Below are 72,089 nucleotides of genomic sequence, written 5' to 3' on the forward strand. Positions count from 1 at the left end.
TAAGTATCGCGAGTGGGGAAGCGACCAATCTTACCATGAAGAAGAAGAAGTTGCAGCCCTTGAAGAGAATCTCATTGACGATTCTAAGTCTAAGGAGAAAGACTATCCAACCGATGAAGAAGAAACTTACTTCGAAGAACAAGCTAATGAGAACTGATTTGAAGACTATTCAAGAAGGACTGATGAGTTTACCAAATCTTCTAATGAAGAAGATGAAGAAGGATTCTTTAATGTCAATGGAAACCCTTTAAGTAGACACGTCAGCAGAGGGCGAATTCTAGGGCGGTTCTAGGGTTGAGAAGTTTCTCCTGCATGCTAGGTTTTAGGCGGCAGCCACCACCGGTGGATCCAATGTCTAAGCCGGAAAACTCCGTTTCTCCTCCGGGAGATTCCTCCTCTTCTCAAGTCAAGAAACAGTCCTATGCAGCAGTGGTAAACAAGCGTCCAATCCTTAAGAAACATGATTTTGGAGTAAGCTTAGTTGGTGGTGTTCCTACGATTGAAGTTGCGTCTAAAGTAATCAGTGATTCTATTCCTCTTTGGGAAGATTTCCCTGTTGGTAGATTCCATTCTACTACTCCACATGTTGCCAAGATCCATGTCATTATTAATAAGATATGGCCTCTAGGTGACAAAACAGTGAGAATAGATGTTTTCGAGCATAACTCTACATCGGTGAGATTCCGTATTAGAGACTCTTCGACTAGGTTGAGAGTTTTGCGAAGAGGTATGTGGAATATTGCAGGTCTACCTATGATTCTTGCCAAGTGGTCTCTGATCCCGGGAGAAGCTTAACCTGGAATCACATCCATGCCACTTTGGGATACTTTGAAGAATGTCCTCATTCTCTGTATTCAAGGGAGGGTCTTGCGTTCTAACTAGCCCAATAGTCTTCCTATTCGGCTTCATCCAGTTATGTAGTAATTTTGTAGAAGCTAAGGTATTTGTGGAAGTGAATCTGACTAAGTCCCTCCCAAGTACCTTCCGTTTTAAATTGAATTAAACACATGATGTCACTGTGGAGTTTTCATACCCGTGGTTACCTCCACATTGTTTTCGTTGTGAAAAGTATGGTCATTTCGAGGATGTTTGTGTTACAAAAACAGGATCTCCAAGTAAAGTTAAAGTGGTGGAAATTGAAGAAGATGAGGTTGTGGAGGAAAATGGTTTGGTAAGAACAGAGTCCCCTGTTTTCAGGGGCTGTAAAGCTTGATTCTGGTGCAAAATCTAAAGAAGTCCCGCATGATAAAACATCTAAAAAAATTACAGAACAAGAATCTCCTTCGAAAGGAAATGATACAGAAGGATGGTCCCTGGTCTCACCAGAAAAGGGTCGTAAGAGTAACGAGAAAAAAAAATCTCACTTGAATTTCGTCAAGTTAGAATTCTTTCAGCATCCATTCTCTGTTCTTAATGATCAGGCGAATGAGTTACCTGCTAAGGAGGAGGAATCAACGGTTATGACTAGCAAAGATCTATCTGAACAACTAGAAACAAAGCTGACATCAATGCAAGTATCGAAACTGAAAAGAAGTCGATCCAAGCACAGAAACAGAGCTCTTTAAGAGCAACCAGGAACACGAAAAACTCACAGAAAGCCACCTGGAGTCTCTCACTCAACAAGCTAAGGTTCCCCCAGCACCTTGAGTAGAAGAAACTCCAAGAAACAACAGTAATGTCAAGTTTTTTCTGGAGTGTGCACGGCTTCAATAAAACAAAAAAAATAGTCCATAGTTCGTGATTGGTTACAATCAAATTCTTTAACTTTTGGTTGCTTATTGGAAATGAGGGTTCAGGAAAGTAAGGCTTCTCGAATCATTTCATCGGTGTTTAGAGATTGGTCTTCGATGTCGACTTACGAATTTAATCCTTTGGGAAGAATTTGGGTGCTGTGGAGGAACAATGTTAGAATTAATCCGGTTTTCAAAAGTGGACAGCTTATAACATGTTCAGTTCCGGTGGATGGTGCAACAGAGGAGTTCTTTATGTCATTTATATATGCCTCAAATCTTGCAGAAGAGAGAACAGAGCTATGGAACGATTTGAAGCATCACTATAGCTCACCACTGATGAAATATAAGCCTTGGTCAATTATTGGTGACTTTAATGAAATTCTAAATGGAGAAGAACATTCAAAATATGACAACTCCCAATCGATTACAGGAGGTATGCGGGACTTCCAAGATGTGGTTAGATATTGTTCACTAGTTGACATGAGTTCACATGGACCATTGTTTACTTGGTGTAACAAGCGTGACGAAGGAGGACTGATATGCAAAAAGCTTGATCGGGTATTGGTAAATGAGGAATGGAATAGAAGTTTTCCCGACTCTTACAGTGTTTTTGAATTGGGAGGATGCTCAGACAACCTTCAATGTAGAATCAAATTTGGACCTGAAGTGCAAAAGTAGAGCCCCATTCAAGTTCAGAAATATACTCACAACGTTCCCAGAATTTTTACCATCAGTACAAAATTTCTGGGACACCACACCCGTTCTGCATCATTCTACTTCGGTTATGTTCAGGTTTGCTAAAAAACTAAACACTCTTAAGCCTATCCTTGAGATTTAGGTCGTAGTAAGCTTCACACATTGTCGTTGAGAGTTGATGAAGCTTTTGTGAAAAGCAAAATGAAAATCTGAATTCTCCATCCCCGGCTGCAATGGAGGAGGAAGATCACGCTTATAAAATCTGGGACCATGTAACTAACTTGGAAGAGGGGTTTTTGAAGCAAAAATCAAAGTTACATTGGCTTAAAGTGGGTGACAAAAACAACAAGTATTTTCACAATGAAGTGAAAACCAGAATAGCTTAAAACGCAATAAGGGAGATTCATTGTTCTGACGGCTCCATCGCTAAGAAACAAGAAGACACTAAAACAGAGGCTGCGAGGTTTTTTGAAGATTTCTTAACGTATAAACCAGTTGATTATGAGGGTACATCAGTTGAACATATACAACAGCTCTTGGAGTTCCGTTGTTCAAGATATCTTAACGTATAAACCAGTTGATTATGATCGATCGTCTAGGTGGCGATACTTAGGGTTTTGTTTGATCGTTTACACTGTATTCTTTCTAAGTAAGTTGTTTCTTAATGCATGTAGTTACATTCATGTCCTAACTCGTGATCCCAAGTGTTTAAATCGCTCACAAGGTTGTTTAATACGCTAGACCTAGCTTATGAATGTGTATTATGTTATAACAAGCCTCTGATATCAGGTTGGTTGTCGGATCGCTGAACCTGATGACTGGTTTTCCTAACAAAAAAAAATTATAGCAGTTACACTCTTTATTTCGATTGTCTCTGCTAGCCTTTTGCGTTCATTGTCGATGCTTCTGTTGCTAACGCTGGAAGTCAAGTTTTCGATCAGCTCAGTTGCTTCGATGGGGATTCTATTATTAAAATTGCCATTCCTCGCGTCATCTAAAATACTCTGATAACGCCAATTAACTCCCCTGAAATAAATACCAAGCAATCGAACCTCGCTGACCCCATGATGCGGACAATCCCTTTGATAAGCTCAAAACCTCACCCAAGCTGCTTTGAAAGATTCTGTCGGTCCTTGCCAAAACATAAAAATCTTCAGTCACAGTTCCTTTGACATTGATTCATCATAGAAGTGGTTCACATAAGCATCCTTTGTTTCCTTCCAAGAGGTCAGAGATCCTAGCTTCAATTGCTTTAGCCATGAAATCCCTCTTTCTCCAAGAGTGTAGGGAAAGAGTTTGCAGAGTAAGTAATCAGCTGGAACACCTTCTGCCTTGATGCTTGAGACCAAGTCTTCAAATGACTTAATGTGATCCAAAGATAATTCACCTACGAAACCGTCAAACCGGTTCCTAGAAACGAGATCGTTATATCCTGGTTTGAACTCAAAATTAGCTCTTGCAAATGTAGGTGGTCGGATCGCTGATCGATCAGAGTAGAAGAGATGGAGTCTGTTGTAGTCAGGAATCGTCAATGGCATGTTCCCTGTATGGTGTCGATCGACATCATGTTGGTGTCCGTCAACACTCATGTAGAAATCGTCCATCTGATTAGCGTGAATCAATTCTTGAAGTTCTTGAAACACAAGAAACCAAAAAAAAACAAAAACACGTGAGTAACAAAAGAAAAGAAAAGTGTAGACGTAAATCTATGCGTAGTCTAATGGTGAATCAAAGAAAACTTTGGCAACGATGCCAAATTTGATGTGTTAAATTAACCTAAGCCTACTCTCTCAAATAAGAGATCGACTATAGAACTTTAAGTTCAAATTTCACAAATCTCTTGTTGTTCACACAATAGACTAACCTGTTTGCGAATTAAGCTAAATAAGAATTATGAAAATTAAAGATTGCAAATAAAGTAATTGGTTGTAAGTCAATTAATGGCAGAAGCTAGAGTTAGGGTGAATCCTTTGTGTAAATCAGAATTACAAGTTAAGCAACATGTAAGGGTTTATTAAGCACCATTCTTGAACTCAAATTACACAAATATAATCAACCAAATCTTGTCTGTATTGATTAAAGATGCCTAATAATCAGAATTTCAACTCTCGTTTGTAAATTCCTTAAATTAAATAATCATTAAAATCCAGGTTTGATTGTTCACAAAAGTATCTAAACCAGCTCTCGTCTGAGAATAATACTTTTGCTCACCTAAGATTATTTCAAGGAATAAGCACACTTTCGTGTCTAACTTATTAACTTATGAGCTAGATTCTAGGTGATCAGTATAGAAATAGTGATTAAAGAAAATATAGGTGAGGAACTATAAAATTACCCTACCAATTGTTCAACTAATCAATTCATCAATACATGGAAAACCTTAAATCTAACAGATAAATTACTTTGACATGATAAAAGAAACACTAATTATAATATAGGAGTTCTGAATCTTCTCTGAGATAGAGTATAGGAGTTCTGAATCTTCTCTGAAGGAGTCTGATTCTTCTCTCCAAGCTAATACAAAATCTTTCTCCAAAAAAAGTAAAGCTTAGGTCTAAATAATGACCTTAAAATCCAATAATATAGTCTAAAACACGTCAGAGACCTATTTTGCAATAAATAAAAACATTGGGGGCAATTCTACAATTCTTCAAAACTTAGTAAAATCGTGTTGATCTTCCACAAACGTGATGGGTGTCGATCGACACTAATGGTGTCGGTCGACACCATGACCTCTCGAACGCTCCAAGTTTCTTTTATCACCTGTAATGCTCAAAATATTCCTATTTTGCTCCAAAGTTGGCCAAAGCATGCATGTACCTGTAAAGACTCCAAAATACACAAAAGAACTAAAAGGACTCTAAAATCACTACCTATATCATGGTTAAAAACCGTAAAACCACGATATATCATTCTTGCTTAAAAACAAGAAAAGAGGTATGTGTTAAGTAATATTTTTAATACATTTTATAGGTCTTATTAATGTGTATTATGGAGTCTTTTTGTCGAGAATATATAGTCTTCGAGGCTTTTTAGTGTTTATAGGTTTATAGACCTGCTAGAGTAAAAGGAGGTTTTTTAAAAGAGAAATATAGCAAAATGCATCAAGTGGAGAAAATGAATAGTTTCATGATGATTGTAGGTGTAGAGCTACAGAGAAGCGTCGGAAGTTTGGTCTCCTATAGAAAAATTCCCACCGTTAGATGTTGCTCATATTTGGACAAAAGATATAAGAGGATGTTAGCTTTCATTTGCAAGTTTATTCGAGGAAATCCAACAGTGCGATCAGAAGTTATGATCACTATATCGATCTATTACAGCGTTGAACCACTACAAGAAAATAAGCGATTTGCGGGGGACGAATTCCTAGGTAATTCCTCGAAATCCACCTTTTGCAAGGGATTTGCGACACACGTCACTTCCTCGCAAATCCCGTCTCGCAAATCTGTATACGTTGCAATTCTCTCGCAAATATTACGACGAATATAATTCCTCGCAAATCAGACGCAATGTGCGAGGAACTTGTGCGGCAGCAAATAAGTCGCAAAGACTGAGTAGTAAATCCCTCGCAAACATTGCGAGGAGTTTGCGATGTTTTTTTCCATCGCACTGTGTGATCCGTACATATTTGGGTGGACCATAATTCATATTACTACTGCCTGCGCTATCTCTACAACCTTCCCCATGACGTAACCATATATAGTAGTTTGGCATAAACCCTCTATTATATAGATGCGTCTTCACTACATTAAATTCCAAATATTTATCGTTGTGCCACTTACGACATGGGTAGAACACTGCACCGTTCTCACGAGCAAATGGTTCGTTTGTCACTTGATACATGAAACCGCGCAATCCCTCGTAAAACTCCCTCGTCACATCACCGGTCGCCAGATCTCTATGGTTGTACATCTATTTTCGCAATGTGTAGATCTCATTAACTCCACCCGAAGAAATTTTTTTTTATGAATTTATTTTTTTCACAACCGTTTGATAGAGAGGTAGCATGCGCATCAGTTCGGTCGAGTCTCGTTAAATCTATTCCGATTGACGAGATACTACCGAGCCGCACCCTCTTTTCTACAAAACTAGATATGTGAATGTTTTAAAATTGGAAGTTTTTTTTTTTTTGTGAAGGATAGGATTGTTTTTTGTTTTGAGTTATGATTTTTGAATTTCATATGCTTGCTATTTATAGGCACACAAATTTTTTTGCTAGGGAATTGCTATCAATATTTGCAAGGGAATTGCTAGGAATTATTTATTTACTAGGATTTTGCTAGGAATTTTCACCTGCTTTTTTCACCTACTCACACAGTTATTACTTTCATTTAACATGTTTTCCCCCGCAAAATTCCCTCGCAAATCGCCTGTTTTCTTGTAGTGAACTGATCAGTATATAAGACGTCTTTTAAACTGATATGTTATTTACCTCATACGAGGGATTAGCGACATTGACCACGTCAGAGTATAGGAGTTCTGAATCTTCTCTGAGATAGAGTATAGGAGTTCTGAATCTTCTCTGAAGGAGTCTGATTCTTCTCTCCAAGCTAATACAAAATCTTTCTCCAAAAAAAGTAAAGCTTAGGTCTAAATAATGACCTTAAAATCCAATAATATAGTCTAAAACACGTCAGAGACCTATTTTGCAATAAATAAAAACATTGGGGGCAATTCTACAATTCTTCAAAACTTAGTAAAATCGTGTTGATCTTCCACAAACGTGATGGGTGTCGATCGACACTAATGGTGTCGGTCGACACCATGACCTCTCGAACGCTCCAAGTTTCTTTTATCACCTGTAATGCTCAAAATATTCCTATTTTGCTCCAAAGTTGGCCAAAGCATGCATGTACCTGTAAAGACTCCAAAATACACAAAAGAACTAAAAGGACTCTAAAATCACTACCTATATCATGGTTAAAAACCGTAAAACCACGATATATCATTCTTGCTTAAAAACAAGAAAAGAGGTATGTGTTAAGTAATATTTTTAATACATTTTATAGGTCTTATTAATGTGTATTATGGAGTCTTTTTGTCGAGAATATATAGTCTTCGAGGCTTTTTAGTGTTTATAGGTTTATAGACCTGCTAGAGTAAAAGGAGGTTTTTTAAAAGAGAAATATAGCAAAATGCATCAAGTGGAGAAAATGAATAGTTTCATGATGATTGTAGGTGTAGAGCTACAGAGAAGCGTCGGAAGTTTGGTCTCCTATAGAAAAATTCCCACCGTTAGATGTTGCTCATATTTGGACAAAAGATATAAGAGGATGTTAGCTTTCATTTGCAAGTTTATTCGAGGAAATCCAACAGTGCGATCAGAAGTTATGATCACTATATCGATCTATTACAGCGTTGAACCACTACAAGAAAACAAGCGATTTGCGGGGGACGAATTCCTAGGTAATTCCTCGAAATCCACCTTTTGCAAGGGATTTGCGACACACGTCACTTCCTCGCAAATCCCGTCTCGCAAATCTGTATACGTTGCAATTCTCTCGCAAATATTGCGACGAATATAATTCCTCGCAAATCAGACGCAATGTGCGAGGAACTTGTGCGGCAGCAAATAAGTCGCAAAGACTGAGTAGTAAATCCCTCGCAAACATTGCGAGGAGTTTGCGATGTTTTTTTCCATCGCACTGTGTGATCCGTACATATTTGGGTGGACCATAATTCATATTACTACTGCCTGCGCTATCTCTACAACCTTCCCCATGACGTAACCATATATAGTAGTTTGGCATAAACCCTCTATTATATAGATGCGTCTTCACTACATTAAATTCCAAATATTTATCGTTGTGCCACTTACGACATGGGTAGAACACTGCACCGTTCTCACGAGCAAATGGTTCGTTTGTCACTTGATACATGAAACCGCGCAATCCCTCGTAAAACTCCCTCGTCACATCACCGGTCGCCAGATCTCTATGGTTGTACATCTATTTTCGCAATGTGTAGATCTCATTAACTCCACCCGAAGAAATTTTTTTTTATGAATTTATTTTTTTCACAACCGTTTGATAGAGAGGTAGCATGCGCATCAGTTCGGTCGAGTCTCGTTAAATCTATTCCGATTGACGAGATACTACCGAGCCGCACCCTCTTTTCTACAAAACTAGATATGTGAATGTTTTAAAATTGGAAGTTTTTTTTTTTTTGTGAAGGATAGGATTGTTTTTTGTTTTGAGTTATGATTTTTGAATTTCATATGCTTGCTATTTATAGGCACACAAATTTTTTTGCTAGGGAATTGCTATCAATATTTGCAAGGGAATTGCTAGGAATTATTTATTTACTAGGATTTTGCTAGGAATTTTCACCTGCTTTTTTCACCTACTCACACAGTTATTACTTTCATTTAACATGTGTACCTAATTCGATATTACTTGCAATTCCTTCGCAAATATTGCTATGGAAACGAACGTCGCGAATTCCTCGCAAATTTGCGACGGAGACTTCCCTCGCAAATTTGCGAGGGATTAGCGACATTGACCACGCACCTCGCAAGTTTGTCGCAAATCCATTGCAAATTGGCGAGGAACATTTTCCCCCGCAAAATTCCCTCGCAAATCGCCTGTTTTCTTGTAGTGAACTGATCAGTATATAAGACGTCTTTTAAACTGATATGTTATTTACCTCATACGAACGATTATGGTTTTGGAAATTTTCTATTTTTTTCTTCTAGGGCACCAACTCTCTTGTATATGAATTCCCCATGTATTTTAGCCGCAAAGGCATGCATGTAAATATTACAGCTTTTCTTAGTTTTGCCCTTCTTTTCTTCTTTGTAGTTTTGTTTATTGTTTTTCAAAACCCTTGGGGAATACTTAACTAAACTCTCGATCCTTCTTCTACAATAAATTACATGTACCTAGGTCATGTGTGAGTAGTCTTATCAAAGAGTTTTAGGGATTTTCAAGGAGATGTTTTATATAAAAACTCGACATGTATTTTTTTATTATTATTATTTTGATGATTATTTCTCTATCTTAATTTCTTTTAATGCCTCGATTGAATTAGGCCGATTAAACTGTTGACCACGATCGAATCCATCGAACCATCAAAAGTGGTATTAGAATGAATGGATCATTATTCGATAGGCAAAGCTTTCTTAGCCAACCTTATCGCAAGTTGATGTTATGGGTTTTGTTAGTTTATTGAATTCTGATTTTAATGCTTGTTATAATTGCTTGAAAAAAACCTAACCACAATTACAGTCTTCAAGTAATCGTTCGTATAAATTATTACTAAAAAACCAGCATGATAATCTACAATAGTAGTTTAAATTCAAGGACATTCGATACAATAGTCGAGCTTACATGTGTTTTTATATATTCTCTGATGATTTTCTTATGCTCTAAAATTTCACACGAGTTCTTGTAACTTCTTATTGTTCTAGCTCAATTTAAATCTATAAAGTCTATTGTGTGTTTCTTTGGTCTATGTGGATTGGATCCTTAAATACTAATGTGCTTGCCTGTGCACTTGCAGTTTATATTAAGGGTAAACCTTTTATATATGTGTAATTTTACCTGTAAAAAGTGTCGTTTTAAGTTTTTAATGCAAATATCACTACAAGAAATATGGGCATTGATAGCAGAAAAACATAGCGTAGTTTTCGTAAATGCTATAATAGAATTTTGTCAGGAAATTAGACTATATAATAGCGTTTTGTATATCACACATGTTGTGAGTTGCTGTCTGATTCATTTTGTGTATCACACATGTTCTCTGTTGCTGCTTGATTCGTGCTGGATTTGGATTATTGTTTCAACGGTTCTCAATAAGGGTAGCAGATAATGTTGGACAAGTCATGGGTTAACCTCTGCTTGTTTGTTTCTGACTTGTTAAACATATATAAGTTATTGTTGAATTTGTTAATTTGTTTCTGACTAAGTTATTTTACTTTTTTTTGACATGTACTGAAGAACTGATCCTGCTTATGAGAATGGTGCTACGAAATTTGTTAATGAGGTTACTGCTGGTTTACGAGGATCTGAAATGGTTATATATCCATGTTCAGTTTGTCGCAATGTAGATCGTCATTTAGGCAGTGAAGTAGTATATCATCTAGTAACAAGAGGAATGGATGAGGATTATAAGACACACAGAGATTGGTATCATCATGGAGAAGTGATTTTAGGGGATGCAGTAGAAAGCAAAGTAAAGCAGTGGAATGATGAGGTTTTAGGGTTATACAGAGCTGTGGAATACTTAGATGAAGAGTTGGCTAATAAGGGTAGCTTAGTTGATTATGCTGTTGGTGAGGAAGAGGACAAGGAAGAAGATGAGTTCCTTGCAAAGCTAGCCAATGCTGAGACTCCTTTATACCCTAGTTGTGCAAACCATAGCAAGCTGTCTGTGATAGTTTCATTGTATATGATAAAGACAAAGAATGGGTGGTCAGACAAAAGCTTCAACGATCTTCTTGAGACTTTGCCAAACATGTTACCCGAGGACAATGTTTTACATACATCAATGTATGATGTGAAGAAGTTTCTGAAATCTTTTGATGTGGGTTATTAAACAAATCATGCTTGTATTAATGACTGTTGTCTATTCAGGAAGAAGTACAAGAAGCTTGATGCCTGTCCCAAATGCAAAGCTTTTAGATGGAAGACAAACATGCACACCGGTCAGATAAAGAAAGGTGTTCCACAGAAAGTTCTAAGGTACTTTCCGGTTATACCACGCCTAAAAAGAATGTTTAGGTCTGAGCAACAAGCAAATGACCTAAGGTGGCATTTTAGTAACAAGAGTAGTGATGGAAAAATGCGTAACCTTGTATATTCTATGACTTGGAAGAAGTCAATGCCAAATACCCTGAGTTTGCTGCTGAAGAAAGGAACATAAGACTTGGTCTTTCTACTGATGGTTTCAATCCTTTCAACATGAAAAACAGCAGGTGTAGTTGTTGGCCAGTATTGTTAGTTAATTATAATATAGCTCCAGACTTGTGTATGAAAAAGGAAAATGTGATGCTTACCTTGTTGATTCCTGGGCCGCAGCAACCTGGTAATAGCATTGATGTTTACTTAGAACCCCTGATAGAGGATCTTAATCATTTGTGGAGCAATGGACAGGTAACTTATGATGCATTCAGCAAGCCTACTTTCAACCTTAAAGCAATGCTTCTGTGGACTATCAGTGATTTCCCTGCCTATGGGAATCTTGCTGGATGCAAAGTTAAAGGTAAGATGGGTTGTCCTTTATGTGGGAAAAGAACTGACAGTATGTGGTTGCGTAATTGTAGGAAGCATGTATATATGTGTCATCGCAAGAGTCTGCCACCAAATCACAGGTATTGGGTAAAGAAGACATGGTTTGATGGAAAAGCAAAACATGGGAGTAAGGGAAGGATACTTATTGGTCATAATGTATCTGTTCTATTAAAAAAATTCAGAAATGATTTTGGGAATAATAAAGAGACTGGGAAGAAGAGATCTAGGACTACTTCTGTAATTGAAACAGTCTCAAGTGATGAGAGTGATGACAGTGAATCAGATGAAGAGGAAAAAGTTGAAAAAGACAATGAGGAGTTATCAAGGTGGAAGAAAAGGTCAATCTTTTTCAAGTTATAATATTGGGAGGTATGTTTTTTATTCTCTTTGTCAATAATATTGTTGTAACTGCAGCTTTGTACAATGTTTAGTTTCTAGTTAAATTGAGTCTCAATGTTTGTTTTCACAGTCAGACACAATTTGGATGTCATGCATGTTGAGAGAAATGTGTGTGCAAGTATTGTTGCCACTCTGTTACTCTGTGGGAAATCAAAGGATGGTTTAAAGACCCGAAAAGATCTACAACTTCTAGGCATTAGAAAGGATTTACACCCTGCAGAAAGAGGTAAAAGAACCTACCTTCCACCTGCACCTTGGTCTTTGTCAAAACCTGAGAAGAAAATATTCTGTAAGTGCCTTTATGACTTCAAAGGATCTGATGGCTATTGTTCAAATATATTCACATGCATATCATTAGGGGAGTGCAAAGTAATCGGACTAAAGTCACATGATTACCATGTTTTAATGCATCAACTATTGCCAGTTGCAATAAGAGGTCTACTGCCTAAAGGTCCACGTATTGCCATTCTACGCTTATGTGCATTCTTTAACCAATTGTGCCAAAGGGTTATTGATATGGAGGTGGTTACAGTATTGGAAACAGAAGTTGTTGAAACTTTTTGCATGTTTGGGAGATTCTTTCCACCAAGCTTTTTTGATATAATGGTGCATGTTTGTGTGTCCATCTTGGAAGGGAAGCAAGATTAGGTGGACCAGTCCATTTTAGATGGATGTATCCTTTTGAGAGGTACGGTTTGGCACTTTAGTTTATGTATTCTGAATAGCTTTTATGAGTTTTAAGTTGATATTCTGACTTAATCTATATTTGTTGCAGGTACATGAAAGTTTTGAAAAATTTTGTAAGAAACCCTGCAAGACCAGAGGGTTGTATAGCTGAGTCATATAGCAAAAGAGTGCATGGAGTTTTGCAGTGCTTTTTTGAGAAAGAGTATAAATGTAGAAGATAAACCTTTGAGAAACACAGAGTATGAGAATAACTCTATATTGGAGGGTCGTCCAATATCTACAGCTTCTTCTTTGAATCTCACTGAAATGGAAAAGAAAATAGCAAAATACTGCAATGTTTGATCCTTATGTAGAGTAAGTTGAAAAAAAAAAAAAAAAAAAAAAAAAGGTTGATATTCTGATCTTAATTATATATGCATTGTGATCTTAACTATGTTTGCATTCTGATATTATTTGTGTTTTTCTTATGCTAGCATGCATATACAGCATCTACAAGACTCTAATGGAAGATGCAGACGTAATGCAAGTGTATTATGGAGTATGCATACTCAAAACTTTGTAGACTGGTTGAAAAAACAGGCAAGTTCTTTTATTTATAACTCAAATGTATTATGGTCTGTTATTGTCTGCAACCATTTTAACACTTATTATCTTCTGCATTATTAGATACCTCTTGACTCTGATGATCATGAAGATACATTAAAATGGTTGGCATATGGTCCAAGAAACATTGCTAGGTCTTACATTGGTTACATAGTGATTGGCCTTAGGTTTCACACCACCTCTGTTGATAGGCCAAGTCAGAATAGTGGAGTGTATTATGAGGCAACAGCCATGTGTCGTTCTAGTGCAAAAGACACTTCACAGGTTGTTGATTGGGTATCATACTATGGCAGAGTGACTGATATAATTCTTCTTGATTACAATGTCTTCTATGTTCCTATATTCAGATGTCAATGGGCAGTTAGAGGTAAGAGAGTGAAGATAGAAGATGGCTTCACTAGTAAACTTGTTTCAGAGTCAAGTTTCATTTGCTAGAGATCCATACATATTAGCTTCTCAGGCTAAGCAAGTATTTTATTCTAGAGAAGATGATTCATCTAACTTGTTTGTTGCTATGAGAGGTACATCTAGGAGATACAATGAGGAAGCTGAAGATCTTGCTGATGTTGGGCCATTGCCATCAAATATTGATATGGTTACTGAAGACTTGAGTGATGAATCTCAAACTGCCAGGACTGATTGTGAAGGCATATATGTCTGATCTGCAGCTCATGAAGCATATTTGATTGATTCTACTGACATAATTCTCTTGTTTTTTTTTTTAAGTTTTGTTTATGGTATTTTTTATTAGTTTGGTTTATGTTCTTCATTGTATGTGTTTTATTTAGCTGTCAGGTGAGTGAAAATGAGTCGTCCTAAGAAGAACAATTCAAGGAAGAGGAAGAAGAGTGAACAGGTAGATGTGGAGCCAGAATACTTGGGTACTATTGAACCAGGTGAGGACTTAATGGAAACGGAGAATCAAGAAACAACTCAGGCAACAGAGAATCAAGAACCAGTTCATGCAACAGAGAATGAAGACTTGTCTCAAGCAAATAAAGAGGATAATGGAGGTGAATTTGAGGAAACTACTGCTAATGCTGAACTTCCAGCAGATGAGGAGGCTGTAATTGAAGAAGACAATGAGGTACCTACAACTACTCAAGAAACATAAGGGGATGCAGTGCAACAACAGCCAAAGAGACGAAGAGGACCTACAAAGATGAAAGATATAGCCAAGGAACCAAATACAAGAATACGGGTTGACTTTACTGATCTTGGTGAGCCATGTGGACCAGGGTCTGTCAAGCTATCATCATACATATGTTCTTTGGTAAAGGAACATGTTCCAGTATCTATATATCTTTGGATGCAGGTAAGATTTGAACTTGATGGAGAGTATGAAAAGGCTGCTGTTAGCAAGAATATGGGATGCCTGTGGAGATCGTATAAATCAAGATTGGTACAGAAGCTGATTAAAGCTAAGAACAATGTAGACAGGTTGAAGTTGCGACCAAAGAATGTTCCTATTGGAGAATGGCGTAAATTTGTCAAGCTCAAGACTAGTCCAGAATTTTAGGTTAGAAAGACATCTTCAAAATTTGTATATCTTCAGTTTATATACTAACAGTCATATATAGGTTGTGGGTGATCAATACAAGGAGAGAAGGCGCAGCAAATTCCTCATACTTGCAGCCGTAAAGGAATGGCTAGATTAGCTAAAGAGTTGGTAAGTTATTTAATTTATATTTTATGAGTCAGTTTGATTGGATAAGACTGATCTCCACTCTCATTTTGTCCTTTGACTTAGAAACAAGAGAGCTCAGAACCATCTCAAGTAACAAGACTGAAAGTATGGGTCAAGTCAGGAACCAAAAAGGATGGTACTGCTGTCAATACAAAGGCAGCATAAACAATTAAAAGTTCATGGTGTGGACTGATATCATTTTTATGTCATTACTTATCTTTTATTACACATCTATATCTTTCTTATATTTAGAGGAAGGCAAATGGGATTGCTGCATTTAGAGTTTCAACATCAACAAATCCAAAAGAGGATCTCCTTTCACAAGTCTTAGGACCTGATAAGCCAGGCCAACTGAGGGCGATGGGTAGAGGGATGATTTTGAGTAAACAAGCTTGTTTCCAAGTTAAGAACAAATATGTGGCTGATATGCAGAAGAACCAATACCAATTGCAGAAACAGGTTCAGGACTTACAAGATGCACTTGCAAAACTGAATCACCATGTTAGAATTGCAAACTTTTTGTTAGGTTAAGGTATTAAGTGTGGAACAGAGACTAATTGAATGTGTGGTGTTGGCTTTGGTTTCACAGAGACCAACTGAACCAGAAATTGATGAAAACTCTACACCAATAGTAAGTATTTTTTTGATATTATTAGTCTAATGGTTGCTATAATGTTTACTGATACTCATGTTATTCATTTTGTAGAGTGTGAAAAATAGATTGAAACCAAAGTGTATGCTACATGATTGGTCTGGTACTGATGACACTGTTGCTGAGGGAATTGTACTGTCTTCTGATCGTGGTGACTTCATCGACAATACGCCTTTGGGACCAGGAGCTTACAAGGTATTGGTTGAAACTGTTGTAAAATCAGAAGCATGGCTTTGGAGACCTGCACAGAAGATAGTTACAATTGGGGAAGCAGTTGGAACAGTCATTGCATGGTCTCAGAATTATACTATAGTCTTCGATGATGATGTGTTACCAGATGACTTTGATCCAAAGGTTAGACATTCTTAATACATCATCATTTTAATATCTACAGATTTAACTTTATCAATTAACATTTACTTTTCAGAGTCCAAGACCAGATTCTACCAACAAATGCAGACTGCTGGATTGGGATAAAAATGATGAAGAAGTTGTTGCAGAAGGGCGTCAGATATCAAAAGATAGGGAAGCATTGGTTAATGGACTTCCCATAGGACCATGAGCTATTAAGATCTTTCTTGATGAAGTGATAGAACCTGAAACATTCCTTTGGAGGCCCACTCCAGATCTGTCAACAATTGAGGACTGTTTAAAGTCTTATGTGGCATGGCCTGTCAACAGAGTTGTGTTCTTCGGAGTAAACATCGACACACCGGCTGGTTCAGTCTCTCCTCTTCAACAATCTACATCATCACCTGCAACTCCTGTTAAGAAAACAAAGGATAACTCACAATCCAATTCACAGGCACCTACTCAGAAGTCTTAGGTAAACTAAACAATATCTACTCCATTACATATAATTAAGTGGTGGTTTAACAATTTTAAGTTTTTTCAAACACTGCAGTATAGCATTCCTGCATAAGTGATTGGAAAGGAAAATCAGAAGTGCATGTTGATGGATATTACAGGATTGAAGAGGGTTGTGGCTGAAGGACGTTGGTCTTCAAACGATCCTAACATGAAAGTTCACTTTAAGCCTTTAGGACCAAATGGAGTTCGTGTCTGGGTAGATGTAGTGAGGGTTAATGATGTAGAGGTCTGGAGGCCTTCTGATGCTGTTGAGTGTATGGAGGATGTGTTGGGTACAACTGTAGCTTGGCCTAGAGACAAAATGGTGCTAATCTAAACTTTCAGTAAGAGGTCTACTGCCTTAGATTCTGTTGCATATGATTCAAAACTTTTGGTGTGATTTGATACTTAAACACATGGATCAATGTAATGTTTGGTACTTGTAAGTTTTTGGATAATATGATGATGATATGTTATTGACTTCTTTTTTATAAATATAAAATTTTAAATAGAAAATATTGAATCAATAGCAGCATAGATCAGATAAATAGAGCATAATAACCTAATGCATAAAATCATAATATACACAGCTTGGCAAAAAATCATAGTTACGTAATACAAAATTATATTATAAATATTATGCTACAGGTAAATAAATTATAACAATACTATATAGTTACAAAAGATAAATTAATAATGAATTCAAATCACTACTATACAATATGAAATAGCAAACAACTATTGCTATACAGTAATAATAAATAGCGAAATATAGTGCAACATAATTATATAACAATAACAAAAATAATACGCTATTATATAGGGATATTTCATAGCATGTCCAAAAAGCGCTATTGTAAGCGTCCCCTCTAAGATAACTCCGGCAAAGACAGCGTTTATGCGTCCGCCATAAAAACGATATTGTAGCGTTTTCGGTGTGTTAAGAATATCCATAATTCTTCTAGTGTATTTTGTAAAAGTTTCAACTTTGTCTCTACAACCTTAATGTCTTAACTAATGCAAACAATTATAAAATACATTAGTGAAGAGTAAACGAAATTTTTATCTGTTTTCTTAAATTTAGTGAAAAAAAAAAAACTTAAAGGACATATAATATGAAATGGAAAAGGTATTAAATACTCTTAATATACGAGAATGTCTTCCATTTCATGAAATTGTTGCTATGCTTGTTAGTTGAATGATTTACCATCACTATCTAAACAATCTTGTTAGCAAAAAGACGAACAATGCTAAACAGAAAAGAATACAAGGATCGTAGAAGAAGACGCAAAGATTAAAGATGGATTTGTAAAACTTAAGAGAAACTTCATCTAGTACTGCTTTCTCTTGTTTAAGATATCACTCATCTTTACGTCATTTTCTAGGTTTCCTCAAACAATTTTGAGCGAAGAGTTTCAATAAAAAATGATTTGAAAAAAAAAAAATAGAAATCGCCCCCTAAGTGCGGTGGTGGAGGGGGAGAGAATGTGGGGTTGCAAGAAGCCATAAATGTAATGACACATCGATTTCATGATAACTCCTTGTAACACATCACATGAGCTATTCAACACCGCTTCACTCCAAAACAATCTTCAACCGATCTTCAGATTTTTTTTCATAATAATAAGGTGAAAAATATTTGATTCTTTCCTTCTTAATAGAAGCACCAGCCTCAATAAATAGAAAATTAACATGTTAGTACACCTGAATAAGTCGGGATCTTAATTCTTTCTACTGGAATACTTGATTAATAAATTAATGTGGTTTATTTATTTTTAATGAATCCCAATGTCTTAAAGTTAGTTTTTGTTATTGAGTTTTATAGTAAGACAACGATTAAAAGAATAGATCAATATTTCAAATATATAGTGTAAATATATGATTGGATTATTTTTTTAACACTCTCTTTGAACTTTTAAAAGGAGATATTTTGGGGAATTAGGTGTTAGAAGGAGATCTTAATTTAGGGAAACTAAATGTATGATGTATCTAAATGTATGATGTATCTCAATGTTGAAATAAAAAGACAATAATAACATTTATATGTGTGGTTTAAAGCGGTTTAGTCAAACTTATCACAAAGTTTTTTTTTTTTTTGTTTTTTGTAAAATTTGTTTTGTCTTTTCGTTTTAATTTTAGCTTCTTTTTTTTCTTTTTTTTTGTCAAAAACTTATCAGAAGATTTAAATTGATTTCTACCGATGAAATATAATATTATTTGTATACGTATTATTTGGGTTACTCGTATAAAAGTCTCCCACTTTCAGATGTTTAGATGTCTCTCTCTATCAAACCCTAATGTTCATCCAATCAGTTGTCCAAACAAAAAGAAGTGAACTATAACAAACCCTAATGTCTAATCAGCTGTCCAAACTAAAAGAAGTGACCGAACAATTTAGCTCATTCCCAACTAAACCTGAAATATATCAAAAAGTTTAATTTCCAATGAAAGCAAATAAAAAACAGTGGCAACTTGCTTTCATGCTGGTCCCAGCTTTTGCATCCTTCCGTAGCCACACTAATGTTCTTCTTTTCTTTCCTCTTTCCCCATTTCTATGAAATATTTGTATTGATTTTACTAACATTTGTGCGCATCCTCCTCACTTTTATTTTAGTTGATTTATTAATCCATTGTTTCAATAGGAAATAATCAAATTCATTTTTTTGTCTTTTTCATATGAACTACGGTTCTCTCTAATAAATTTTATTTTTATCGACAACATATTATTACCTATAATAGTATTTTTGAATTAAATTTTTAGCGGGTGGGGTAAAATGCATTTGGATACAATGGGTATCCGACCCGTTTACCAATTTTGTTCATAAAAAGTTTGTTGGGTCGGGTTATATTTAACCCAACTTATACGCCAAATATTTAATATTTAATAATTTAAATATTTAGAAGATTTGATTAATATTTAGAATTATGATTCTCTTATGATCTTTGTTTGATTTGTTTTAACAATTTTGAATCATCATATAATACATAAAGTAAAAAAGAAATCAATTTCTTTTTCTACATATACTGTGATCGAAATTTAAAAAACGGACATATATTATCTAATTGACAAAAAATGTATGTTCAACGTTCCACATCGACTAAAATATTTAGAAAATGATTTAGAATCATATCATAAATAAGATCGATATTAAAAAAATAAATGAGTTTTTTTACGGGACGGATTTGGCGGGACATGTTGTTGAATCAATAATAATAAAAAAATTTAAATATCATTAATCCGCCGCTTCAGTACGGATTAAATATTTTTTTTTAATACCACCAATATTAAACATATAAATCAGTCTCATTTAGAAACGATTGTATAAAACAAAATTATCCCGTGGTACAATGTTACTCAATAACAATTATAAACTATAAAATATAAATGTCTTAAAAAATAATAAAATTTGCAAACTTTTATATATAATAAATAATTGTTAAATTTTTAAAATTACTACTTTTAGAAAACAAATCACGCGACAAGTTAACAAATTACATGACGTGTTATATTTCGGAACGGGGTTATATGGTGGACGAGTTTGAATCAATATTTATAAAATTTTGAAATATCATTAACATGCGGCTTTAATAGAGATTAAAACCTCAGTTTATTAAAATATAAATGTCTTAGAGGATGATATAAATGTCTTAAATCAATATTTCCAAAATTTAAAATATCATTAACATACGGGTTAAATCTTTATTTTATTAACAATTGTCATGTAGACTCGTGGTATATCGTTACTTAATAAAAATTATAAATTATAAAATATAAATAAATTTTATAAAGAGATATAATGTGCAAAATTTTATATATACTAACTTTAAAAAAAAAATCATTCCGCGATATATACCGCGGGTTAAAATCTAGTTAAGTAATACATCTTCATTTGACAGAATTATCGTTTTGATTCTTTATTTTTATTTCACAAAATATGGTTTTTGGTTTTCTATGCAGAATATTTAAACTAATTATCAATTTTATCATTATGATTCGGTTTATTAATTAGAATGATAAAACCAGTTATTGTATTAATAAAATATATAATAAAAATTTATATATATTTTTAATTTGTGTGAAAATGTTAGAATGAGACTTCTGTAAAAGTGAAAGAAAGCAAGTAGTTTTATATTATTGATATATAAATAAATAATACAGTTAAAATTTTCATTTATTACTAAACATAAATGCCAAGTTTAAACAAGCAACCATTTTATAATTCAACTACTACTAGGCTACTTATCAACCCTACAAACGACATATAAAAAACAAACCCTAAATTTGAATCACGTATCCCACGAATAAAGTCGAAAAGGAAATGTTCTCAGATACTTTTTTTGGTTGTTGTTGTTGTTGTCATCAACGTTCTCATATACCAATCTTTATTAATACCATCGATAATATAGTATCTCAATGTAGTGTTCTTGGAAGGAAGGCCGACATACAATATTCTCGCGAATACAAATATTCTTCATTTACTGCATACAATATCTTGCATATAGACCGTCCCTCGATTGGTTGTATAACATTATGAATTTATGATTCTAAAATATTGTTTTGGCAATCATTATTTATATTGTATAATAGAAAACTTTTTCGGCTATATTAAATAAACTATACAGTTTTTTTTATTATTTCCTTAAACTAAATGCTATATATTTTTTTATGGTATGCAACCCCATGAGTGAAGCGGACCCTACTCGTTAAAAGACATAGAACATAACCCTACATCGAAATTCCCAAATCCTTCACATTGCATATAATAATTTTGCCCCTTTAACTCTCATCCTCTCCTTAGGCTTACATATTATCTTCCCATTCATTAAATTACTTTTATGATCCCTTGGCATAGTTGTTGAAGTGCAATACCAGTTTTTTAGGCAAGTGTCTGTTCGGGTAGAGATAGAGAGAGACAGAGTCACACGGTTTTTACCTATATAATTTCTCTCATCTTCTATCTATTCTTCAAAACAAACAACTTGTTTGGTCCGATTTCTCCGATCGATCATGGCTAACTCTGCGATGGCAACCGAGCAACTTTGCTACATCCCTTGCAACTTTTGCAACATAATGCTCGCGGTATAATTGCTATACATATCGATTATATACTCTGCTATCTATAGTAGATCTATGCTTATGAATATCTCGTATATAAAATATATAATCAAGCATAGATCTACCTTTAATTTCCTTTGTACTATATATTGGTTTCTGATAAAGAGGAGTGCAGCTCTTTTCATCAGTTCCACTATCTTACAAACGTTCAAAGTTCTCATTCATTTAAATCCGTTCTAATTTATTTTTGTCAATGACAAATATTTCGTTTAGATTGTGGTGCCAGAGAGAAGTCACCATCCGTCTGCTATACATGACTTTTTCACCATTATATTGATTTATTTTCTATTCTTTTCTTGCTTTTTTCAAAGCAAAATCCTACTAGTAGGATTTTACTTACAATTTTAAGTTAAGAATCATAAGATAACCTATTTTAAAATGGTCATGCATATATGTGTAAGTATATTCACTAATTTATAAGTAACAGATTGTGCATAAGAAATGGAGTCACTACTGGATCTTAAGTGGTGGCTGCAACAAAAGAGAAGATGATGATCTTCTATCTCAAGCCACTACTTTTTTTTTTTTTTTTTCTATCATATGATTTTATTGCATTATTTTTCGACCCACAAAAGATAGGAATATCTGATATATATCAACAAAGAAAGCAATATTTTTTATTCGTTGTCTAATGATAATTTTCTTGTAACAAGTCTTATGGATCTGATTCACAAATTCAATTGTCCATGAAAGAAGATCAATTAATTAATATGTGAGGTTGTGTTTGGTTAAAACGTGTAGGTGAGTGTCCCATGCAGCAGCTTGTTCGACATTGTGACCGTCCGATGCGGTCACTGCACCAATCTGTGGTCTGTAAACATGGCAGCTGCTCTTCAGTCACTTTCACGCCCTAATTTCCATGTAACTTCTCTCTCCTCAATTGCCTAAATTTTAAGAGTTCATTGTCATTAAATAAAATAATCTTGAACCATCCCTCTGAAATTTAGGGCTCTTTGTTTGTTTTTAAAGACGAATATAGACAGAGATCTGAGCCTCTTGTTGCATGTTTCTGTAACCAGCCGCCGTCTACTACATAGGCCCAAATTTTTTAATATTACTTAAATCTTCTTCTTTTTACATGTTTATTTAAGTTTCCTTTTCCAGCTGTGATTGATATCTGCAGCTTTTTTCGTAATTGCTTTTTTTTTTCTTTTCATAGAGCCCTAGCTTATGTTTGATCTATTACTGATGTGGGCTACTTATTCTATGATTTGATTGACATAAATATTAGGGTTTCATAGGTTTGTTTGTTTTTTTCTATTTCGAAACATATTTTCAGATTCCTTTTTTGAAGGTTTTTTCTTTTACTACCTTTAAATATTAATAATATGTCTATAAGTTGGTCCACTTTATTTTTCTCTTTTCAATTTCCTAAATTAATTAATACATACATGATTGCTACTCAATCCTTCTGATTCACCATTTTTGGTCTGGAAAATCAAAGAAAAGTCATGTAATTAAAAACTAAATTTAGCGTTTATATATTTTTATTAGGCAACGAACTATGCAGTACCAGAGTATGGATCTTCCTCAAGAGACCACACCAAAATACCTTCAAGAATTTCAACTCGTACCATAACTGAGCAAAGGATAGTAAACCGTCGTAAGATTGCTTTCTAAATAAAACTAAAGAAGTACACGTGAAAATTATTTGTATACATACTGAAAATTTCTTATATTGTCTATCAGCCTCGGAGAAGCGGCAGCGAGTACCTTCTGCGTACAACCAATTCATAAAGTAACAAAAAAATTTAGACATACATACATACATATAGATATATATATTGTTCGAAATCTGTTTAGAAAGAGGTTATTGATTAGTGTTTTTATATTAAAAACTTTGAAGAGAGGAAATTCAAAGGATTAAGGCAAATAATCCAGACATAAGCCACAGAGAAGCATTCAGCTCCGCTGCCAAGAATGTAAGTTTTTATTTCTTTTATATGTTCAAATAGTTTTATTTAATTTGTACATGTCATAATAAACCAGTAACAATTAGTAGTACGATGCTAAAATTGTTAGCCGTGATTAACTATCTACACAACTCGTAAGAGTGACTCGATATAATCTTATTAGAAAATTGTGTGTATATATATTACATAAGTATTTAAATCCTTAAATCATTACGTATAGATATAAAATAAATCTTTTATTTATATTCATAATTAGCTATTTTATTTTAGTAGGTTACTATTTAAGTTTATGATTTATCTAAGACATGAAAAAAATCAATTAAAATATGCTTAAATAAGTACTTAAAATAGAAAAATTAAAAGATAGACAGAGAAAGAAATTTTAATGCTATCCAACAAAATAAATAAAATATGTAGGAATATTAACCTAATTTATGTTTTTTATAATCAATATTTATATATAATCCTTCTGTTTAAAATTACACTATGTAAGAATTCTTGCCATGCACAGACGAATCTTAATCTATTCAATCTTATGTATAGGTTTATTAATAATATATACTAGATAACAACCCGCACTATGTGCGGGATGAAGTGATTTAAGTAAAATTATTATAATTAAAATTATTATCCGGGATCCAAGATCCGTTTGTGTAAAACGTAACATGTAATAATTTTTTTTTGTTTTATTCAAACTTGGGACTATTTATATAAGAATACGTTTTACCCGTGGAATATTTGAACCTTGAATAAAGCTTCAACGTGATAAAGAAATTATTGACGAAATGTTACCATTTATGACAATATGTCTTTCCGTATGTTTTAAAGATTTCGAAATTTTTTATTATTATTTAAGTATAAAAAATCCAAAAATTTAGCAAAGATGATATTTGATAGTTTCCGAGTTAAGATTTTGTATTGTTCCAAATATAAGATTCTTATATTATGAATGAATTATTTACGAAATGGTTATAATGTGACCGTTTGGCAAAAAAAAGAGGTTATAATGTGGCCAGATTTTGGTTTATATATAAATGTGGTTATAATGTTTTTCTTCGAAAAGTTAGAACCCCTCCAAAAAAATTGGATTTTAAGTATCCGTAACATTTATAGAAAAGAGATTATCTTATTTATTTAAGTACAATAGATATAAAATTTTATGAAAGATTTAGAGATTTTGTAGTTTTGAATTCGAAATTCTTGAACAAAATGTATATCTTTTATCATTTAAATATAAGCATAAATATATATATATATATATATATATATATAAATAAATAAAAAGATTTTTTACCCATCGGCTAGAGAAGATTTATATAAATGTATATAAAGAAAAATATAAATTTTAAAATTTATTAATATAAGATAAACACAATTTTTTTCCTTTTTAATTATTGAAAATAGATTATTAATATAAATAAACAAAGATCCCGTGATTTGTTGTTAAATATAAATATGATATCAGTTGCCTAATTATTTGCTTTTTAATTATAATTTCGTTTTTTTGTTATTTGTATGATATATATATATATATATATATGTATTAAGACTAATGGCAAAATCTGTAAATAGTCTAGTAAAATTTGGGTAAAAATTTAAATGGGTGAAAATTCACTCTGAGAGCGACATGTCAGCATGGCAGTTTAGTTAATAACACGTCAAGATAAGGTTTATCTTATAAAGTGCTTCTCTATAAATATATGAGAAATTGTTAAAAATGCCCATTTTTCAATACCCTTTTTCAAAAATGCCCCCTTTGAAAGTCCATTTTTAAGTTTGCCCTCTTTTAATTTTTAATGACCATTTTACCCTTATTTGAAACAAAATTAGGTCCACAAAATACAAAATATTTTTTGGCAGGAAAAGTGATCCCGCAATTTTCCCGCCAAAACACTTGTAAAAAAACTTTAAAATACCTTGTAAAATTTTCCCGTAAAAATTTTTCCCGCCAAAAAATTTTCCCGCCAAAAATTTTTTTTTGCGGGAAAAGTGATTCCGCAATTTTTTTGGCGAAATTTTTTTGGCGGGAAAAATTTACAAGGTATTTTAAAGGTTTTACGAAGTATTTACAAGTGTTTTGTAAGGTTTTACAATGTATTTTAAAAGGTTTTACAAGGTACTTATAAAGTTTTATAAGGAATTTATAACTTGTAAAAAACTTGTAAAACCTTATAAAAAACTTGTAAAATCTTATAACTTGTAAAACCTTATAAAATAGCTTGTAAAATCTTATAATATCTTATAAATACCTTATAAATACGTTGTAAAACCTTTTAAAATACATTGTAAAACCTTATAAATACCCTGTAAAAAACCTTTAAAATACCTTGTAAATATTTCCCGCCAAAAATTTTCCCGCCAAAAATTTTACGCCAAAAAAATTACGGAATCACTTTTCCCGCAAAAAAATTTTTTTGGCGGGAAAATTTTTTGGCGGGAAAAAATTTTACGGGAAAATTTTACAAGGTATTTTAAAGGTTTTTTACAAGTGTTTTGGCGGGAAAAATTGAGGGATCACTTTTTCCGCCAAAAAATATTTTGTATTTTGTGGACCTAATTTTGTTATATTTCCTTATATATTTGTGATATCTTTTATTAAAAGAAGGGTAATTTAGTCATTTTGTACATAAAAAGGGGTATTTTTAAAAATGGACAGCCAAAGGGGGCATTTTTGAAAAGGGGTATTGAAAAAGGGACATTTTTGTGAGTCTCCCTAAATATATAAGGGATATATATATATTATTTAAAAATTTTTAAAGAATATTCACTCTGTTTCAAGAGTACATAGTGGTTATGTTTAGTTTTATTATATGCTTTCAAACATAACACATGAAATTAAATGGAGTATCTTCCAAATCATTAGGTCTCCCAGTTGAATTGGTGTCACCATCTTATGTTCATAACTTAATGAAATTTGAATAATAAACATACATGCATATATATATATATATATATATATATATATGATAATTTTATATAACCAGAAAAGATTGGTTCAATTTTCTTTTTATTTAATTTACTAAGTAATTTTATATTGGTTGGAAGTTTTTAGAATTAAGTGTTGACGTTTGTTGTAAGAAAATTTAATTCATTAAAATTGGAGGAAAATAATAAAAGAGAATGTTTTAGACTTAAAAATAATTTATTTTATAATATGAAACTTTGTTAATTTATAGGTCAAAATGGAATTACTTAATTTCTAATTTAAGGTGCATTAAAAATCTAAGCATTTAATCCTCTATATATTCAAAATCTAAGAATTTAGTGACAATGTGCTGATGTGCCTATTTTTTTTTTGTCATCCGAAATTAAATAGCACTCAAAAGAGCTATTTCTGTGGAGTGTTGTTTACATAAGTGCTATGAAGCAGTTCCGTATGAATTATTCGTGCCAGATTATCCGCTTTTACATTAGCACAACGAGATATTAAAGATAGAGAGAAGTTGGAGAACTCTTCCTTGTCGCTCTGAAATTCCTCCAAATACACTGAGAATGCCGGCCACCAATCATACACTTCATCGTACAGAGGAGGGCATCGACTTCTGTATGTAGTGGAGATAGACTTCTACGGAGGTTGGCAGCTTCCATAGTTGGCGGCGCATCATTTGGTGATGCACAAAACCACCCTAAACCAGAAAACTTATCAATGTCTTTCCAAGATCCGTCAACAAAACAACAGTGTCCAGAGAAGTTTGAATCAAGGGGTACATCCCTTATTCGAGACCGAGTTGCAAGTTCCACTGAACCCTGATCTTCACAATGAAGCTCTGCTTGAGCTGTGAGCCACAATTGTACTTCTTTTTCCGCTAACCGTAAAATCTCTAGAGGGTATTTGTCAATACTTCCAAAGAGTTTTTCATTCCTTGCTTTCCAGATATCACAAATAATCCATAGAAAGGTTGATGAGTCCAACTCCGATGATATTCTCCAAAATAAGTTATCCAAATTCGCATAAATAGAATCCGTGGGAAAAATCCCTATAGCTGTAGGAATCTGAGAAAGCGCTCAAATCTGTCGTGATGGATGGCACTGAAAGAGTGTATGATTGATTGTTTCATCTGATGCACCACATCTGGCGCATCCTGTGTAACAATCAATTCTTTTTTTCCTTAAATTCTCTGTAACCGGTACACAAACCGTTAAAATTTACCATAAAAAATGACGTACCCTAGGTGGACATTGTACTTGCCAAGTATAAGATTTTAACTTTTTGATATATGGGCCAATGAAAGATGAGTTGGTTGCCTACTTATCTATCCATGTGGTGTGATATCCCGAGTTAACTGTATATTTGCCGGACTTTTTGAAATGCCACCCCAAAGTATCCTCCTTAGTTGGCGCACCCACCGGAAAGACACTTATTAACTCGATATCTTCTTGGTCAAAGATCACCTTAAGGAGATCAATATTCCAAAAAATCGACCGGCTATCTATAAGCATGTTAACTTTTAAAGATGGGTCAATAGTTAACCCATTACTTTTTGCTGGTCTCGAGAATTGAGCTGGAATCCAGGGATCTTCCCAAACTGAGATAGATGTCCCAGATCCGTCTCTTTTAATAAGTCCTTATTGACCATAGATCTAGCTGAGCATATACTCCGCCACCCATAGGATGGAGAGTAAGAATTTATATTTTGCAAAAGATTGGACTTCCGATAATACCACCCTTTAAGGACCCTCCCGAAGAGAGAGTATGGAACCGTAATCAACCGTCACAACTGTTTTGCTAGTAAAGAACAATTAAAATCGTCTACATTCTGAAAACTTAACCCCCCATCCGATTTACTAGTACACAACTTATCCCAAGCCATCCAATACATACCTCTGGATTCTCCATTAGAACTCCACCAGAAATTGGCGACCACACTTGTAAGTTTAGAAGTGATTGTTTTCGGAAGTCTGAAGCACGACATAACGTAAGTTGTTATTGTTGCAGCTACCGTTTTAATCATGACTTCTTTCCTACCTTTGGATAAAAATTTTGCCGACCATCCATTAATTTTTGTCTGTAATCTGTCTCTAACAAAAGAGAAAATCTTTGTCTTAGAGCCACCAAGACTTTCCGGCAAACCAAGATAAGAGGCCATACCACCAATGTTAGTGATACCCAAGGTAGACTTAATCTCTTCCTTGATATCATCAACTACCTTATGTCCAAACTGGATCGAAGATTTGGAATAATTTATTTGTTGTCCTGATACCGCTTAATATTGTTTTAAGATCCCCAAGATTACCCCACACTGATCTTTGTTAGCCTTACAAAAAAATAAACTATCATCCGCAAATAGTAGATGAGATATCGGTGGGCTTGTTGTTGCTACTTTGATACCCGTAATTAGTTTTTCCCGTTCTGCTTTCCAAATATTCGCAATTAACACCTTCGTACAGAGGATAAATAAATTTGGAGAGAGTGGATCTCCTTGGCGCAATTGTAACGCCCTGACCGCCCGTACCAGTGGGCCCCACGTCCTCTCTCGGACCCATGGGCCAACCCCTGTCCGAGGACTGGTCCGCTACGTCCGAGAGGCATTAAAGACTTGTTTACCGACTCTACAAATCACCACATGATCTTTCCTTGTGTTTTGTCCTCACTCACACAGCACCGATAATCACTTCTCCGAAGATCACCCATCCTGAAATTGCTCCAGCTCAAGCACGCTTAACTGTGGAATTCTCTCAGGATAGTTGACCGAAAAGATAAGTGCACTTTGGTGACATAGGTGGCCAAATAAATTCTTTTAAACCTCTCAGCATGCACCACCATATTCCTGAAATCGGGGTGTTACAATTCACCCCCACTAACAGATCGCAACGTCCTCATTGTTCACCAAGGTCGTCACCCCCGACGGTGTGAGCTTTCTTGACTCCACACACATTCAGGTTCGGCTCTGATACCACTTGTAACGCCCCGACCGCCTCTACCAGTAGGCCCCACGTCCTCTCTCGGGCCCATGGACCCATCCCTATCTGATGGCCGGTCCGCTACATCCGAGAGGCTTTAAAGACTTGTTTACCGACCCTACAAATCAGCACATGATATTTTCCTGTGTTTTGTCCTCACTCGCACAGTTCCGACAATCACTTCGCGGAAGGTCACCCATCTTGAAATTGCTCCAGGACAGTGGACCAAAAAGATAAGTGCACTTTGGTGACATAGTTGGCCAAATCAATTCTTTTAAACCTTTCTGCATGCACCACCATATTCCTGAAACCGGGGTGTTACAGCAATCCCCTCTCTGGTACTATTAATCCTCTAGGTTGTCCATAAAAGAGAACTCTATATTAGACTGTTGTGATGCACCACATTATCCAACTAATCCATTTTTCACAGAACCCAACTGTGCGGATGTGCCTAGTCTATATTTTTTCTCAAACATTTTTTAATTTTATTATTCCTCTTTCTAAACACTTTTAATGCCACTATCCTTATAGGTATGATTCTAAAACTAAAATCGAAACACAATTTCAAATTGAATAAACTTTTTTTTACATTTAATAAACTTACCAAAACTTACATTTGAGATTTTTCAAATATTTAAGTTTATGTATAAAATTTCGTAAAACTTACTATTTCTACTTATTACTCTAAAACCATTAACCAAACACATTTTACTGTATTGAATAAACCTACCATAATTATTGTATTTGGAATTACATATATTCCTTAGGTATTAAATCTCCAAATAGTAAATTATACTTACAAAGTGATATAAATCAAATTTATTATCTTAGAACTACAATGTTTTGATATTTTAATTTTTAATTATTTAAAAATATTTTAAATGGAATCCCACAAAACATTAAAATAATTTCTTTAGATTTTATGGTGCATATTCAAACTATTTGCTTAAAATAATGAAGGAGTTATTTATTTTAAAAGAATAAAATAGCCTGTTCTTCTAGACTCTATATATATATATATGTAAGGTTTTTACAAAATAAAATATGTAAGAAGTAAAATAAAATAGCCTGTTCTTCTAGACTCTTATTTTTTGAAGTTTTTTTTGTAGACTCCTCTCCTCCTAATTGGGCAACCAATCAAGGAGTTATTAATTAAGTAATGTGTGGTTGACAAAAAAAAAAAAAACTTACCAAAGTTAAATATATCAAATTTCTAAATAAGAAAGTATCTATATTTTATGTATATTAAATGCATTGAGTTCTTCTACTGGAAAAGTAAACAATACGAGTGTATTGTTTATGCATTTCAACATCACTAGATTATTATATATATTATAAAATTTTATATTAAAACCAAAAATCTATATGCCCCAACTTAAAATGACGTAAATGCAACTTTATATTATAATATAAATCAATAAAATATTTGAAAATTAGTTTGTTAATCTAAAAGGTTGTGTTATTGTATGGTATGTAGTAGTATTTTAATTTAAAATATTTTAGCATATATTCAAAATTTGGTTTTAACATCTTGAGAGATAAAAACTTTGAATTTTTTTTATGAATCGTTCTATCAAAAAATGGAATCGTTCTACTTTTTCATAACAAAAACCAACTTTTATTTTTAGATTTTGCAACAAAAATACATTTGTCTTTGAAAAATAATTTAACATATATATACTTATGTGCCTATTATTAATTATATATGTAACTTATACATACGTATAATTATAAAGAATTATATGTACTATATATATATATTTGTGTGTGTATATATCTTTATATGATTTTTAATAAAAATTATGAAGTCATAGTTCCATAGTCAAACCAATTCGACTTAAAGACTTGGAAGATTATGTGCTTCGATTTTCGAATTGTGTTTAAAACATACTATAAAACTAAACACAAACACAATATATTTTTAAATGTAATAATTTTTTAATAAAATAATAAATAGATGTTTTATGTTAAATAATATTATTCATAAAATTAAATACATAAAATTTAACTCAACCTTTAAGTAATTTTTCAACATAGTAAAATTTTTAATAATCTTAGAAAATTTATTTTATAATATAAATATAACTATTCATAAATTAAAGAACATAAAATTCGCCGTTCCATGGCACGGGTTCTTACCTAGTGTTCTTGTATAGTTTCTTACATTAATGATAAAGTAATTTTGCTATATTTTCTGATTAAATTGGTTCACCCTTTGTAGTGGGCACACTTTCCTCATATTCACTTCGGCCTCATGCTGGAGAGTAACAAGCAAGCTAAGCTAGCTTGAAAATGTAAGTGCTCTCTTCTATACATCAATCGTTTTAGTTTCACCTTACTTATAAATTTGATTTAGTGTAAATTTACAGAATTTTCACTTTTATCTCTATTGTTTTAATTTAGCGTGGAAGTTAATGATAATAGGTGTTGGAGACTTTGAAGTAATAAGAGCTGAGAAGGATATACATATATATATTGTACGATCTTGGAATCGTATGTATATATAAGTGAAGATATCTATCTTATAAACCATCTGTTATAATTTAGTAAAAGCATCTTATGATTTATGTTTATGGTATTTGTATGGTTCGTCTCACAAGATGTATGAGTTCCTTCAGGATTTTATGAATCTAAAAAAAAAAAAAATGTAATCTACTTCTTGAGAAGGCATGGATTATTGCGAAACTATCTTTTACTTTGAATTTTGAATGAGAAAAATATCATTTAAATCATAAGTTGTACATTTTCGTTGATTTAAAGTATGACCTTTCGACCTGGTGATTAAAATGCTTAATTTTAGGTTTGATTTATAATTAAATCACTAATCCTCGTTGACAAAGCCAATTGAAGCACATCGTTATCTGGATAAACGGATCAATCAGACGATGATATGTGTCCGTTAATTAGCTAAACGACGTCGTTTTCAATATATATAAAAAACTCCTCAAATCGTTAATTAGCTTTCTCGATTTCTAATGTTTTTAATCGTTTTGTGGGTTTTCTTTAGATGAAAACGATGCCGTTTAGCTTATTAACTGACTTGTTTAATGGACACATAACAACGTCTTATTGCTCCGTGTAGCCAATTAAAGTTGTGCCTCAATTGGCTTTGTCAACGAAAATTAGTTATTTTAACTTAAAGTCAACCTAAAGTAAAACGCCCCGACCGCCATCTCTCTTAATGGACCCCACGTCCTATCTTGGCCCGTGGGCCCACCATCTTCCGTTGCACCGGTTCGCTACGTCCGGGAGGTTTTAAAGACTTGTTTACCAACCCTACAAATCACCACATGATCTTTTCCTATGTTTTGTCCTCACTCACACAGTTCCGACAATCACTTCCCGAAAGGTCACCCATCCTTAAATTGCTCCAGCTCAAGCACGCTTAACTGTGGAGTTCTCTCAGGACAGTTGACCAAAAAATAAGTGCATAGTGATGACATAGGTGGCCAAATCAATTCTCTTAAACCTATCCGCATGCATGCACCACCATATTCCTGAAATTGGCGTGTTACAATTCACCCCCACTAACTAACCGCAACGTCCTCGTTGCGCACGAAGACCGTAACCTCCGGCGGTGTGAGCCTTCTTGACTCCACACTCGTCTGGGTTTGGCTCTGATACCACTTGTAACGCCCCGACCCCCATCTCTCTTAATGGGTTCCATGTTCTCTCTCGGCCCGTGGGCCCACTATCTTCCGTTGCGCTGGTTTGCTATGTCCGGAAGGCTTTAAATACTTGTTTATCAACCCTACAAATCACCACATGATCTTTCCCTGTATTTTTTCTTCACTCACACAGTTCCGACAATCCCTTTCAGGAAGATCATCCATCCTGAAATTGCTCCAGCTCAAGCACGCTTAATTGTGGACTTCTCCCAGGACAGTTGACCAAAAAGATAAGTGCACTTTGGTGACGTATGTGGCCAAATCAATTTTTTTAAACCTTTCTGCATGCACCACCATATTCCTGAAATCAGCGTGTTACATAAAGTTAACCATTTTAATCACCAGGTACAAAGTTCATATTTTAAACCAACGAAATGGACAACTAATGATTTAAATGACATTTTTCTCAGTTCAATCCACAATCTATTTGATTTGGCGAGAAAGAAATAGACGACGCCATGGGGAACAACCAACTTCTGCAGCAAATTTAATCAAACATATTAATGCTACAGTTCGGAATCGGCTATCAACGCTCTCACAACAGAGCAATGGAAAATTAGCTGAAGCTCTACATGAATGGTTTGCAAAGAGGCGCTTATAGGACTGCATATTTGAAACTCTTTTGATTTTCCAAGTACAGTTTTGGTTTAGTTCAAAGTCAAATTTCAGATTTTCTTGTCAAAGATGCATATAGTGTAACAAAGGTTTTTTGATGAATAAAATTTTACATTCATTCAAAAAAAAAAAAAAAATACTACCGTTAGTACTATTTTTCTAATTCCACTATTCCCGAGTTTGCTTTTTGTTTATCAAGAATACCTTCGATTTTATCATTGAAAAAAGAAAACCATTTCTTCATTTGATCTTTACCATGCCATTTAAACGTGTTATTTCCTTGTTCAATAATCAGATGTTCAATCTATTTATATAGAAGAATTCTGTGTACAAAGGAATAAGAAGAAAATATTTTCTGAACATTCTACTGAAACAACACCTAAAATGCTCTGGAGTTACTCAAACAACACTTAAAGGTTGGTGCAAACTCCTGTTCTAAAAATCCCCACATAATCCGATTACTCTTTGCTTAATCGCTAGGCCCACCCTATCCGCCTCGATTAATGACTAATCCCCTAAAGAAATCAGTTATCCGATTACTCTTCACCTAATCCGATAATTATTTCCCGCCTAATCCGATTACTCCCTACCTAATCTTACATATTTCAATTATTTTTAGATTGCAACTACAAACATAGACTAACGCAACAAAATACACAGAAGCATTTAAAAAAAAAAAAAAACCTCAAAAGCTTTTCTTTTGAGCTGCAGCTTATACTTTAGCATTAGCACACAGACTTGGACAAAACAAAACAAAGGAAGTGCACCAGAGAATTTTGAGAAAATGATTAAAAAAAAAAAAAGATGCACTCTACGTCTCTATAGATCTGTTTTGGTCAATATCCTTGAACATTGTGTTAATGGATTCTTTAATTAGGCCTCAGTTATTGTCTTTGACATTGAATTTCGGTTATCTTAATCTATAGTCCATGATTGCTTTTTTAGTCATCTTAATCTATAGTCCATGATTCACTTTCACGTTCACTTGAGGAGTTGCTCATTCATTTACTGGGAGTGCATTGGACCGCGATAAGCTTCTCTTTTCCAATAAAATGTAACTTGGTAAAAGACTTCCACTATTTTTCCATTAAATACTATGGCCTTTAGGCTTTAGCTCTCCTTGGTGATATCAATCAAGTTAGCTCAACCTTGTACCACAGCACTTGCAGGCATGTTTTCTCTTCATGTCGGTATTACATCATTTCTAGATCAGTTACAGAAAATGACATTTAAAGAGGAGATCCAAAAACTGTTCTTATGTAAAGGTTTTGTCCTGATGAATTGTTTCTATTTCTGCAGGGTCTTCTTCCCTCATGACTTGGATTCTGATGCAGATGCTATGTTTTCTTAAGACAAATTTAGCTCAGCGCTCGTCCTTCAACTACCTAAAAACCAAACCGAAACCAAAACTAGTGAGTCTCAAACTCTGGTAGCTTCACAGGTATTGGTGCAAATAATGTTGACAACTCTTCTTTATTCTGTCAAAATAATAAGCACAGCATATATTAGTACAGCAGAAAATCACAAGGAAAGAGAAATGTGAAAGGTGAATAGGTGATAATCAGAGAGTACATATATAGCTATAGTCACTAACGAAGACGTTAAGTCTTTTTCTAAAACCAGAGCAGGTAAAAGAAAAGCAACCATGATCATCATTATTATATGTGATACGACAATAACCAATTCATATATACAAACCATGATCATCTATTTTTTTTTTGTAATTTCCAGGAGACCAAATAAAGAATTACCTTGCAGGACAAGAGCTTAATGAAATAGCCATTAGGTTGTTCTCCGACTTGACCAAGCAAAATTCAAAGTTACGTTTGAACTTGGTTTGCTCTTGTTGGTGCTCACACCAATGGTTTTATCTTACCAGTTCATCTGCTGTCCTCCTGTACCCACGTGGGGTTCAATGTACAAGAAGAAAACAACCATTTGAGTTACTTATTTGATTAAATGTGAAATGATACATGAAAACTTTGACAAACACTATTTTCACTTCAATTAATAACAACACTACCTGCAGGGCTAAGCTTTGGATATCTAATCTAGCAACAAAAACAAAACTCATAAAACACATCTAAGGCCCACGCCACAGAACCAGAGGCTAAAGCCACAATAACCAAGGATCCATGACACAAGCACAAGCATTTCGCTTGTCAAAAGACAATTCATGATCAAACCTTCACGGAAACCATAAAGATGCAAATGAAGTTCAGACCTGACTAATATTCTACCATCAAGAAAGCAAAGACTAACCAAGAAATGGCTGCAATAGATATGATCATATGAAGTCTAGTCTACTAAGAACGAGCCTAGATCAATGGCAAAAAAGCATGAAGCTTTTCAATACTTTTACCAAGCCAAGACAAAACTCTTTACTCCCTAAAGCGTCTAGATTCCAAGTCCAGTTCTAGATTTTGTCTCAATGCTAAATGAATCAGAATATAGATAGCAAAAACTCACATACACATAAATACGAACACTAACATTCACAAACTTTTATCCACACTAGATTCAGCAATAACCTTAAGATGAAGAACATATCAATAAACCCCAAATCGTAAGTATGTTTGTGAACTACTCATTAAGATGATTAATGAAGTGCCGTAACCTAAAACCAATCGACATTGATACACAAGAAACCATTGAATCAAACACCAGAAGATCGATTCGGCCAAAGTCGATACAAAAAATCTACTCGGAACGAGTATAATACGAAGATTTAACTCTTCCAGCATCCTAACACCAAAACAGGAATCTTTTAATCTAAATCAGATTTCAACTATGAAAGAATTTAAATTGACAATGATGAATCAATAAGAGAGTAAGTAACCTGGGAAGCCCTCCAAGGGTCTTCTCTTCCGAGAGTAGTTCTAATTGTTCCCTCAATGTAGCAAGGCTTAGTGAAGCATAGACAGTTGGACGTTTAGCAGAGCAACAGACGAAGCTTCAGGGTGGTTAAGCGGAGGATAACGGCGGTGATAAGTGTGGATATAGGATTCACACTCGATTTTTTGTGGAGAAAAACTCTAAAATCAACAAATGAAAATAAAGATTTGAAAAAGAAAGTGACCAACAAACTAAATAAAGCAAAAGAGTTTTGCAAGAATAAAATAGTAAAAAGCCTTGCAAAATTGTAAAAGAAAAAGTATGTTGTATTGCTTGATCGTAGGAGGTAAAAAGTTGTTCACCCCCAAACACATGCGTTTGAGGTTATTTTATAGATAAAACATGATCAATGCGGTCATTTACTGCTCATAATCGCATTGATCCGCATTAATCATGTAGGTTACAATTTGACCGAAACGGCTTGAATTTGAACTATCTTGGGCTGCGCGTGGATCTTCCGAACTCTTTCTTGTTGACTCCGAACTCCTGCGTCTTGACGCTGCCGCGAACCTCGAACAATATTCTCCTCGCTTCGGCCTTCTTTTATGCGAACTATATGTTGAATAAGAGCGAACTCCGTACTGGTAAAGATCGAGCTCTTTAATAAATTGAATCGAACTTCCGACAGGTCGAGCTCGATTCTCGCAATGAAACATCTAGGAATCCAAGAGGATTATTATGTAATAATGACGTGGACAGGTCCATGTGGATCCTACCGAAGATGTGTGGGATCCGACCCCAACATTTAGCCCCCAAGTCTTGCGAGCTGAGTGCTTGGCTTGGAAGACTTAAGTAAACAGTAATTAATGACTCGAGATCTTTAATATTCCGGAATTATTCCATGTTTTACGCTATTACGCCGATCTCGGATAATCAAATGATTTGATATCCCTGACAACCGTCATCATTAATTTCTTAATTTTATATTAATACCACGGGGAAAACTGTCCCACTTCCCAATATTCTCGAGGCGGTTTTCCATCATACTTTAGGGTTCTAAGAGGTAAAATCACTTTTCCATCTTATCTTCTTTACTTAGAGAACTTTCATTCTCTCTACAGAAGTCATTGTTTCCTTTTGGTAAAAAATCTTTTTTTGTAAAATGTCGAACCTTTCTTCCGAATTTCGTGAATACGAGGCGGATGATCTCGAAGCTCTCATGGGTGAAGGATCCGGACCCCAGATTCAATCCGGAGATGGGTTTGATCTTCATCCCCAGAGTGAATCAACTATCGATTCTCTCAATGATCTTCGTAGATTATGTCTCATCCCCCCTGAGGTTGAGATGGCAGTCCCGGAGCCCTTTGAGTCTCCAGAATCGGGGCGAGAAGGTTACTGTTGTGCCTATGAAATTTATTTCAAAGGGTGCGGCTTATTCTTTCCCCTTCCTGAGGTGCTTCTCGTCTACCTCAATCATCTGGGAATTGCTTTCTCTCAGATGTCGCCCAACATGCTCCGGTGTATTTTGTGTACCCTCACTATTGCGGCGAAGGTGGGCTACTCATTGGGACTTTGCGAACTCCTGGAACTTTTCCAAGCTCGCGAATCCCAAACTTCTGGGTATTATGCCCTTTATCCGAACGCGGATCAGAATCTTATTGACTGCCTGCCTTTAAAGGACACCGCCTGGAGGAAGTTTTGGGTCTTCTTCCGCATAAATAATTTTTCTATTCAGAGTTCTTCCGAACTCCCTCGAATTCACTGGTCATCGAATTTGGGTAGAAATTAGGACTTAACTGAATAATTCCCTTTGTTATTTCAAAACTGCGTTTCAACATTTCTTTGTTTTCTCGCAGGTCCTCAGATTCGACCAGTTCCATCCGTCGATTTTCTCAATTTTTACAAGGCCGTCTTGGAGAGGCCAGTTAATTGGAATTCTTTTACTTTGGAAAGAATTCACGGCGCCGGGTTTTCTGTCAGAATGACACTTACTCGCCCTGTCGACCCTCCTCCTGTTGGGATTGATCTCTCGAGTCTGAATGCCCGAGATAGGAGAAAGATCAAAGAAGCAAACAAGAGGATCAAAGATCAGATTTCTCTAGTTGGGAGAGACAAGAAAAATGCAACTTCCACGGGAGATGACAAGGTCTATCGGAAAACTCTTCTGGTTGACGATGGATCTCTTGAAGGTTCAAAGTCAATGGCGGTTGCTGTAAATAATGCTTCTCCCTCCATCCCAGCAGCAGACAACGTGGTTGCTGCCACCGTTGAGGAGGAAGGCCTTGCAAGTAAAACTTCTCTTATGAAGAAGAAGAAGGCCGAGGAACTTGGACCCCAGCCCCAGGGACGTCCCAAGAACACAAGGAAGGGCAGAGCCGCTCCTTCGAATCTGCCAATTCTTGAACCTGCTGAAGCTCAGGATGCAAATCCTGATTCAGGAACTGTTTTGAAGGAACCGCTGGGTTCAGGGATGCTATCCCCCAGACGCCCCCGAGGCAATACTTCTAGGGTTCGATCGTCCCCGAGCTCGGGACTTGTTGCCAGAGCTTCATCCCAGTTAGGTAACCTTTGATTACCGTTTCGTTATTTGAGATTAGTTGACTTTTTAAGAAGATGAATCCTCACATAACCACCTTTATTCTAGACAAAGAGAAGATTGAGAATATGTTTAGATGCTTTCACACCCGCTTTGGGAAGAAACTTCTGTCCTTTGATTGGTGGAAGCCTGACATCAAGAAGATGTATATCAGCCATTCATTTCACTCCTCTCAGGTGCGACTATTTGCATCCTTAAACAGCCGATTTTGAAAGAAAATATATATATTTTTTTTTGTAAAACAAAGAACTTCTTTTATTAGGCAACTTTGGATGTGAATGGCATTATCAACTTTTACGAAGAGGAGCTCGCCAAAGTTTCCAAGAAAGTTGCTGCCGCTGAAGGAGAGATTAAGAACCTGCAATCTTCCAGTCGGCTTGTGCAGGAGTCTGCGGGCCTCGACTCGGCTCACCAGGAAGAGATCGAGAGACTCAAAAGATCCGGCGAGGAAACAAGGAAAACTTTGATTGAGACAGAGCAAAAGCTAGAGACTGCCCTTGCTGATCATAACTTCGCAAAAGGCGAGATTGAGCTTCTGAGATCAGAGCTTAACAAGGTTAAAGCAGCTGTTGAGGAGCTCGAACGGAAAAATGAGTCTCTTTCCGAACTGAAAGATCGTGATGTTCGCAAAATATCTCATGATGCTCGGAAAGAGGTTAAGGGAGCTGGGCAAAAGTTTCTTCTTGCTGTGCAGGAATTTATCGCTGCAGACAAAGCTTAGAACAAACTCAGCTCTGAACGTGATGAGATGAAAAGCAACCTCGATCTGATCATGGAGATAGAGGAAGGATCAATCAATTTGGCTGAAGAGAAGGAGACAGTGGGCGCTGAGCTCGCCGAGACTGAAGCCAAGCTAGCTAACGCTCCCCAGCCATATTTAAATTTGCAGCAGTTTGCTTCTGAGTTCGCCGATTCCCCTCCACCGACTGAACCAAGTATTGGTCTATCTCAGGATGAGATGCTGTTAACTGGTTCTTATCGTGCTCATTTTAATGAGTTCGGAACCAATGTTGACAGAATCTCCCCGGGACGAGCTTAGGGGCTCTCTGATCAGGGGCTTGTCATCTCCTCAATTATGGGAGATGATGTTAAATCGAGAAACAAAACTCCTCACGATGCTAGCTCGCTTAACCCTGAAGTGGTTCTCGCGACTCAAGACGTTGACGTTGGGGGTGCTCTTGTCTCAAGTCAAGTAAGAGAAGAAGGCGGTTCGCCTATGAATGAATGATGGTGATTGCATTCACCTTATGTGGGGATTGTCCCTTTAATTTTTAAGACATGAAATTCGCTTTGTTGGCCATGGGGCCGCTTATTTCTTTTCCAAATTTTCTGCCCAAGGGGGCTTCTATTACTGTTTTGAATAATTTGCTTAAGGGGGTTTTCGATTAAAATTTCTTTAGGAAGAAATATTTAATCTTGGTGGAAACCATCGATTTTACCTGGAGGGTTTGCAAAATCCTCCTAATCGAAGTGGTTCAGGATTATAGGAGAGATAGGCTGAACAGACCTACTTGCCTTTTTTAAAGAAAAAACATTGGAATTTTTCCTCGGTCTCTCGGTTGCGAGGTTATAGCTCGGCTTACAAGAACACTTTGCGATACTTCAAATGTGTTCGAGGGAAATCTCTAGTGAGAACTGTTTGCTTTCCCTAAGAGATAAAAAAGGTGTGATACCATTTATTGATTGTCTTCGACTTCCGAGTTCGAAATTAAGTTCGCCTACTAGGTGTTAAGTGATACTTGAATAACCTATATTTCGTAGGTCTTGTTTGTGCATGTACACGAAAATCGAGAGGTCATAACAGTCAGATCAATAGATTGACGTTTAACTTTCTTTTTCAATAAATACTCGAGTGAGTGCCCTTACATATTTTTTCTATATAAGGAGAGTTGGATTTTGTAAATCTTCTTTTTGGATCTACGATGACATCTCCCCAAGGCGAACCTTCTGGTCCTAATTTACCACGACTCCCTTCAAGCGAATCTCTTTTCCCGACAGGGGATGGATTCACTCCACAAGGGGTGGCTACTCCTTGTTTTCTTTCTTCCCTGTCTAGGGAAGAACAGATCGAGTGCCATGAATTCATGGAGCAGGTTTGAACCAAGTACCAATGGTTTCAAGGTTTTACTTGATAGATTCGTAATGTATATGTTCTTTGCAGATCACGGAAAGATACGTTTTCCTCTGCTCCGGAAGACAACGCCTCGGAATGAAACGCCGTAACCTCAAGGACCGGATTGCTAGAACAGAAAGGAAGATCCGACGTTTGGAGTCGGACGTTCATAACAGGGAGAGGAGGGGATTTGATTCTATCGCGCGCATTCCCGGCTGTCTTCGAGAACATATCAGGTTCCTGAAGAAGCATTGGGATATCTATCAAAGGAGCCTCGAACCCGACGAACGCGAAGACGGTTCGCCATCAGACGAAGTTCCTCCTGCGAACCCCCCTCCTTAGTTTTTTTTTTTATTATGTAAAAAACTATTGGGCTAGAGGCCCAACAATATTAATTATATTCCCCTTTTGCTTTAAATTTGCCGATTAACTCATCATATTTAATGCGTTTAATCTAGGGAATATAATTAGCAATTAACTCGATTACATTTTCCATGAAAGTTGTAATTTCAGATTTGAGAAATCGTCAATTAATCCTCTTAAATTCAATCGGATAAATCTTCGAGTATAAATTGGGTGTAGTTTATCATTAAATTTCAACAACAATTCTACAAAAATGTTCAAGGGAGGTAATTCATCAGAGAATCCTTCAGACTTGTTCAAAGTGATGAGTGTTGATCCTTCGAGGACGTCGGACATCGAGCTTATAAAAGCAGGAGAGTCTGGCGAACCAAAAGATTCACAAATATTGAATAAGGGAACTAGCATTCAGGTTCCGATCGTTTTAATCGAGAGATTGTCGCCTCAAGATCATGTTAAGGCTGAGGAGTTTATCAATAAGGTATTTTCCATCTTAGTGATTAACTTCTTTTTGTTATTGCTAAACGTAGCGTTTTATTTTCTTCAGCTTATCACTCGGCATGACGAGCTCGAAGATGAGAAGAAAAAGATTAGGAAACGGATAATGGAGCTAGAGAAGCATCGCCTCGATATATCTCGCGAGCTTCATCGCCTCGAAGTCCATCCTTCCGATTGGATCGAACTAGGACTTCAGGAGTACGGAAACATGCCAGGTTGAATTATTAGCATCATTGACCTCGCAGGTCAAGGAGCAGAGCTGTTCCGTAATTCAAGACCCTTCTAGATCCGGTCTTAGCTTAGCAAGAAATATTTATTTATACATTGTTCGCAACGTATCTTTATATTCATGCTCGAATATCGAATTTATAAAAACAGGATTCCATGACTGGAATAATGTTTTTATTTTTATGTTATAGCTGGACTCATGACTAGTGAGCTGCCTACGTACCCAGATTAGGATCAAGCCAAATCGTAGTTCGAATTTGTTTGCTTTAGCAATAGAACTTTTTCAAGTTGATTATGTTCCAAGGCCTTTGAACGGGATTTCCACCAAGGTCTTGTGAACGGTATACACCGTTTCGGATTTTTTCAGTGATTTGATAAGGGCCTTTCCAGTTAATACCGAGTTTTCCAGCTCCTTCTTCTTTTGTGTTATCGAACACTCGTCTTAAAACAAAGTCTCCTACATTTAAAGGTCTGTTTTTCAACTTTGAGTTATAGTATCGAGCGGTCAACTGTTGATAATTCTGAAGTCGAATAAGGGATTGGTCTTGCCTTTCATCGATTGTATCGAGAACGTCTTCTAATAATTTAGAATTCGATTCCTTGTTAAGTGGAGCTTCGCTTCGGCGCAAACCTAGAACATTCAGCTCGGCTGGGACTACGGCTTCCATCCCATAAACTAATGAGAATGGAGTTTCACCCGTTCCTCGCCTTGGGGTTGTTCGATAAGCCCACAACACAGGTTGCAGCTCGTCATACTATCCACCTTTTCGAGCACTCAAGCATTTTTTAAGATTGCTGAGAATGGTTTTATTGGAGGCTTCCGCTTGTCCATTTCCTTGAGGATACCTCGGCGTTGAGTAGCTATGTTTTATTCCCCAAGCGGAACAAAAATCTTCAAAATCATTTGAAATGAATTGAGGACCATTGTCCGTTACTATTTCGTAAGGAATTCCATAGCGACAAATAATGTGTTTCACTACAAGAAAGCAACGCAATTTCCGACGGAGTTTTAGACGGAAAAAAATCCGTCGGAAATTTCCGACGGATTTCAGAGCAATTTGCGAGAACAAAACAATTTCTCGGAAATCAAAAGGAAATTTCCGAGGAAAATACGGCCGTCGGAAATTCGTCGGAAATTATGTGGTTTTTCGACGGAATTTCGAGTGATTTTCGAAAACAAACTAGTTCCTCGGAAAGCGGTCAAAAAATTCCAAAGAATCTACGTCCGTCGGAAATCCGTCTAGAAGTTTTTCAATTTCCGAGGACTTTCCGAGGACATTATGACCGTTGTTTTCTGAGAGATTTCCAAGGACACTCGGAGAATATAGCCGTTAAAACGTCGCTGTTGATGTATCCGTTGGAGCAGCCGTTGTAATTTAAAAGTCCTCGGAAATCCCTGGGAAATCCCTCAGAAATTTTGCTTATATATTCCAACGAGTTTACATGTGTAGAAAACAAAACAAAACTATAAACAATACCAACAAAAATGTCTTCTCCATATCCTTATGATTATTTTCGTTCATGGATGGATAAACCGAGATACAATCCTGAGACAGGAAAACTTACAGAAGAGTTCAAAGAAGGGCTTAGGCAATTCATGTTATTCGCATCAAACCAGGACATAACGCTAGAAACAGGTATTATGTTATGTCCTTGTCCAAATTGTCGGAATTATAGAAAACTCGAGGTAGCTTTAGTAAAGAAGCACTTGTTTAAGAATGGATTTATGCCGGGTTATAAGATATGGTATTCACATGGAGAGAGTGAGTCAATGCTAGATTATGGTAGTACTAGTCAACATTATCTTCCGGATAGTGTAGAGGAACCATCAACGGAAGTAGACGTAGGTACATTTCAGATGGTGAATGATGCGTTTAGGGAAAATGCACCGTCTTTCGCTCAAGATGAAGATAGAGTAGAGCAACCGAATATAGGAGCTAGGAGATTCTTTGATATGTTAGATGCAGCTAATATGTCTTTGTACGATGGTTGTAAGAAGGGTCATTCACCATTATCAGCTGCAACTAGGTTGATGGGCATAAAGACGGATTGGAATTTGGCCGAGGGTTGTGTGGATGCGATTACTGATTTTGTGAAAGAAATTTTGCCCGAAGATAATCTTTCACCAGCTTCGTACTATGAGGTGCAGAAACTTGTAGCTGGACTTGGCTTGCCATATCAAGTGATAGACGTGTGCAGTGATAATTGTATGATTTATTGGAGAGAAGACGAAGGTCGCACTTCATGTCGTTTCTGTCGTAAACCTCGGTATCAGGACACTAGTGGAAGAGTTCCCATACCATATAAGCGGATGTGGTATTTACCGTTAGCAGAGAGGTTGAAGAGGTTGTATCAGTCAGAGCGTACAGCGGGATCAATGAAATGGCATGCAGAACATAGGTCAGACGGTGTAATTGCGCACCCGTCGCATGCAGAAGCATGGAAACATTTTCAATCAGTTTATCCCGACTTTGCAAGTGAGTCAAGAAACGTTTATTTGGGTTTGTCGACAGATGGTTTTAATCCTTTTGGGAAACATGGGAGGCAATATTCATTGTGGCCAGTTATCATGACACCTTATAATTTGCCGCCATCTTTGTGTATGAAACGAGAGTTTCTTTTTCTCACCATTCTTGTTCCCGGTCCAGATCATCCTAAGAAAGCACTTGATGTGTTTCTGCAGCCACTGATATATGAGTTACAAATGTTATGGGAACATGGTGTAGAAGCGTTCGATGTTTCAACCCACCAAAATTTCAACATGCGAGCGGTGCTAATGTGGACTAAAAGCAATTTTCCTGCCTATGGTATGTTATATGGGTGGACAACGCACGGACGGTTATCTTGTCCGCATTGTCAAGATAACACCAACGCGTTTCAGCTAAAACACGGACGGAAGACGTGTTGGTTTGATTGTCACAGAAGATGGCTCCCAGAAGACCATCCTTATCGTTGGAGCACCACATTATTTAAAAAGAACAGACAAGTCTTTGACGGGCCACCTCCTGAGTATTCTGGCGAGGACATATTGAATCAGTTAAGAGATTTTGGTGCTGAGAAGACAACGGTTTGTGGTGGTGCTGGGCACGATATCGTTGATGGATATGGCGATCATCATAACTGGCACAAGATGAGTATTTTCTGGGCATTGCCATATTGGAAGGATCTTTTGTTGCGGCACAATCTAGATGTCATGCATACGGAGAAGAACTTTTTTGATAATCTCATGCACACTGTACTTAATGTTCAAGGAAAGACGAAAGATAATTTGAAGTCTAGACTGGACTTGCCTGATATTTGTTCTCGAAGAAAGCTTCATGTCACTGCAAATGGGAAAGCACCAACCCCTCGATTCCGATTAGATGCAGCTTCCAAGTACGCTTTGAATATCCTAACATGAGTGAGGATGACATTCAAAAACTCAAGCAGACTGAGTTTTGTCATTGGTTGAAATTCTACGTAAGCTTTTACTTAATTATTTTTCCTTAATAATAAATTTTCAATTAGAACTTAGTTAATATTTAAGCATTATAATTAAACTATTTTGTGCAGGTTACAACTATGTCTTCTAGAGGTCAATCAATTCCTACATGGTTAGTGGAGTTCGTTAATGGGCCGTTATATGTTGCGGAAGCATATCCCATGTATTGTACTCGTGGTTACGCTTTTAAAATTCTTCGACCCAAGAAGATTAGGCCGACTTGTGATTATGGTGTATCGGCACAGTCTAGTGATCTTGTATACTATGGTGTCCTCCGCGAAATCTTAGAAGTTCGTTATCCGGGGATGATCAATTTGAGGTGCATCGTATTCTCATGTGATTGGTACGATCCAATTCTGGGACGTGGTGTGAAACATGATGAATTTGGTGCTACAACAATACACATGAGAAAGAGGCTTTGGGAATATGACCCATTCATTGTCGCATCACAAGCCGATCAAGTATGCTACATTAAATATCCACGGGCTACTGATGTTGACGATCCTTGGATCACAGTGACATCAATTAATCCTAGAGGAAGGATTGTTGGGATTTCCGATGATAGTGAACATAACCCTTTGTAGCAAAACATACTAGGTACCATCGGAGCGGTTGACCACTCGCTAGAAGTTGATCTTGTCGTTGATTTCACCATTGATGTAGATGATGAGGTTTTCGATGATTCTGAGGAAGAGATTGGCGAATTTGAGGATGCTACCGATTCGGAAGATTCAGAATACTCATCGGAAGAAGAAGACGAGGAATAAATTATTTAAGTTTCGTATATTATTAGATTTAATTATTAAATTTATTTAAAAACAATTTGAATAATTTATCTCTCAAGAATTTTTATAGTTGTTTAAATTTATTTATAAACAATTTAAATGTTTAAATTCAACATTGTATAAATTGAAAAACGTTTATTCAACGGACATGTTATAGGAAAAATCAAATTTCCTCGGAAGTCCGTCGGTAAATTAATTCCCTTGGAACTCCGTCGATAATTTCTGAGGGCATTCCGAGAGTTTATAAATACGGTCATTTTTTACAGAAAAACTATAAACCTTCGTAAAGTCCTCGGAAATTTCCGACGGATTTCCGAGGAAACCGAAATATCCTCGGATATCCGTCGGAAATTTCCGAGGACTTTCCGAGGGTTTATAGTTTGGATTTGAATATTGTGGATTTGATTCTTCTCAAGTGTAATCTAATAGTATAATTAGCCATATTTGTGAATAAAATTAGATTATAAAGCATTTCAGATCAATAAAATATCAAACTCTAAGAAATCACATCATTTACACTTAAGTGTTTATGAGATGATATGAAAGATATAGGTTATACTTAGAGAAGTCATGTGATTTTTTTAGTAGTTTGCGTTTTTTGCTTTAATATGAAATTCTATTGACAAATATAGATTAATATAGCATTAGACAACACTTAGGATGTATCAAATCTATAAAATTCAAAACAAAACAACGAATCCTGGGAAATTCCTCAGAAATAATTTTGTGTCCTCGGAAATCCGTCTAAAAGTGCTAACGGATTTGCGAGGGATTTTATGTTTCTGACGGATTTCCGTGCCAAAAAAAAACCCGTGTTTTCGATTCTGTATTGTTCTCTTAAGGTTAGCATAAGTGGTCCGTCAATACGACGGTCGAACACGGCAGTCAATAGTACTCGCCGGGGTTTCACAGTTCCTAACAGTGGGTTGAGCAACACAGAGGCAAAGAGGCCCGAATCGCTCCCTTTACCTGGAATATGAACCCTTGCTTGTAAACACGACTGTCGTCTAGACTTAGTCAACACGACCCTCCGCTCGTGATAGCTTTAAGATCGGTAAAACCTTTATTTTGGCCTCGGAATTTCCGTCTGAAATTGTTTTATATATACCAAGGGCCAAATTTTTTTATCCCAGCCGCTTGAGATTCACTTCCCTTTCCCCACCGATCTTCCCCTCTCGCCGCCGTTCATCTCTTTTCCCGCCGTTCATCCCCTTCGCCGTCGCTCCTCCTTGCTTTCACTCCTCCTCCTTGCTTTCTCTCCTCCTCTGTTACAAAATTATGTAAGTTTCAAACTCGTGGTAGCCTCACCAACTCCGCTAATAAACTTTCTCTCTTCTGAAACAGATCTCTCTTCTTTGATTCTTCACTCCAGTTGTTCTTTTAGTTTTTTGGTTGGTAGAATCTGTATATTAGTTAGAAGCTTGTTAGAATTAGGTTTTGGAATCCATAGAATTAGATCTTTGTAGTTCTATATGAGATCTGAGGTGGTAGATGGTTTTCCTCACTGTGAAGATGGTGTTTTGTCAGATTTCGGGTGCCAATTTTCTTCTTTTTCTTCTTCTTTTTTTCTTTTTTTTTTGTTTAAAAATTTTCTTCTTCTCTTTGCAAAGATGGGGTTTTGTCAGAATTAAAGTTGAAGAACAACAGCTCATACTTTTTTGATATTTTCTGATTTCTGTGGGGCTTTTTGGTGTTAGGATTTGTATTTCTATTGCAACATGTTGATGGCCTAAAGAGATACTGAACACTTGAACCCTAAGTATAGCTATAGGGTAGATATGGGTTTTGATTTGAAGCTTTTGACTCTAATTAGTTTGATGATTTTGATAAGAATTAGTTATAAGCTTGTTAATTTTAAAATAGGTTTCTTAACAAATTTGATAGATAGATTTTCAATTTTAATTTTGTAATAATTCTGAAAACGTTTTCTTCAAATGTGTAATAAGAAAAAATTCATTAGTGATGGATTACGTATTAATTTTCTATTTTAAGGTTAGACTTTTAAGTTTTCTTTATTTATATGGTTTGTAACAAATTTATAATTTTGTAAATGTAGGTCTTATGCGGAGTTCCATGGGACGTCATCTAACCGATCACGGAGGTCACCAATTAGCTCGGATACACCATCTCTATCGTGTACTAATGTCCCCGAGACGGCGAATTCTGCTCCTCAAGCAGTGATGACGATAGAGGATTTCGTTAGTCAACCGGGACGGCAACATATCCCGAGGCTCCACCCGAAAGAAGAAAATGGAGCAACTTGGTAAGAATATTTATTTCATCTATTTACATATAATTGTGAAATTTGGTATTTAACTAATTCTTATTTTACATGTTTTTAGGTTTAACCTAGAAAATGGCATCACAAAATCCATTCTTAGGATTTTCAAGACGCAACTCGGTAAACCTTTTCCAACGTACGGGGACGTGGATCCAGACACCAAATTGACTTGGTTCAAGTCTTTTGCGGTAAATTATTATTTTTGTATTAGTTAGTATTACATTTAATAATTAATTGATAGATTAACTATAATTGAATTTCTTTTCACTTGTAGCAAGATTTCAATTGGGAACCCGGTCTTAGTAAGAGAGTGCGTCTCGAGTTTGACATTCAAGTCAACACAACCTATGGAAATCACATGTACTCGTGGAAGCAAAAGTGGAAGAATGGAAAGGAGAAGCCAAAGGATTTAGAGGAAGGAGTTTGGAGAGGTTTTATTCGCTATTGGAGTATGGAGAAAACAAAAGCTACTTCCACGCAAAACTCGAAGAATCGTAAGAGCCAACGTGGTGGGAAGGGAATGGCGACCCACAATTCGGGTTCAATGTCCTTTAAAAGGCATGAAAGAAAGATGGTAAATTTCTAAATATTACTTCAGATTTCTAACTTTTTAATGTTTTTAGATTAATATCTTTTCTTTTCATGTAGGCTATCAAGAATGGAGTTCAACCGGATTGGCTACAAGTGATGGAAGAAACCCACACTAGCAAGAAAACCGGACAGATTCAAGACCTTGTTATCGAAGAGCGGATCGAGAGGATTAAGTTGCGAAAGGTGGATCGGGAGACGCAACTATCCCAAGATGGCTCAACGTCTTCAACCGGTATACCCCGTGAGGAAATCAACCTATTGTGTATCGAAGTATATTTGAATAACTTTTTAGTTTTTTGATTAATTTATTTCAAATTCTTATATATTTATTACTTTTATTATTACTTAGGAGATTCCCTTAACCAAGGGCCGCCGACCCGATTTAGGAAGCCTTGTGTCCAAGGACGGGAGTGTCTCTTCGGTAATTCCTCGTGACACCGAACTTGTTCAACAAGTTGAAGATCTTAACCGTGTCATTAAAGAAAAAGACACGGTGGTCGAAGAATTGAAGCAACAAAATGTCGAGATTAAGGAAAAGTTCGCCGAGACCCAAGTGACACTCACCAATCTTCAAACATTCTTGGCGTCTCAATTTCCGGGACAGTTCCCTCCACCATGATTTGTTCTTTTCTTTTTTTGAACATTTTCTTCTTTTTTTTTTGTCAACTAACATTTTCTGTTTATGTAAAATATTTGTGGTTTATTTTGGATAATTTAGTAATTTTGGAATTGTTTTTTTTTTAGATTATTATCTAAATTTAATTACAGAATTAATAATTGAAGTATCTAAAAAATATTTGTATTAAATAACACAGACCCAAGTTCCTGAGAAATAAAATATTGTCGGAATTCCTTCGGAAACATACAATCCTCGGAAGGCCGTCGGAAAAAATCAATCCTCGCAAATCCGTCGGACACTACAATCCTCAGAAATCCGTCGGCAAATTTCCGAGGAATTTTTCCATCGAAAGTCCTCAGAAACGATAATCCTCGGAATTCCGTCGGAAACTTTCTGAGGAATTTCTCTATCGAAAACTCCACGGGAACTTGTCTCTCTCGGAATACCGTAGGAAACAATTAACGCTCGGAATTCCGTCGGAAATTAGCTTCCTCGGAAATCCGTCGGAAATTTCTGAGGACTTTTCGACGGATCTTGATTTCCGACCAAGGCTTACCGACGACAAAAATCCGTCGGGAAACCGTCTGAAACCCCTCTTTCCGAGGGTTTACTGACGGATTGGTCCCTGGGAAATAGGTTGTTTTCTTGTAGTGTTTCCACAAGAATGTCTTTACTACGGAATCTTGTATGCTTATATAAGCTTCAGCTTTAATCCATTTGGAAAAATAGTCCGTTAGAACTAATAAGTATTGGACGCCTCGTGTTGAACGATGCATCGGACCGATTATATCCATTGACCACCTCATGAAAGGGTATGGAGCGGATATATGTGACAGAATTTCAGATGGCTGGTGAATAAGAGGAGCGTGCATCTGACACTTTTTACACCGTTTGGCGTAATCAATGCAGTCTGAAATCATAGTTGGCCAGAAATATCCTAACCGTTTGATTTTGAAAGCCATTGCTCGTCCCGAAGAATGATTACCACAAAGTCCTTCGTGGACCTCGCTTGTCACTATTTCAACTTCGGGTCCAAAAATACATAAAAGATAAGGATCACTAACGCCTCGCTTGTACAATGACTCTTTAATTATACAATACTTAGCGCTGATGATTTTTAATTTGCGAGCTTGCCATTTGTTAGATGGTAGTTCTCCATTAAGAATGAAATTTTTGATGGGTACCCTCCAGTCAGCCCCCCAATCATTAGCGGAAGTATTATCCTTGAGTATAAACTTCCTTGGTTTGGGTTCGGAAGGAATATCAGGATCTTCGATTGTCTCCTGAACCTCTACATCACCTGGAAGTGACTGTTCGGTTCTAGACGGTTCTTTAATGGGAACCTCTTGATCCTTTAACTTTCTTTTTGACTTTCTTTTAGGAAGTTCCAATGGTGGAGTAAGTTCGTCATCTTGAGACTTTATCCGTGATCTGGTGATGACAAGTGAACTATTTCCGGAACTTTGTTTTGGAGTTTCGATGTATTCGGCCTCCAAAATTTTATCGTTTTCTGTTTCTTCAACTGAACTTCGCGAAGAAATACATTCAACTGGGATAACTCGTTTGAGTTCAGGATCTGAGGTAGAAGCTAGGGCCGCTAAAGCGTCTGCCGAAGTGTTTTTTCCTCTAGGTATTCGAACTAACTCGAATTCTTTTAATTTTTTGGCTAATTTTTTGACAGCCGAAAGATAAGCTTCCATTCGAGGAGCCTTAGCTTCGTAATCTCCAGCAAACTGGTTTACAACTAGCTGAGAATCACAATAAGCTATTATTTTTTCTGCTCCAATCGCAAGAGCAAGCCGAAGTCCTACTAAAAGAGCTTCGTATTCTGCTTCATTGTTCGAAGCTGGAAACATTAATCGAAATGATTGCTCGATTATTTCCTTCGTCGGAGTTTCGAGCCTAATGCCGATTTCGGATCCTTGTTTAGAAGAAGATCCATCTACATGTAATTTCCATGTAGAGTCCGTTTCAACAAAGATTCCATCATCTAATGGTAGTTCGGTTAGAAAATCAGCCAAAACTTGTGCTTTTGCGCTAGTTTGACTTTTGTATTCTATATCGTACTCACTGAGTTCGATTGCCCACTTCGCTAACCTACTGGACTGACTTGGCCCGTGAAGAATTGAGCGAAGCGGATGGGAAGTTAGTACTTCTATAGGATGAGATTGGAAATAAGTTCTGAGTTTTCTAGCAGATATGACCACTGTTAAAGCTAATTTCTCCATCATGGTATATCTCGTTTCTGGACTAGTAAGAGATTTACTTATGTAGAAAATTGGCTTTTGCTCACCTCGGTCCTCTCGAACTAAAACCCCACTTACGGAATGGTTAGAAACGGAAATGTAGAGATAAAGTTTCTCATCTAATTCAGGTTTTGAGAGAATCGGCGGTGTTGTCAGATAAGTTTTGAGTTGACCAAATGCTGCTTCGCATTGATCATCCCACCAAAATTTTTTGTTCCATTTCAAAATTTGATAAAAGGGGAGACATTTATCGGTAGACTTCGATATGAAACTATTTAATGCAGCAATTCTGCCTGTCAATCGTTGGACCTCCTTTATGTTTCTTGGCGAAGGCATAGTAAGGAAAGCGTTAATCTGATTAGGATTTGCTTATATTCCTCTTTCCGTGACTATATAGCCTAGGAATTCTCCGGAAGGCACACCAAAAGAACATTTGGCAGGATTTAAATTCATTCTGAAATCATTCCGAATTTTGAAACACTGCTCAAGATGAGTGATGTGCTCAGATTTCTTAAGAGATTTCACGAGCATATCATCAATATACACTTCCATCGTTTTGCCCAAATGTTCTGAAAACATTTTGTTAACTAAACGTTGGTATGTTGCACCGGCATATTTTAGACCAAATGGCATAACTTTGTAACAATAAATTCCTCTATCTATTATGAAGGATGTTTTCTCTTCATCTTCGGGATTCATCATGATCTGATTGTATCCAGAGAATGCATCCATAAATGTTAAGAGTTCGTTTCCGGCTGTCGACTCAACGAGCCGATCGACACATACTCTCCACTTTCCGTTTTTCTTTTTGACTACGACGGGGTTTGCTAACCAGTCCGGGTATTTTACTTCTCTGATGGAACCAATTTTCAAAAGCTTATCAACTTCGTCATTGACCGCTTGAGCTCGGTCTAGACCAAGTTTTCTTCTTTTTTGTTTTATTGGTTTAAAACTGGGATCGACGTTTAAATCATGGGTAATGATACTTTTATCGATTCCAGGCATATCTTTCGCCGGCCAGGCAAAAGTATGCTTATTTTCTTTTAGAAATGTTACCAACTGATCTTTGATTTCTGAATCTAAAGTGGTACCGATTTTTACTTTTCGATCTGGAAATTCAGAATCAATTTCAACTTCTATGGTAACTTCACTCGAATTAAGACCACTTAGGTAACGCGAGGCGCCCTCTTGCTTCGTGTTTATCATTTATTGCTATTTGAGCTTTAAACGATGTCCCATGAGGTAGCAAGATCGCGACGTTTCCTGATCTCCTCGAATGGTTCCGATTCCTAGAGGATTCGGAAATTGCACACATTGATGATAAGTTGAAGGTATAGCCTCCATTTAGTAAATCCACGGAGTTCCGAGAATTATGTTTTAAGCGGCCGGTCGGTCGAAAACAATGAATTCTACAATTCTTTGGAACCCCTGCGGCGAGCACTGGTAGTTTTATGTTTCCCAAAGACATAGATGTGTCACTCGTGAAAGCTACTAATAGTGTCAGTGGACCGATAATGTCAGCCTTACTGATTCCCATTCTTTGGAAAGTGCTTAGAAATATGAGATCTACCGAGCTTCCAGTATCAATTAGACACCTAGTTACTTCGAAGTTCGCAACATCTAAAGTTATCACAAGAGCATCGTCATGAGGTTCTGTTAATCCTTGAGTGTCCGAATTATCAAAAGAGATAGAAGGTGTCTGTTCATTTGACTGGAAACCCACAGCGGTTTGAATTGCTGCTGATTTCTTGTGCCTTTTGATTGATCTGATCGAATCTCTGCATAATTTGGATCCTCCCATTATAACATCGATCCTTTTCTTAAGAGTGTTCGGAGTTCCGGGCCCATTGGGATTATGTTTCTTTTCAGGAAGATTGGACGCTTCGGAATCTTCTTCTTCTTTATGATAAGATTCCACAAACTCCTCGATATTGAAATTAGCGAGTTCTCCAGCCGCCCACAGTTCGGTGAGGTGCTTTTTGAGTACGCTGCAATCTTTGGTGGAATGCCCATTTACTCTATGAATATCACAATAGGCATTCTCATCTCTAGCCCAGGTCTTAGAAGAATTGTATCTTCCTTTGTTTGGGGAGGGTTTTCCTACGGCATTAGTAGCATGATTAATTCCGAACCGTTTTTGATCTTTTGGTTCGAATATTTTAGTTGGATTTCCAACGACCAATTTTGCTGGCCGATGCTTTTTAGCGAGGCTAAGCTTTTCTTCTTCTGCCTCCATCCAATTAGTAGCTCTGAATAAAGCATCTTGGATAGTGCTCGGACGATTGACGATGATTTCTTCCCGAAATCGAGATTCATGCCAAAGTCCGTTCCTTAAAGCAGAAAGGGCAGCAGCGTACGATACCCCAGGAATTTTGGCTATCACTTCTTTGAATTTAGCGATATATTTGCGAAGTGGTTCGTTCTGACCTTGGGTTAAATTCCATAGATCTGCATCAGAGGTTGCCTTTTCCATAAACATGGAATAGTGTTTTAGGAATGCGGAGGACAATTCCTTAAAACTATCAATAGATTCAGGCTCCAACTGAGTGAACCATAATAAAGCCGATCCGGATAGATTCTCAGAGAATAGTTTGCAATATCCGGCCTCTTCTTCGTCTGGTTCTAGATTAATTCTGCCAGCAGCGATCTGAAAAGCAGCGAGGTGATTTTTAGGATCACCTTTACCGTTGTAAGTTGGTAATTTGACCTTTCGAGAATCTTTGATCCGAAGGTTCGAGATTCTCGAAGTGAAGGGTGTTCGTCGAGTTTCTTCAATTACTCGATCGATCTCAGGTGTCGAACTGGTCGCCTGATGAAACTTCGACTTCATCTCATCAAGCGCTTGACGAACTTTGACAAAATCATCGGAAAGGATGACATCAGGTTCTTCCATAAGGAGTCCTTTGTCAATAGCAGTATTGCCTTGATTTTGGGGATTTTCATCCCCGGTTGGATTAGACCCATCTCCTACGGTTGCCTGATTGCTAGTACTAGCAGGATGGCCTGTAGGAGGAGTTTGAGTGCTCCCGGATCTGTTTTGTGTGGGAGTTTGGAATAGCCTGCGCTGATACGCTGTCGTTTGCGCTGAGGACAAATTATCTAAATGGCTTGAAACAACGTTCTGCGCGTTTGAAAAATTTGTTTGAGTATTTTGAACACTCGTTAGAGTTTGCTCGATTGTGTTTAACCTTTCACCAAAAGTGGCGTTGGCACTAGCGAGTGTACCCATCTGACTGGTCAGATCGGTGGTTGACTGAGTAAGCAAGGCAATTGCATTGCTCAAAGCTTGCTGATCAGCCATAGTTTCTTGGTTTGAAAAAGAGAGATTTTGAGATTAAAGAGTTTTGCGGTAACTCCCCACAGGCGGCGCCAAAATGTGGATGTAGGATTCACACTCGATTGTCTTTAAGTATTTTTGTGGAGAAAAACTCTAAAATCAGCAAATGAAAATAAGGATTTGAAAAGGAAAGTGACCAAGAAACTAAATAAAGCGAAAGAGTTTGACAAGAATAAAATTGTAAAAGAAAAAGTATGTTGTATTGCTTGATCGTAGGAGGTAAAAAGTTGTTCCCCCTCAAACACATGCGTTTGAGGTTGTTTTTATAGAGAAAACATGATCAATGCGGTCATTTACTGCTCATAATCGCATTGATCCGCATTAATCATGTAGGTTACAATTTGACCGAAACGGCTTGAATTTGAACTATCTTGGGCTTCGCGTGGATCTTCCTAACTCTTTCTTGTTGACTCCGAACTCCTGCGTCTTGACGCTGCCGCGAACCTCGAACAATATTCTCCTCGCTTCGGCCTTCTTTTATGCGAACTATATGTTGAATAAGAGCGAACTCCGTACTGGTAAAGATCGAGCTCTTTAATAAACTGAATTGAACTTCCGACAGGTCGAGCTCGATTTTCGCAATGAAACATCTAATATGTAATAATGACGTGGACAGGTCTAAGTGGATCCTACCGAAGATGTGTGGGATCCGACCCCAACAATAAGGACCAGCAACGGCGAATCTTGGATTGGAATTGAGGTAGAGGGAAGAGAGAGACATCTTTGAAGAGAGAGAGAGAGAAGGGGAAAACGGCTAATTCCCCCTGCACTTAGTTGCTTTATCGGATGCATACATAAAACTTTAACTTGTGTTAGTGCTTCGTTAACGAATGCTGACTGGGATGCCACATCGTACCACAAAACGATGTCGTTTCATTCAATTTCATAAATTAAAAAAATTTGATACCAAATATTACAAATGGACGAATTGAACCCACAACCTTTCGCATAGATACTTGTGTTTAAAACCAACAGAGCCAAGGTAACTTTTGATATTTATTATTCGGAATATATATATATATATATATAATGCAATAAATTAAAAATAACAAAAAAATGTTCATGGAGATGTTCAAGATGCTGTAGACGGAGAATGCTCTTCTTTGAAGATTAGAGCACGAGGAAGATCCAGGAGATGAATTGGATCCGTTGTTTAGATCGATGTTTTCGAAGCGAATCTAGGGATACCGATTTAATTGTAGAGATCGTGAGTCCATACGCGGAAGAAATCGGAGATGAGAGAGTGATTGGGTCTCGAATCTGACGTTGACGAAGAGAATCCATGATGGGTTGGGAAAGGGAAAACGACGGAGTCACGGAGGTGACAAAGGAGGGATGAGCGGAAAGAAAAGGAGTTGAAGCTTGTGAGTGAAAGTGAAGCCGCCAGTAACGCGTTGCGAGGGAGAAGAAGATGTAATTGGAAGAGATCGGATTATATAACAATTACTTAACTTTCCAAACAGATTAATGCGAATGAAATTGAGATCTATCAAACCTGGAAAACAAGCGAGATAGTGAAAGAATCGACTACGGAGATCTCGCAGAGAATGTTGGAAGGAACACTTTTTGCGTCCTCATGGAGACACGTCTTCTCCTCAAGCTTCTCGAAAGCGTCCATGATGATACAACTCTCTCATCCAGATATAAACAAATATTTGTCATGAAGGTTGCTCAAGTGGTATTAAGTTTGGTTAAATGTCATGAAGGTCATGAGATCGAGTCTGGGAATCAACGAATTTTTTTTTGATAAAACGACATCGTTTTGCATTGTAGTCGTTTGTACTCAGTGACATGGCGTCTATTCAGCATATTGTTAACGGAGCACTAACACCGTTTGTCGATTTGATGGTTTTGACCGAATTTGGATAGTTCGTGTAGAAAATTCAAATTTTAATCGAGTTCATGTACTTATAGGCACAAGTCAAAGTTCTACGTATACATCCGATAAAGCAACTAAGTTCAGGGAGAATTAGCCGTTTTCCCGAGAGAGAAGAGAAGAGTTATCAAAGTCTTAGGGTTTACACTGTTCAATTGCTCCGGGTTTGAAAAGCTTTGTTGCAGCCGTCCTCAGTCGCTTCTTTCCGAAACCGTCGCGAAACCAGTGACCTAGCAAAACTTCCGTCAATCGAAATCTATCAAATCCTTATCCACTAACTAGGCCGTTTGAAAAAAATAAATTGAAATTTATGACGACCCTACCCGATATCGCCTTCGCCACCAGAATCGAATCCTTCGAAGATATCGCCGTAACAATCGACGTTGCTTCGACAAAACCAAAAGAGAAAAGTTGTTGATGTGTTTAGTTTTTTTTTTCTTTTCTTTCATTTATAATTTCTAATTTTTTTTTGTTATTTTTAATTCAAAATGGCAAACAAGTAAATAAAATAGTTAGAGAGGCTTAAAAGACATTTGACAACTTTTAAGTGTTGTTTAAGTAAGATCTCTCTCCATAGGTGCTATCAAAATAATTAAGTCACTTTTGAGTGACTCAAACAATACCTAAGAGGGCGTTTATTACTGATATGTGTCGTACGATTTATTGATCGTTAAAGGTAGAATTGCCCCTCGTTAGATGTTGTGTGAGGAACGTATCATCACCACGAGGGTCTGACATTTCGATCAAACAACCGGAATCTGGGACCTCATCAAAAACCTCTGCAGCACGCTTCAACCGAATACCAGGCATGGCTGAATCGCACAACCCCTCAAAGCTAATACCAATTGGCCAGCCACTCTATGAATTTGACAGCATATACGCCACAATCTCATGTTTTATAGTTTTATGGAGCTGTTTTTATCCTGTAAATAGAGAAGGCTGCAGCACAAAGTTTTTTGCTCTCTTCCACAGGTGACATATCTTTAATCAATGCAGGTATCATCCTAGTGAATTGTTTGCAAGCTTCCTGGATTTTCCCATCACTGTTGCAGGAGCAGATGCTATCATACACTTTGATCCTCCGCATGGCTAAATTACCTTCCAAAGCTACCCAATGATCTTTCCCAATGTTGTGAGTAAGGTAAAGAATATTTATATCCTTTACCCACTTCTTGTATGTCTTTCTATTCCTTAGAGATTCCCCATTATACACCTAAATATATTTATTAGAAAATATCCAATTGGACACGGCATCAAACTTGATGTAATCTACACCCCACTTGTTGGGGTCGGATCCCACACATTTTTGGTAGGATCCACTTGGATCTGTCCACGTCATTATTACATAATAATCCTCTTAGAGTTAAAGATATTTTATTATGAGAATCAAGCTTGACCAGTCGAGAGTTCGATTCAGCTTACTAAAAGAGTTCGATCTTTACCAGTACGGAGTTCGCTCTTATTCAACATACAGTTCGCATAGAGAAAGGCCAAAGCGAGGAGAATATTGTTCGAGGTTCGCGGCAGCGTCAAGACGCGGGAGTTCGGAGTCAACAAGAAAGAGTTCGGAAGATCCCCGTGAAGCCCAAGATAGTTCAAATTCAAGCCGTTTCGGTCAAAATGTAACTTACATGATTAATGCGGATCAATGCGATTATGAGCAGTAAATGACTGCATTGATCATGTCTTCTCTATAAAAACAACCTCAAACGCATGTGTTTGGGGGAGATCGAATTATTCATTACTTCTAAGCAATACAGTATATTTTTCTCTCTTTACTATCTTTCGCAAGGCATTTTGTACTTCGTCTTTTTCAATTTTTTCCTCATTTCTTTTCTTGGTTGATTTCCTTTTCAAATTCTCATATTCATTTCCTGATTTTACAAGAGTTTTTCTCCACAAAAATACTTAAAGATAATCGAGTGTGAATCCTACATCCACATTTTGGCGCCGTCTGTGGGGAGTTACCACAAAACTCTTTAATCTCAAAATCTTTCTTTCCCAACCAAGAAACTATGGCTAATCAGCAAGCATTGAGCGATGCAATTGCTTTGCTTACTCAGACAACCACCGATCTGACCAATCAGCTGGGTACACTTGTTACTGCCAACACCACCTTTGGTGAAAGGTTGAACTCAATCGAGCAAACCTTAACAAGTGTTCAAACCACCCAGACGAATTTGTCAAACGCGTAGAACGCTGTTTCAAGCCGTTTAGATAATTTGTCCTCAGCGCGAACAACATCGCGTCAGCGCAGGTTATTCGCGACTCCCGGGATTACTCAAACTCCTCTAGGAGGTCAGCCAGCAAGCACTAGCAATCTGGCAGCCGTGGGGGATGCGACTAACCCAACCGGGGAAGAAATTCCCCAGGGACAGGGAAATCCTCCTGTTGACGACGGATTTTATATAGAAGATCCTGATGTCGCCCTATCGGACGATTTCATCAAAGTTCGCCAAGAGCTTAATGAAATGAAGTCGAAATTTCATCAGGCTACCAGTTCAGCGCCTGAGATCGATCGAGTAATCGAAGAAACTCGTCGAACGCCCTTTACCTCGAGAATCTCAAACCTTCGGATCAAAGATTCTCGAAAGGTTAAATTACCAACTTACGATGGTAAAGGAGATCCTAAAAATCACCTCGCTGCTTTCAGATCGCTGTAGGCAGAGTTGATCTAGAACCAGGCGAGGAAGATGCCGGATTTTGCAAATTACTTTCCGAGAATCTTTCCGGACCGGCTCTGTTATGGTTCACTCAGTTAGAGCCAGAAACTATTGATATTTTTAAGGAATTCTCCTCAGCATTCCTAAAACAATATTCTATGTTCATGGAAAAGGCAACTTCTGATGCGGATCTTTGGAATTTAACCCAAGGTCAGAATGAACCACTTCGCAAATATATTGCTAAATTCAAAGAAGTGATAGCCAAAATTCCTGGGGTATCGCACGCAGCTGCCCTTTCTGCTTTAAGGAACGGACTCTGGCATGAATCCCGATTTCGGGAAGAAATCATCGTCAATCGTCCGAGTACCATCCAAGATGCTTTATTCATAGCTACTAATTGGATGGAGGCAGAAGAAGAAAAGCTTAGCCTCGCTAAAAAGCATCGGCCAGCTAAATTAGTCATTGCGAATCCAACTAAAAGGTTCGAACCAAAAGACCAAAAACGGTTCGGAGTTATCCTGCAGCTAATGCTGTAGGAAAACCCTCTCCAAGCAGAGGAAGATATAATCCTCCTAATACTTGGGTTAGAGATGAAAGTGTCTATTGTGATATTCATAAAGTAAACGGGCACTCCACCAAAGATTGCAGCGTACTCAAAAAGCACCTGACCGAACTGTGGGCAGCTGGAGAGCTCGCTAATTTCAATATCGAGGAATTTGTGGAATCTTACCACAAAGAAAAAGAAGATTCCGAAGCTTCTAATCCTCCGGAAAAGAAACATAAACCCAATGGGCCTAGAACTCCGAACACTGCTAAGAAGAGGATCGATGTTATAATGGGAGGATCCAAATTATGCCGAGATTCGATAAGATCAATCAAAAGGCATAAGAAATCAGCAGCAATTCATACCGTTGTGGGATGAACAACTACCTTCTATCTCCTTTGATAATTCGGACACTCAAGGAATAACAGGACCTCATGATGATGCTCTCGTAATAACTTTAGATGTTGCGAACTTCGAAGTGACGAGGTGTCTAATTGATACTGGAAGCTCGATAGATCTCATATTTCTAAGCACTTTGCAAAGAATGGGAATCAATAAAGCCGACATTACCGGTCCACCAGCACCGTTAGTAGCTTTCACGAGTGACACATCTATGTCTTTGGGAAACATAAAACTACCAGTGCTCGCCGCTGGGGTTCCAAAAATTGTAGAATTCATTGTTTTCGATCGTCCGGCCGCTTACAACATAATTCTCGGAACTCCGTGGATATACCAAATGAAGGCTATACCTTCAACTTATCACCAGTGCGTAAAATTTTCGACTCCTGATTGAATTGGAACCATTCGAGGAGATCAAGAAACATCGCGATCTTGCTATCTAATGGGACATCGTTTAAAGCTCAGATAGCAATTAATGATAAATGCTAAGCAAGAAAACACCTCGCGTTACCCAAGTGGTCTCAGTTCGAATTAGGTTACCACAGAAATTGAAATTGATTCCGAATTTCCAGACCGAAAAGTAAAAATCGGTACTACTTTAGATTCAGAAATCAAAGATCAATTGGTAACATTTCTAAAAGAAAATAAACATACTTTTGCCTGGTCGACGAAAGATACACCTGAAATCGAAAAAAGTATCATTACCCATGATTTAAACGTCGATCCCAGTTTTAAACCAATAAAGCAAAAGAGAAGAAAACTGGGTCCTGACCGAGCTCAAGCAGTCGATGACGAAGTTAAAAGCTTTTGAAAATCGGTTCGATTAGAGAAGTAAAATACCCGGACTGGTTAGCTAACCCCGTGGTAGTCAAAAAGAAAAATGGAAAGTGGAGAGTATCGATTTCACTGACATTAACAAAGCATGTCCAAAAGACAGTTTTCCTCTCCCTCATATCGATCGGCTCGTTGAATCAACAGCCGGAAACAAACTCTTGACATTCATGGATGCATTTTCCGGATATAATCAGATCATGATGAATCCCAAAGATGAAGAGAAAACATCTTTCATAACAGATAGAGGAATCTACTGTTATAAAGTTATGCCATTCGGTCTAAAAAATGCCGGGGCAACATACCAACGTTTAGTTAACAAAATGTTTGCAAAACATTTGGGCAAAACGATGGAAGTTTATATCGATGATATGCTCGTAAAATCTCTTAAGAAATCCGAGCACATCATACATCTTGAGCAATGTTTCAAAATTCTGAATGAATTCGGAATGAAAATAAATCCAGCTAAATGTTCTTTTGGTGTACCTTCTAGAGAATTCCTAGGCTACATAGTTACAGAAAGAGGAATAGAAGCCAATCCTAATCAGATTAACGCTTTCCTCACGATGCCTTCACCAAAAAACATTAAAGAGGTCCAGCGGTTGACGGGCAGAATTGCTTCGTTGAATCGTTTCATTTCGAAATCTACTGATAAATGCCTCCCCTTTTACCAGATTTTAAAAGGGAACAAAAAGTTTCGGTGGGATGATCAATGCGAAGCAGCTTTCGATCAACTCAAAACTTATCTGACAACACCGCCGGTTCTCTCAAAACCTGAGTCAGATGAGAAACTTTATCTTTACATCTCGGTTTCTAATCATTCTGTAAGTGGGGTTTTAGTTCGAGAGGATCGAGGTGATCAGAAGCCGATTTTCTACATAAGTAAATCTCTTACCAGTCCGGAAACGGGATATACCATGATGGAAAAATTAGTTTTAGCGGTAGTCATATCTGCTAGAAAACTCAGACATTATTTCCAATCTCATCCGATAGAAGTTTTAACTTCTCATCCGCTTCGTTCAATTCTTCACGGACCAAGTCAGTCCGGTAGATTGGCGAAATGGGCAATCGAGCTCAGTGAGTACGATATAGAGTACAAAAGTCGAACTAGCGCAAAAGCACAAGTTCTGGCTGATTTTCTTACCGAACTGCCACTAGATGATGGGATCCTTATTGAAACAGACTCTACATGGAAATTACATGTAGACGGTTCATCTTCTAAACAAGGATCCGGAATCGGTATTAGGCTCGAAACTCCAACAAAGGAAATAATCGAACAGTCTTTTCGATTAATGTTTCCGGCTTCGAACAATGAGGCAGAATACGAAGCTCTCATAGCAGGACTTCGGCTTGCTCTTGCAATTGGAGCAGAAAAAATAATAGCTTATTGTGATTCTCAGCTGGTTGTAAACCAATTCGTAGGAGATTACGAAGCTAAAGCTCCTCGAATGGAAGCCTATCTTTCGGCTGTCAAAAAATTAGCCGGAAAGTTCAAAGAATTCGAGTTAGTTCGAATACCTCGAGGAGAAAACACTTCGGCAGACGCCTTAGCTGCCCTAGCTTCTACCTCAGATCCCGAGCTCAAACGAGTTATCCCAGTTGAATGTATTTCTTCGCGAAGTATTTCGGTTGAAGAAACAGAAAACGATAACATTTTGGAGGCCGAGCATATCGAAATTCCAAAATCAAGCTCCGGAAATGAAAATAATTCATTTGTGGTCACCAGATCACGAGTAAAATCTCAAAATGATGAACTTACTTCACCATTGTAACTTCCTAAAAGAAAGCCAAGAAAAAAATTAAAGGATCAAGAGGTTCTCGCTGAAGAACCGTCTCGAACTGAACAGACACCTCCAGGCGATGAAGAGGTTCGGGAGACAATCGAAGATCCTAATATTCCTTCCGAACCCGAACCAAGGAAGTTTTTACTCAAGGACAATACTTCCGCTAATGATTGGGGGGCTGAGTGGTGGATACCCATCAAAAATTTCATTATTAATGGAGAACTACCATCGAACAAATGGCAAGCTCGCAAATTAAAAATCATCAGCGCTAAGTATTGTATAATTAAAGAGTCATTGTACAAGCGAGGCGTCAGTGATCCTTACCTTTTATGTATTTTCGGACCCGAAGTGGAAATAGTGACAAGCGAAGTCCACGAAGGGCTTTGTGGTAGTCATTCTTCGGGACGAGCAATGGCTTTCAAAATCAAACGGTTAGGATATTTCTGGCCAACAATGATTTTCGACTGCATCGATTACGCCAAACGGTGTAAAAAGTGTCAGATGCACGCTCCTCTTATTCACCAGCAATCTGAAATTCTGTCATCTATATCCACTCCATACCCTTTCATGAGGTGGTCAATGGATATAGTTGGTCCACTGCATCGCTCAACGCGAGACGTCCAATACCTATTAGTTCTAACGGACTACTTTTCCAAATGGATCGAAGCAGAAGCCTACGTGAATATACAAGATTCCGTGGTAAAAACATTCTTGTGGAAACACATTATTTGTCACCATGGAATTCCTTACGAAATAGTAACGGACAACGGTCCTCAATTCATTTCAAATGAATTTGAAGATTTTTGTTCCGCTTGGGGAATAAAACTTATTCAACGCCAAGGTATCCTCAAGGAAATGGGCATGCAGAAGCTTCCAATAAAACCATTCTCAGCAATCTTAAAAAGCGTTTGAATGCTCGGAAAGGTGGTTGGTATGACGAGCTGCAACCTGTGTTGTGGGCATATCGAACAACCCCAAGACGAGCAACGGGAGAAACTCCATTTTCATTAGTATATGGGATGGAAGCTGTAGTCCCAGCCGAACTGAATGTTCCTGGTTTACGCCGGAGCGAAGCTCCTCTTAACGAAGAACTAAATTCTAAATTATTAGAAGACGTTCTTGATACAATCGATGAAAGGCGAGATCAATCCCTTATTCGACTTCAAAACTATCAACAATCGACCGCTCGGTACTATAACTCAAAGTTGAAAAACAGACCTTTAAATGTAGGAGACTTTGTTTTAAGATGAGTGTTCGATAACACAAAAGAAGGAGCTGGAAAACTCGGTATTAACTGGGAAGGTCCTTATCAAATCACAGAAAAAGTCTGAAATGGTGTTTACCGTTTACAAGACCTTGACGGAAATCCCGTTCAAAGGCCTTGGAACGTCATCAACTTGAAAAAGTTCTATTGCTAAAGCAAACACAATCGAACTACGATTTGGCTTGATCCTATTTTGGGTACGTAGGCAGCTCGCTAAACACGAGTCCAGCTATAACATAAAAATAAAAATATTATTCCTATCATGGAGTCTTGTTTTTATAAATTCAATATTCGAACATGAATATAAAAATACATTGCGAACGATGTATAGATGAATAAGCTAGAACCAGATCTAGAAGGGTCTTGAGTTACGGAACAACTTTGCTCCTTGACCTGCGAGGTCAACGATGCTCATAATACAACCTGGCATGTTTCCGTACTCCTGAAGTCCTAGTTCGATCCAGTCGGAAGGATGGGTTTCGAGGCGATGAAGCTCGCGAGCAATATCGAGGCGACGCTTCTCTAGTTCCATGATCCTATGCCTAATCTCTTGTTTCTCATTTTCGAGCTCGTCGTGCCGAATGATAAGCTGAAGAAAATGAAATGCTTCGTTTAGCAATAATAAAAAGAGTTAAATCACCAGGTTTAACAATACCTTGGTAATGAACTCCTCGGCCTTGGCACGATCTTGAACCGATAATCTATCAATTAACACGTTTGGAACCTGAATGCTGGTTCCCCAACCTAATGGGCGTGATTCTTCTGGTTCGTCATTAGCTTCCGTTTTTACAAGATTGATGTCTGACGTTTACGGAAGATCATCACTTATCACTTTGAACGAGTCGAAGGGATTCTCTGAGAAATTACCTTCCTCAAACATTTTTGTAGAGTTATTGTTGATTAAATTCAATAACGATCTACATCTTCTTTATATTTAAAATATACTTGACCACATTTAAGAGGGTAAATTGACGATTTCCCAAATCTGAAATTACTACTTTTATTGAAAATGTAATCGAGTTAATTACTAATTATATTCCCAAGATAAACGCATTAAATATGATGAGTTAATCGGCAAATTTAAAGCAAAAAGGGAATTTAATTAATATTGTTGGGCCTCTAGCCCAATAGTTTTTTACATAATAAAAAAAAAAACTAAGAAGGAGGGGGGTTCATAGGAGGAACTTCATCTGATGGCGAACCGTCTTCGCTTTCATCAGGATCGAGGTTCCTTTGGTAGATATCTCAATGCTTCTTCAGGAACCTAATGTGTTCTCGAAGGCAGCCGGGAATACGGGCGATAGAATCAAATCCCCTCCTCTCCCAGTTGTGAACGTCCGACTCCAAATGTCGGATCTTCCTTTCTGTTCTAGCAATCCGATCCTCGAGGATACGGCGTTTCATTCCGAGATGTTGCCTTTCAGAGCAGAGAAAAACGTATCTTTCCGTGATCTGTAAATAACAGATACATTACGAAACTATTAAGTAAAACATTGAAACTATTGGTACTAGGTTCAAACCTGCTCCATGAATTCATGGCACTCGATCTGTTCCTCCCGGGACATGGAAGGAAGAAAACAAGGAATAGCCACCCCTTGTGGAGTGAATCCATCCCACGACGGGAAAAGAAATTCGCTTGAAGGGAATCGTGGTGAGTTAGGACCAGAAGGTTCGCCTTGGGGAGAAGTCATCTTTGATCTAAAAAAGAAGGACTACAAAGTTCTTTATAAAAAAATCTATAGGAAAATTTCCAAAATCCAACTCTCCTTATATAGGAAAAATATGTAAGGTTGCTCACTTGAGTGTTTATTGAAAAAGGAAGTAAAACGTCAATCTATTGATCTGACAGTTATGACCTTTCGATTTTCGTGTACATGCACAAACAAGACCTACGAAATATAGGTTATTCAAGTATCCCTTAAACACCTAGTAGGCGAACTTAATTTCGAACTCGAAATTCGAAGACAATCAATAAATGGTATCACACCTTTTTATCTCTTAGGGAAAGCAAACAGTTCTTACTAGAGATTTCCCTAATCGAACACATTTGAAGTATCTCAAAGTGTTCTTGTAAGCCGAGGTTAGGAGGACTTTGCAAACCCTCCAGGTAAAATCGATGGTTTCCACCAAAATTAAATATTTCTTCCTAAAGAAATTTTAATTAAAAACCCCCTTGGGTAAGTTATTCATAACAGTAATAAAAGCCCCCTTGGGCAGAAAACTCCAAAAAGAAATAAACAGCCCCATGGCCAACAAAGCGAATTTCATGTCTTAAAATTACAAGGGACAATCCCCATAAAAGGTGAATGCAATCACCATCATTCAATCATAGGCGAACCGCCTTCATCTCCTGCTTGATTTGAGACAAGAGCACTTCCGACGTCAGCGTTCTGAGTTGTGGGAACCACCTCAGGATTAAGCGAGCTAGCATCTTGAGGAGGTTGGCTCTTCGATTCAAGGCCGTCTCCCATAATCGAGGAGATGGCAGGATCACGACCAGAGAACCCTTGACCTCGTCCGGAGGAGATTATGTCAACATTGGTTCCGAACTCATTAAAATGAGCGTGAGGAGAACCTGTTAACATTATCTCGTCCAGAGACAAACCAATATTTGGCTCAGTCAATGGAGGGGAATCGGCGAACTCAAAAACAAACTTCTGCAAATTCAAATACGGCTGAGGAGCAGTAGCTAGCTTAGCTTCAGTCTCAGCAAGCTCAGCGCCAACTGTTTCCTTTTCCTCAGCCAAGTTGACCTTTCCGTCCTCTATCTCCTTGATCAGTTCGAGATTGCTCTTCATTTCATCACGCTCGGAGTTAAGTTTGTTCCAAGCTTTATCTGCAGTAATAAATTCCTGCACAGCAAGAAGAAACTTTTGCCCAGCTCCTTTAACCTCTTTCCGAGCATCGTGAGATATCTTGCGAACATCTCAATCTTTGAAGTTCGGAAAGAGATTCATTTTTGCGCTCGAGCTCCTCAGCAGCTGTTTTGACCCTGTCAAGCTCTGATCTCAGAAGCTCAATCTCGCCCTTTGCGAATTAAAATCTTCCTTGTCTCCTCGCCAGATCTCTCGAGTTGTTCGATTTTCTCCTGGCGAGCCGAATCAAGGCCAGCAGTCTCCTGCACGAGCCGGCTGGAAGATTGCAGTTTCTCGATCTCTCCTTCAGCAACAACAGCTTTCTTGGAAACTTTGGCAAGCTCCTCTTCGTAATAGTTGATGATGCCATTCACGTCCAAAGTTACCTAATGAAAGAAGATGCGTTTTAAAAAAAAAAATTCGAAATCAGTTGTTGAAAGGTGCAAATAGTCAAACCTGGGAGGAATGGAATGAATGGCTGACATACATCTTCTTGATATCAGGCTTCCACCACTCAAAGGACGGGAGTTTCTTCCCAAAGCGGGTGTGGAAGCACCTAAACATGTTCCCAATATTCTCTTTATCTAGAATAAAGATAGTTATTTGAGGATTGAGCTTCTTAAGAAGTCGATTGATCTCAAGTAACAGTATGATAATTAAGGGTTACCTGATTGGGATGAAGCTCTGGCAACAAGTCCCGAGCTCGGAGATGATCGAACCCTGGAAGTATTGCCTCGGGGACGTCTAGGGGGTAACATCCCCGAACCCAGCGGCTCCTTTAAAACGATTCCTGAATCAGGATTTACATCCTGAGTTTCAGCAGATTCAGGAACAGGCGGATTCGAAGAAGCGTTCCTGCCCTTCCTTGTGTTTTTGGGACGCCGCTGGAGCAGGTGTTCAAGTTCCTCGGCCTTCCTCTTTTTCATGAGAGAAGAATCACCTATAAGGTATTCTTCCTCAGCGGTGGCAGCGACCACATTGTCTGCTGCTGGGATGGGGGAGGGAGCGTTGTTCACAGCAACCGCCATTGACTTGGAACCTTCAAGAGATCCATCGTCAACAAGGAGAGTTTTCCGGTAGACTTTCTCGTCCACGGTGGAAGTTGCGTTTTTCTTATTTTTCCCGATTAGGGAAATCTAATCTTTAACCTTTTTGTTTGCCTCTTTGATCTTTCTCCTGTCTCGGGCATTCAGACTCGAGAGATCAATCTCAGCAGGAGGAGGGTCAACGGGGCGAGTAAGCAGGAGGAGGGTCAACGGGGCGAGTAAGTGTCATTCTGACAGAAAACCCGGTGCCGTGAATTCTTTCTAGAGTAAAAGAATTCCAATTAACTGGCCTCTCCAAGACGGCCTTGTAAAAATTGAGAAAATCGACGGATGGAACTGGTCGAATCTGAGGACCTGCGAGAAAACAAAGAAATGTTGAAACGCAGTTTGAAATAACAAAGGGAATTTATTCAGTTAAATCCTAATTTCTACCCAAATTCGATGACCAGAGAGTTCGAGGGAGTTCGGAAGAACTCTGAGTAGAAAAATTATTTATGCGGAAGAAGAACCAAAACTTCCTCCAGGCGGTGTCCTTTAAAGGCAGGCCGTCAATAAGATTCCGATCCACGTTCGGATAAAGGGTAAAATACCCAGAAGTTCGAAATTCGCGAGCTTGGAAAAGTTCCAGGAGTTCGCAAAGTCCCAATGAGTAGCCCGCCTTCGCCGCAACAGTGAGGATACACAAAAGATACCGGAGCATGTTGGGCGACATCTGGGAGAAAGCAATTCCCAGATGGTTGAGGTAGACGAGAAACACCTCAGGAAGGGGAAAGAATAAGCCGCACCCTTTGAAATAAATTTCATAGGCACAGCAGTAACCTTCTCGCCCCGACTCCGGAGACTCGAAGGGCTCCGGGAGTACCATCTCAACCTCAGGGGGGATGAGACATAATCTACGAAGATCATTGAGAGAATCGATAGTTGATTCACTCTGGGGGTGAAGATCGAACCCATCTTCGGTTTGAATCTGGGGTGCGGATCCTTCACCCATGAGAGCTTCAAGGTCGTCAGCCTCGTATTCGCGGAATTCGGAAGAAAGGTTCGACATTTTACGGAAGGGATTTTTTACCAGAAAGAAAACAGTGACTTTTGTAATAAGAATGAAGGTTTTCTAGGTAAAGAAGATAAGATGGAAAAGTAATATTACCTCTTAGAATCCTAAATTTTGATGAAAGACCGCCTCCAAAATATTGGGAAGTGGGACGGTTTTCCCTGTAGTATTAATATAAAATTAGAAAATTAATGATGACGGTTGTCAGGGATATCAAATCATTTGATTATCCGAGATTGGCGTAATAGCGCAAAACGTGGAATAATTCCGGAATGTCAAAGATCTCGAATCATTAATTACTGTTTACTTAAGTCTTCCAAGCCGAGCACTCAGCTCGCAAGACTTGGGGGGCTAAATGTTGGGGTCGGATCCCACACATTTTTGGTAGGATCCACTTGGATCTGTCCACGTCATTATTACATATAATCCTCTTGGAGTTAAAGATATTTTATTATGAGAATCAAGCTTGACCAATCGGGAGTTCGATTCAGCTTACTAAAAGAGTTCAATCTTTACCAGTATGGAATTCGCTCTTATTCAACATACAGTTCGCATAGAGAAAGGCCGAAGCGAGGAGAATATTGTTCGAGGTTCGCGGCAGCGTCAAGACGCGTGAGTTCGGAGTCAACAAGAAAGAGTTCGGAAGATCCGCGCGAAGCCCAAGATAGTTCAAATTCAAGCTGTTTCGGTCAAAATGTAACTTACATGATTAATGCGGATCAATGCGATTATAAGCAGTAAATGACCGCATTGATCATGTTTTCTCTATAAAAACAACCTCAAACGCATGTGTTTGGGGGAGATCGAATTATTCATTACTTCTAAGCAATACAGTATATTTTTCTCTCTTTACTATCTTTCGCAAGGCATTTTGTACTTCGTCTTTTTCAATTTTTTCCTCATTTCTTTTCTTAGTTGATTTCCTTTTCAAATTCTCATATTCATTTCCTGATTTTACAAGAGTTTTTCTCCACAAAAATACTTAAAGATAATCGAGTGTGAATCCTACATCCACACCACTGATTCACAAACCAGGGATCAAGAAAAGCAATCCTATCAGTCAAAAATGGAGATAAAGTTTGCAGTGACCTTTTCCGGAGCATTTGCATGATTGGAGCCAATTGTTGTGACATCAACAAGAATGAAACACATTGATTAAGGTATAATTATAGTCTTAAACACTTACATGTCTCACTTGTTTAAACGATACATTCAATACTCCCTGAAACTTCCTCCAAAAATAACTTCTTGGACGTCTTTGTTGGGTCAACACATTCTGCTGTCCTTTTTTTCTTTGAACCTGCTTTCCTTTTTCCCTTTCCCTTTGCCTTCCTGACGAATACGGAAATGGGAAAACCTTCTTCAGAAGTCTGCTTCTCCTGCTTATGCCATGACTAAATAAACATAGTTGAATAAAATTGAAAAATATATAATGTGATTAAAAAAAACGTAACCATTACACATGCAAATATTTAAGTCTCCCTTAACCACCCAAATATGTTTTACAAGTTTACTTTTAAAAACAATGAGTTCAGGATTCAGGAATCAGAAGTAAATGAAGCTTATAAGCTTAAAAAATGTGACTCCCCAGCAACTAACTTGCGGTTTTATGCATACATAAAACCAGGCTCTATGTGAAAATTTTGATTTATATCTATCTCACATACTTCCTAATTAAATAGAGGATGTACACATCATACCTCATCGTTGGTTCCTGTCTCTTCTTCTGAACCATTTGCAGACTATTCTTCAATGTCATCATTCTTCTCTTCTGACTTCTTCCTCAGCTTTTCCACATCACCTTGTAGAACAAGTTTACACAATTTAAGACATGAGACTTAATACTGATGCAGAATTTACCTAAATTTAGAACCAGACTTAATTTATGCTCTAAGAAGATCACTGGTATTAAAATGTGTATAGCTAAAGTACTTTATAAGATTAGCACACTGAGTACCTTTTCCACTTTCAAGACCACCTAGAATCAATCAACCATTCAAGCATGATTAGAAAGAGTAAAGCATAATTACATAGAGTAGAATTACTATTACCTAACA

The 72,089-nt window shown here is 37.2% G+C and overlaps 3 protein-coding genes and 1 long non-coding RNA gene across 5 annotated transcripts; 3 read left to right on the forward strand and 1 right to left on the reverse strand.

Moving 5' to 3' along the window:
- Positions 1-21,209: 21,209 nt before the first annotated feature.
- Positions 21,210-32,198, forward strand: LOC9315054 (axial regulator YABBY 5). Of its 2 annotated transcripts, none has more exons than XM_021029599.1 (7): positions 21,210-21,616; positions 22,394-22,513; positions 23,147-23,255; positions 23,342-23,390; positions 23,499-23,574; positions 31,688-31,760; positions 31,870-32,198. In XM_021029599.1, the coding sequence occupies exons 1-6, from the start codon at positions 21,545-21,547 to the stop codon at positions 31,754-31,756; spliced, it is 495 nt and encodes a 164-aa protein (XP_020885258.1). In that variant the 5' UTR covers positions 21,210-21,544; the 3' UTR covers positions 31,757-31,760; positions 31,870-32,198. The 2 variants fall into 2 exon arrangements, with proteins under 2 accessions (XP_020885258.1, XP_020885257.1); XM_021029598.1 differs by having other exon boundaries at positions 21,211-21,616; positions 31,891-32,198.
- Positions 32,199-34,802: 2,604 nt separating this feature from the next.
- On the reverse strand, positions 34,803-36,788 carry LOC110229432. The gene is made up of 3 exons (XR_002332840.1): positions 36,589-36,788; positions 35,501-35,644; positions 34,803-35,227 (listed from the first exon to the last, which is right to left on the reverse strand). It is a non-coding gene; the product is annotated as an uncharacterized LOC110229432 (long non-coding RNA).
- A 958-nt stretch (positions 36,789-37,746) lies between these two features.
- Positions 37,747-39,901, forward strand: LOC110229248. The gene is made up of 4 exons (XM_021028994.1): positions 37,747-37,975; positions 38,441-39,145; positions 39,229-39,356; positions 39,443-39,901. Exons 1-4 carry the CDS (start codon positions 37,747-37,749, stop codon positions 39,899-39,901), a joined length of 1,521 nt encoding a protein of 506 aa, XP_020884653.1.
- A 7,802-nt stretch (positions 39,902-47,703) lies between these two features.
- On the forward strand, positions 47,704-50,209 carry LOC110228920. The gene is made up of 6 exons (XM_021027249.1): positions 47,704-47,925; positions 48,702-48,908; positions 48,988-49,114; positions 49,201-49,500; positions 49,575-49,787; positions 49,867-50,209. Coding segments are annotated over exons 1-6 (1,119 nt in total). The 5' UTR covers positions 47,704-47,923; the 3' UTR covers positions 50,137-50,209.
- Positions 50,210-72,089: the final 21,880 nt, after the last annotated feature.

Source organism: Arabidopsis lyrata (assembly GCF_000004255.2).
Source record: "Arabidopsis lyrata subsp. lyrata unplaced genomic scaffold ARALYscaffold_4, whole genome shotgun sequence".
Taxonomy (NCBI): Eukaryota; Viridiplantae; Streptophyta; class Magnoliopsida; order Brassicales; family Brassicaceae; genus Arabidopsis; species Arabidopsis lyrata.

Excerpts from the sequence above, each read along its gene's own strand:
- LOC9315054 (XM_021029599.1), top strand. The coding sequence starts at position 21,545 with ATGGCTAACTCTGCGATGGCAACCGAGCAACTTTGCTACATCCCTTGC. Across the intron at positions 23,256-23,341 it reads GCAAAGGATAGTAAACCGTC|CCTCGGAGAAGCGGCAGCGA; the intron begins GTAAGATTGCTT and ends ATTGTCTATCAG. Across the intron at positions 23,391-23,498 it reads GCGTACAACCAATTCATAAA|AGAGGAAATTCAAAGGATTA; the intron begins GTAACAAAAAAA and ends AAAACTTTGAAG.
- LOC110229248 (XM_021028994.1), top strand. The coding sequence starts at position 37,747 with ATGTCGAACCTTTCTTCCGAATTTCGTGAATACGAGGCGGATGATCTC. Across the intron at positions 37,976-38,440 it reads TCCAGAATCGGGGCGAGAAG|GTCCTCAGATTCGACCAGTT; the intron begins GTTACTGTTGTG and ends GTTTTCTCGCAG. Across the intron at positions 39,146-39,228 it reads CAGAGCTTCATCCCAGTTAG|ACAAAGAGAAGATTGAGAAT; the intron begins GTAACCTTTGAT and ends CCTTTATTCTAG.
- LOC110228920 (XM_021027249.1), top strand. Across the intron at positions 49,115-49,200 it reads CTTGGTTCAAGTCTTTTGCG|CAAGATTTCAATTGGGAACC; the intron begins GTAAATTATTAT and ends TTTCACTTGTAG. Across the intron at positions 49,788-49,866 it reads TCAACCTATTGTGTATCGAA|GAGATTCCCTTAACCAAGGG; the intron begins GTATATTTGAAT and ends ATTATTACTTAG.